At 29.9% G+C, this 64,939-nt stretch overlaps 6 protein-coding genes and 1 long non-coding RNA gene across 11 annotated transcripts in view; all 7 read left to right on the top strand.

Annotated features, from left to right (window-relative positions):
* Window positions 1-13,595: 13,595 nt before the first annotated feature.
* On the top strand, window positions 13,596-18,472 carry LOC100783696 (ABC transporter G family member 21). The gene is made up of 5 exons (XM_003556207.5): window positions 13,596-14,118; window positions 14,543-15,350; window positions 16,797-16,967; window positions 17,074-17,252; window positions 17,656-18,472. Exons 1-5 carry the CDS (start codon window positions 13,882-13,884, stop codon window positions 18,307-18,309), a joined length of 2,049 nt encoding a protein of 682 aa, XP_003556255.1. The 5' UTR covers window positions 13,596-13,881; the 3' UTR covers window positions 18,310-18,472.
* A 1,821-nt stretch (window positions 18,473-20,293) lies between these two features.
* LOC106797717 (uncharacterized) lies at window positions 20,294-21,274 on the top strand. Its single transcript, XR_001386872.3, has 2 exons — window positions 20,294-20,865; window positions 21,044-21,274. It is a non-coding gene; the product is annotated as an uncharacterized lncRNA (long non-coding RNA).
* A 2,572-nt stretch (window positions 21,275-23,846) lies between these two features.
* On the top strand, window positions 23,847-24,543 carry LOC113000796 (uncharacterized). The gene is made up of 2 exons (XM_026127570.2): window positions 23,847-24,159; window positions 24,326-24,543. The coding sequence occupies exons 1-2, from the start codon at window positions 23,980-23,982 to the stop codon at window positions 24,356-24,358; spliced, it is 213 nt and encodes a 70-aa protein (XP_025983355.1). The 5' UTR covers window positions 23,847-23,979; the 3' UTR covers window positions 24,359-24,543.
* A 5,745-nt stretch (window positions 24,544-30,288) lies between these two features.
* On the top strand, window positions 30,289-31,776 carry LOC100782087 (membrane protein PM19L). The gene is made up of 3 exons (XM_003556204.5): window positions 30,289-30,541; window positions 30,830-31,007; window positions 31,238-31,776. Exons 1-3 carry the CDS (start codon window positions 30,415-30,417, stop codon window positions 31,476-31,478), a joined length of 546 nt encoding a protein of 181 aa, XP_003556252.1. The 5' UTR covers window positions 30,289-30,414; the 3' UTR covers window positions 31,479-31,776.
* A 4,425-nt stretch (window positions 31,777-36,201) lies between these two features.
* LOC100781887 (trihelix transcription factor ASR3) lies at window positions 36,202-38,831 on the top strand. The gene is made up of 2 exons (XM_006606211.4): window positions 36,202-37,054; window positions 38,151-38,831. The coding sequence occupies exons 1-2, from the start codon at window positions 36,379-36,381 to the stop codon at window positions 38,468-38,470; spliced, it is 996 nt and encodes a 331-aa protein (XP_006606274.1). The 5' UTR covers window positions 36,202-36,378; the 3' UTR covers window positions 38,471-38,831.
* Window positions 38,832-46,849: 8,018 nt separating this feature from the next.
* On the top strand, window positions 46,850-51,949 carry CYP62 (peptidyl-prolyl cis-trans isomerase CYP62). Of its 2 annotated transcripts, none has more exons than XM_006605268.4 (8): window positions 46,850-47,057; window positions 47,537-47,693; window positions 48,168-48,291; window positions 48,507-48,557; window positions 48,890-48,975; window positions 50,569-50,700; window positions 50,809-50,959; window positions 51,432-51,940. In XM_006605268.4, exons 2-8 carry the CDS (start codon window positions 47,542-47,544, stop codon window positions 51,516-51,518), a joined length of 783 nt encoding a protein of 260 aa, XP_006605331.1. In that variant the 5' UTR covers window positions 46,850-47,057; window positions 47,537-47,541; the 3' UTR covers window positions 51,519-51,940. The 2 variants fall into 2 exon arrangements, with proteins under 2 accessions (XP_006605331.1, NP_001242785.2); NM_001255856.2 differs by having other exon boundaries at window positions 46,854-47,057; window positions 48,252-48,291; window positions 51,432-51,949.
* Window positions 51,950-64,761: 12,812 nt separating this feature from the next.
* LOC100527800 (basic helix-loop-helix (bHLH) DNA-binding protein) overlaps window positions 64,762-64,939 on the top strand; it is a 3,308-nt gene continuing 3,130 nt past the window's right edge. For 3 of the 4 annotated variants that reach the window (XR_005890147.1, XR_005890146.1, XM_014772224.3), the window contains exon 1: window positions 64,774-64,939. This exon is cut by the window's right edge and continues 285 nt beyond it. Coding sequence is in view for 2 of the 4 variants with exons in the window: in XM_014772224.3 (XP_014627710.1) it covers window positions 64,917-64,939 (23 nt within the window). In the remaining 2 variants the exon portion in view is untranslated. The other variant, NM_001250670.2, reaches the window with a different exon arrangement.

The raw sequence follows: 64,939 nt of genomic DNA, 5'->3' as shown, positions 1-64,939 counted from the left end.
TATATATATATATATATATAAAAAGAGAGAGAGACAGAGAGAGAGAGAGAGAATGCATAATAAATTAATAGCACAACTAGTACACAAATTATTTCACAAAAGCCATACAACCACACAAAATAGGCAATAAAAAAATGGAAGCATAAATTAGGGTAGGAAAAAACTGAAAAAAGTTAATAAATAAAATTGTTTGTTTTATACTTACACAAAGATTCAGATTTGAATTGTTGACTATTTATTTAAAGGATTTGAGTCTATCACCATTCAAACCAACTACTTATGAATTAATAATGACCGGTTTTCACAGTAAATTTGTTTTGTCAACATATTTAATATTTCTGATAAACTTAAAAAAGTTTAAAGGGACGTTCTCCATACTCCGTGCGTAATTAAGTTTATTTATAGGAAAGGAATAGATTGCTAGGAAGCCTTAGAATTCTAACTTGAAAGAGGTGCTTTATTCTTGTGAACAGTTAATACTCGTTGTGTTTCTGTTCCATTACTCAGTGTTGGTAGAGTCTCAATTAAGCATCTTTATGTAAATTCCTTTCTCATTTAGTTACATTTAAACAAACAATATTGTACTGCAAACTTATGCAAAATATATATTCATATCATACATATAATTTTGGTGAATATATTCATATTATACAGATGAACATATATGAATGTTAAATTATCAACAAATTAAAATAAATCCGTATCCATTCATCTTATTTGAAAAGGGAATGAGCATTCAAATTCCCACCTCACTTAAGAGGAACGGACAATGCCTCTCCAAGTGGACGGGTTTCCACCCTCAAAGAAGATACCGAATAAGGGAATAAACTATTTTTAAAATGACCAATGAAGCATTTATATCAAGCATAATGTTTTGTTCTCATTTCCTCTTTCTTGATTGCTAGCTCGTTACTTAATTAAGAGGAGATGAACCTTACGTACCATACTTTGATTTACTTTCAAAATATTCGTCAAATGATAGAATCAACAACATTTTATAATTGATAACTATCTGCTTTGCTTTGACCATCTTTGACTCGCATCATCTCATCTTTTTGTGGATTCCACTGTTTGTATATTTTCATATTTATTAGTATTTTATATAATATTCACACTAGTTTTCCTAAACTAATCCCTTAGTGGAGCAAACCATGTAGCCTATACACTGAAATATAGTGCCATGCACGAATAACAACTTAAGTAGAAAAGAGTCCGACAATTCAATCAAAACTAGAGAGTTGTTATGATATTCAGAGAAATCTAAGAGTTTTGTTACATTTATTTATTGAGTCAACAGTTGAATAAGTATATAAAAAAAAAAAAGAGAAGGAGAGAAAGAGGCAAAGTTTTCTTAATTAATAGTATCAAAATCTTTAAATTTTTTTAATATACATGTGAGGTGAGGTCTTATATCGGATTAAAATAAAAAAATTAAATATTATATAAGTGAAGATAAAATTCATAAATTTAAATTTTAAGATTTTAAGTTGAAGTGTGGAGTCAAATTTATTTTTGTGAAATATTTACAAACAAATTTATTAGTTTAAAATTAGGTGCATTATATTCTAAACAAATATATATATATATATATATATATATATATATATATATATATATATATATATATATATCATATTAATTATTAGTGTTAATTTATAATAATTTAATTTATTTTAAAGAAATTTAAAGTTATACCAACAAAGGTAATTTTAATGTTTAATTTTTTCGCTAATATATGGTGTGTTTTTAGTGGTTGGAGCATTTAGTGCATTTGCTTTTCGTTGTGTGCGTACTGAAATTCTGATACTTTCTAAAGCCTCTTTGGTCACTTTTAGATATAGTTAACTAAAGAGAAATGAGACTTTGCTAGCAAATTATATTAAATGGCTAAAAGGCCATGATGGATTTTAATTGGTCTTATGGTGCAATGAAGGACACTAGCTAGAAGAATAGGATATATGGAAAACGAGATAGGTAAAGGAAATAGACCAGTCATTTTGACCTCTAGCATGCAATATATATTGCAGACCCTTGTGAGAGGGACGTATTGGGTGAATGAAGCTCACTAGCCAGAAGAATTAACACATATATAGGCCAATCTGCACTAAAACATTGCAATTGCCCATACAAAAGCCAAAACATGGTGAACATGACAGATTTAGTGGATGCTGCTTCACTTTAGTATAACAGCAACTAATAAGTCGCAAAGTCTTGGCATTTAGATTTGCACCATTTAATGAGGTTTCCAGTGGAACCAGGATTTTGATGGAAAAAGAAGAGGGTAGACAAGTTTTCTTCTGTCTTTTTATGTGTCCCTCAACTATTGGGGCCTTGGTGTACACTACTCTTTATCCGAGTCCTTTGTGTCCTTTTCACATCTTTTGTGCTAGCTAGCTAGGGCAAGGGAAAAAGCTAGCATTGCTTGTGAGTTATAATTAGGAAGGAAAAAAAAACCCAAAAAAGTTAATTTAAAAAGGTAGATGCAGATCTGATTCCCTTTACTTCAGATTATGGTCCATGCATGAGTGATGAAACCTTTGGATATTATAAGATAAACATTAATTCTAGGTTGCCTTGATGTGAATCACACTCATTTTACACCTAAGCTTGCCCTGGCACTAGTAGTGCATTTTGTCCGACTTATCAAATTAATGCAGAAATTGAACCAAGCTAGGTCCCAATTCTAACTCTCCTGTCACTCATATTATGAGCTTCCAAGGTTGACTAACTTCTATATATATGCGTCAGCCTCGTTGGGCACCAATATCAATTGCTCTAACAAATAGAAATTTGGAATATATATGTGGATTCAGAAGAACAAATTGTGATAATAAAAGACATTTGAGCTTTTATACCTAGAGTATAAGTTTTTCTGTTAATGAAAAAAAAAACACAATCTAAAAATAAACATTTCTAAAGGTTTTCTTTATATATATAAAAAAAGAAGAGACATAGATAGTGAGAACGGACATCTAATTATACCAGTACCACAAGTGGGAGCTTCATGTTGTGAAATAAAAATTATACCAGTACCACAAGTGAGAGCTTCAGATTTTAAATAATATTATTTGAAATAAAAATAAAAATATTAGAATAAAAATATTATCTATTTTATATATTTTCAAAATTTGAATTATGATTTCTATTTATATATATATATATATATATATATATATATATATATATATATATATAATGTTTTTATTTGTAGGTAATAAATAAAAGAAATTAGAGTTCTATATATATGGATCAAGAAACCAAAAGAGAAATTTAAAAGGAAATTTAATACCGGAGTCTTTAAAGTCTTGGATTTTTCTCTTTAATATCTAACCCACGTATAAAAGAGTAGAGAATAGAGGATTAGGGATTTTTTTTTTCTCTTCTCTCTAGTTTTGGAGCGTCCATGTAGAATTTTTGCTGTTTCTTTCTAAGAGCTCTACAGTCATAAGAAGGACGGTTAAATTGAAAGCTCGCGCCTTTTTAAACATTTATGAAGTACTCTTTTCCTTCTTCTTCATTCATTTTTTTTTTCTTTCATGTCTCGTTAAACCCTTCTTTGTTGGGGCTTGGTCAATTTGTATGTACTATCTTACATGGTTTTTGTTGACGTACAGGAGAGAAGATAAATCTTTGATCATACTGATACTACTAATATATATTTAGCGTTTATGTCCTCAAATGAGTGATGATTATAGGATGAAAACTTACCTTATAATACATGTGTTGGACATTAATTCCACAAGGTAAATTAATAATAATCAATCATTCCAAGGTTCATATATATATAGAGGACCTAACCAAAACTAATGCATGCAGGTTTGCAAAAGTCCCTTATAATGCATCTAGATGGCATTCCGTGGGGTATACATGCTCCCACATGTATTCCCGAATGGTTTACAATTTCATAAACGTCTGTCAAAGCTTATTGTGTTGCTCGGTCTGATAGATATATAAAATTAAATATAAAAAATTTACTTTAGCACGTGAAAAGTGATTTCTACTTAGATATCCCTGTAGTGCTTTCCTTGGTACGTTGAGATATCACAATAGATGAAGTATACTATCTTTGAATTCCATTTTTGTAGATGACAAGGTTGACGGAAAAATGGTGACCTGTTATATATATCCTGATCAAACGCATGCATGTAATTATGTTGTGCGTGCGTTAATGGACTATAACTTTTACATTTCATGGATGAGTCAAGCTCCATTAATTACTTATTGTTTGTGGCAGCTCCTTTGGATACGTATGGTGTATATGTGCAGTTTTTTTTTTTTTTTTTTTTCTATTTTCCATCCCTTTGCAAAACTTTCAATAATTTTATTTCCCACTGTGTTTGTTGATGTATTTTTTTTGTTAAAGCTAAGTCAAAGCCGGTTATGATGTTTTTGGGCTCATGATGAAACAATAGACATAGATCATTTGTAGACATAGATCATTTGTATCCAAGTATGATAAATATATATTTCATAAAAAAATAGACAGCGGTTTCATTAAAAATAATAAATTTATTACATATAAAACATTTTCTTTACCTATAAATATACAAATATAAAATATTATATACAAATAAATATTTTTTTAGAAATTAAAATTTTGTTATCTTTAATGCTTAAAAAAGTTAAAATTTAAGAATTAAATGAGTTTTAGAAAAGTCAACAAAATAAAATTATCATTATCACCGAAAGGAATTAATTTTTCTTTTCTCCCCATATTATAGTTGTTTGAATTTTTTTAGCACTCATGGTCCTGAGAGTACAAGAAATACTCACTTAGCCAAAATTGCAGTACAAAGTGAATGTTAATGTTGTAAACGAGTGATAAAAAGTTTTTTTTTTTAAAAAGATAGTATATGAATTTGAAGGCGCATATAGACTTTTTTACGTACTGGATTGGTGCAATTCCATTTTCAAATTATTGGTTATAGGTGCACTTTATAAAAAAATTATTGGATTGATGTAAGTCATAGATGGTATATTATAATAACATCTTAACAGCTCATTACTTAATAAGTTGTTTATTTTTAGATATTATTTTTTTTAACTGATCTAATATTATATTCGGTTACTTAAAATTAAGTTCTAATTACTTGTATAAATAATGGTTGTTTATATCCTTTAAGGATCATTTAGGGAGTAATTTTAAAATTATTTAAAATTATATTATAAGAATAAAATATATATGAGTTGTTTAATTATAATATGAAATATATTGTAAGAATCAATTAAGATAAAGTAAATAAATTAAAACGTGTTACTTAAATTACATCCATTGCTCTAACGAAATACTAGCATTTTTTTACAACAGTGGTGACATAGTTTGAAGTTTAAACTTATACCTGATTAATAAAAAGAAAAAACTAAGACTTCATATAAAATACAACATACGTAGATTTATAGAATTTTCACATATTTTAATGCATTTATTTGTTGAAATTTTGTGAAAACTAATATAATGGTATGTATTTTCATGTGATTTATTTTAAAAAAAAATTAGACATTCTTTGACTTCTTTAGTGACCGAAAATAATCACAACAATAGTAACATAGTTATGTTTGTTAATAAATCTACAACATACGTAGATTTATAGATTTTTTTACATACTTTAATGCATTTATTTGTTGAAATTTTGTAAAAACTAATATATATATATATATATATATATATATATATATATATATATAACACTGTATTTTCATATGATTTATATTTTAAAATTTTTGGGACATTCTCCCATTCTTATGCTTTTAAAAATTTCATCGATCTATTTAAAATTATTAATAATGTCAATCTAATTAATAAAAAACTAAAATACAGTTTTCCTTAAAAAAGTATATGTAACTATCTCATTGGACTCCTTAATTGTCTTTAATAAAGTCTCATCATTCAATTAAATTATTTTCATCCACAAAATCTAAATCCGTTTGAATCCTTTCTAATTACCATACGCTAATTAGAGAATTTTCTTTATTTTATCCATAGCATAGACGACACATAGCATTTTGTTGGTGATTCGGTGAATCACATTAATGGTTGAAACAAAAAGATAAACAAAAAATTTCAAAATAATTATCTTATCTTTTACTAAAATTTAGCATGAGATAATTCATTTCTAATAGCAAGATAATAATCTAAGTAGAAAACAAACTTGCTTTGCAAATTTATTCAGCAATCATATTCTTCTCTCTGTAGTTGTTAATTATGAAAACGAACGGTTGAACAAGTTATTAAACCAATCTAAAAGATGTTTAAGATTTTAGCATTAAACTAGAGTTTTATACATACATATATCTTCTTACAATATTCTAAATATGAAGTGTGAGTTGTAGAGTTCAGAGTTGTCAATGTATGAGATTTAGTAAATACTCTAAACTATCATCAAGAGTTGTACCGTGTCATCACTTTAAAACGGAATATCTTTCCCTTTCCCTTCTCCCTTAGCTTTTTTATTTCATAAGAAAATAAGATGCATAGAATGAGGGTGGAAGATTTTTATTTTTTATTTAATAAAAAACGCTGTCATACTGTCAACCAAGGTTCCAATTTTCAATTAAAGTTAGGGTCATTTTATTATTTTTCTTGTTGGAAATTGTTGAAAGCGTCCGACACTAGATCAATGCTCAAACACTTGGCACATAGCCACTTGTGCTTAATTATTATAAAAAGGAATAACACAACAAAGTGTGCCCTACAATAAAAGAAGAAGAAAAAAAGGCAAAATGGATATACGTACGTTTCAATATTATTTAAATATAAAAAAAATAAAGGAGAAAAGTACTGTAGTTAGAGAATCCTATATAAGTGGGGGATTTGATTTAGAGAATCCTAAGTGGGGGATTTGATACTTTGAATACATTTTGACTCTAAATCCTTGGTAATATTTTGTTTTAAGGAGACATAGAAAAATGCATCGTAACATAATGAAAAGATAATACTTAAGCATACAGTCATAGACTATAAAAAAGAAAAAAGGTGGTACTAGAAAAACGAATGAATTCCTTTATATTGTAATTGTACAGTTGTATGTATAAGCATACTCCGTAACGACACTTTACACTAGCTAAGATCAAGTTCATTTATGAAATACAACAACTAAAACTTTCACAAAAAATATAATGGGGAAATTGAATGAGATAAATTAAATTAAATCTCAATATTAATTCTCATTTTTAATTTGCATTTAAAAAACGTAAATGGGAATTAAATTTATAATTAATGTTTTAGGGCATGAACAATTTACCTATGACTTCAACTTTTTTTTAAAATATATTTCATTTCTCATTCATTATTTCATTAAACCTTTTAATAAATCACCAAAATATTTGACTTATGAAACAACGGTCGTTTATTTCAATTCAAATAACTGATTGTTAGGTGATTTGAGTAATATAATATTATCACAAAATTAATGATATGTGCATCCTTATATATAAATTCAATGATGAATTATTTAATAAATAAATTTTTTGTCAAAAATCAATAAATAAAATTATAATAATTGATCTGTCATTATTTTGGTTTTTAAATTATAATAATTTGGTTTTGAAATGATAATATTCCTATTGATATTTATAATTGATTGATAACAATCAAATTTTTAATAATTGTCTTTTTTTTCAAATTATTTAGAACATTTTCACTAAAATGATGTAACAATTAAATCAATTTATAAGTAATCAATATGAATTAAATCATTGTCACAATTAAAACAATTAAATTCTGATGTAATGTCTTCTTCACCCTTCTTCCGTCTTCCAACTCTATGGTATGCTGTTGTTTATTATGATATTTGATCCTCTTTTATACACTGAAATCTTCCTCTCAACAAATTCACATGTGTTTTTTCAATAATTTTTTCTATGGGAATTACCTTTATTTAACCTGTAGCTTTCAGTAATATCGTACACATGGGATAGAAAGAATGACAACATCATTGAAGAGAAAAAGAGATAGAATATTTGTTTAAAACGCATCTATCTCTATATGGGATCGATGAATGGTAAAGACGTATGTATTTTAAATTTACTAATTGACTTTATATATTTATAAACTTTCTTTTATTTTGCCTATATATTTGTTATCAAATAGAAAAATGGTAAATCTAATTTCTTTCTTTCTTTTAATAATTTTACTAAGAATTGAGGAGAAGAAAAAACAATGAAATTGTGAAAAACTTTTCATATTTATCCAATACTTTTCATCGCCATTTTATTTTAATTTTTTTAGTTAATAATTTTTTTTATGATTACATAAGGCATTATAGAAAATCTTAGAATTTGGTTCACATTTATTCAATGTCTTTATTTTAATTTTTGGTATTGTAATTTGTAATTAATATATTTAATTTTGCATTCCTAAAACCTTTTATTTAAATAATAAATTAAAAAATAAAAATAAGTGAAGATAATTTGCTTCAAAGTGTACGGACAGGATAAAATGTTAATTTAATATTTACATAAACTTCTATTTATTATAAAATTTAACATAATAACAATGATAAAATTATAATAAAAAATTTAAGAATATTAATCATGATTTCACCTTTTTTATTTTCTCAGTTGATCATTATTTAAGAATATACATAAATTACTCAAATCTTCAACCAATTATTTATATTTCAAACCTATAGTTAATAATTTAAAAATTATCTTTTCTTTTTTTTTAATCATGGTATCGATACTAAATTGTCTCCCATCGAAAATGACAACAAATTTCTATTAGAGATCATGAGTGCACACAAGAATATTTCTTTTCTAACAAGATTTATTTCATATTCAAGGATCAACTAGAATTATAATATACTATGATATCTAACACAAAAATTTTATTGTTTTAATTCATAATTCTTATTTTTTAAATAAAAATACATGTTAAAAGTTTAAAATATTTTATAACATTATCCAAAAATTAGTATATGTCGTGCAAGGCACACATCAATTACTTGAATTTATGTTTAAATATAAAAAAATATAGTTAAAAATGTCATTTGATAAAAATATTTTGTTAAACCTATTTTTTTAATTAGGAAATCTCGCTTTAGATTGATTGAAACATTTCAAAATAATTATTTAAATTACTTTCTTATTTAACACATAATTTTTATTTTTCTCATTTATCATATTTTAAAAATCATAGTCTGTTAGATATATAATCAACTATATATCTGCAATGGATAATTACTAATTAAAAATATTATAATTTATATTTTATGATAAAATAAATAAAAAAAATAGTTTTATTATAAATAGTTTCTAATATAAAACTAATAAAAATATTTTATAACAATATTCTTGAACAATGTTTACCGGTAAAGAGCACGGGTCACCCACTCTTGCATATATAGTAGATAGATTTTAGCTTCATGAGAGAAAGAATGAAGCATTAAATATGATAATAATTAAATTAATGATAAAATTTAAAATAAGATAATTATCTAAATTCTATTAGTCTTAAAGATGAAATTATTTAATCTCATTTTTACCTTGGCTAAATTACACAAACTCATAACTTCAACTTGAAACATCAGAATGAGAAGTGTCATTTAATTTCCACCATGAAGTTGCCTTAGGTTTAGGTTAGAAACTTAGATTGAAAAGTAAGAGAACAGTTGTAATTCAACTATTCACCCAAAAAAAATGTAATTCAACTAGAACTAAAACGACAAAATGCAATTTTCACCATAAAATGCATTAAAATGATGGATATTTAATTTGCACGAAAAAAATCCCTTTTTTTTTATAATGGTGAATAAAATCCTCAACGAAAAAGGAGCTATACATTCTGATAAACCGTCATCTCAAATTCTCAATTAGGAAAAACATACATTTGTTAATTGTTTATTTAAAATTGACTTCTCTTACTTGTAGGCAGCGTTTTAATCATTTACAACATTAAAACTTTGACACGTAATGTCAAGATATAATCTGGTGAATATTTGGTCGAAAGAGTTTTAGAATATTATATCTCTTTTCAAATCTTCTTAAGCTAGCTTCTAGTGATCAGCCACCATTTGTCAGGTGGAACATATATAGCGAAGAATAATGGGAATATCTTCATGTGTTTTGAATATATTATTCGTCCTTCCTAGCTTTTCCTTCCTCAATTCAACAACAATCTGAAGTCCTAATAACTCCTAACCTTAATTAATTAATCTCATATTTTGCAGAATAGTTTAACATTTTTTTTATGTTGAGGAAGATATTACCACAAATATAGTTGTCAAACTAATTCTATAAATATATTGAAGCTAATCATTAGATAAAAACCTCTTCAAAATAGACATTATGCATGAATAGAACTTTTCTAACTTCATAGATAATACATTATATTTTAAGTCAAATTTATTTTCTTAATTAACTTAACAATATTTCAAGTTCTTAGCTATATATCCATATTGATTAAAAACAAAAAAGCTATATCTATAAGTTGAATAAAAATATTCTGAGCTATCCATAACTTTTTTTTAACGTGGGGTGGCATATATGAGAACAGTAACAAAAAAAGAAAAAATCACACCTATCTCAACTGGTTAATTGAAAGAAAAAGGTTTGAAAAGAACCCTCCTTTCAGTGACAATGACCCCATACTGTAACCAATGGCTTTTATGGCAAAGACGACACCAATCTCAGCCACTACTTCTATGGATGAACTGGTATTTGACACCTAGAAAGTCTTTGGGAGGAACCATGCTTTTTTCATATACTTTTTATTTCTCAAACACACCCTCGAAAAACAGACACCCTATAAAGAGAGTCTAAGGCAAACAAGCTAGCTACAAAGTGTTTATTTTTTTGGTGGTTATCCCACCTACATATATAAAAGAATTTTCATGTGTTTTTAGTACAGGTTTGGTGTCCTACCTGATGTCTTCAATCTACAGCAAAACAAGAGTCTAGGATTATGTAATTGAAGATATTTTATTTGGTTGACAGTCAAAAGGCGAAAGAAAAGTAGAGAGCTAGCTGAAAGTAGAAGAGATAAGATTATTTCAAGATTTATCTGTTAATGTTTGCCTAGAAGGGTGAAGAAAAGATCTATCGAAAATTAAAATAATTTTGAATAAATTGCCTTGAATTTTGTTAAAATCCATAACTATCTTCAATTTTTAAGAAATTAATTTCATATTCATTATAATTATATATATATATATAGACTTAAATATATTTTTAATCTCTATATATACACGAATTTTAAGTTTGATCCTTCATAAATTTTTCCTTTGAGATGGGTCTCTAAAATTTGAAAAGTTTTATACAAGGTCTCTGCTGTTAAAAGAGATCCGTTAATTACTGATGTAATCGTTAACTTGATACATCTACAAACTACCTGTGATGTCACGTTGGATTAAGTGTGATATGTCAGTTGATCACGTGTCGTTTAACATGACACCATATTTTAATTCAATTTAAATGAAAAAGGTGGGATTATGAAGCAGCCCCAATCTTTCTTTACTGGAGCTTGGGTTTGGCAGTGGAAAAGTTTGGTCTTTCCAAATCTCTCTCTCGAAGGTCGAAGGTGCTAATGGTTTTTGTGGTGTTCTCAGGTTTGTACGTCATCTCCTCCACCGTGTTTGAGTTCTCAGCCAGTGTGCAACTACCTCTATCACCAACCTTATCATCAACACACACCACCAGCAACCCCAGCGCCCCTTCGTGCAACTCCACAACTACCATCGGCCGCAGTGCCCACCACCCCCTCTTCTACCGCAATTGCAACCCCACCATGTTGGGGAGGGTTGATGGGTTTCAGAATCAAGGGTTTAGAGGGAATGAGGTGGGTGCCAAAGGTGGAATTAGGGTACACCAATCTAGAAATTTGAGTGAAATTGAGGAACAAGGTGGGAATGATGGTGCTGCAGTGCAAGGGATTGCATAGCAACCACATGGTAGGGTTGTTGGGATTGTGGGAAATGAGGTTTGGTGAGATAAGGTCAAGGTGGTGTTGGTGGCGGTGGAGGAAGAGGGAATGTTAATAGGGTTGATGGAAATGATATTGGAAACAATGTGAGTGTTGTTAGTAGTGTTAATACTAGAGGAATTGGAGGTGCTACTGGTTTAGGTGGTACTATATTGTTTGTGGGTGATTTTCATTGGTGGACTACTAATGCAGAGCTTAGTAAGTATGAGTCTATGTAGGAGGTGAAGTTTTTCAATGAAAAGGCAAGTAGGAAGTCAAAAGGCTATTGTCAAGTTGAGTTTTTTTTATCATTCTACTGCAACTTCTTGCAAGGAAGGAATGAATGTGCATGTTTTTAATTTTAATTTAATTTTTCATTTAAATTTAAATTTAATTTAATTAAAATATGATGTTATGTTAGATGACACGTTATCAACTTACATAACTCACTTAATCCAACGTTACATCACATGTAATTTGTCAATGTGTCAAGTTAACGATCACATGAGTAGTTAATGATTCCTTTTAATTATAACAATAGGAACTTCGTACAAAACTTTTCAAATTTTAGGAACCAATCTCAAAAAAAAAATTTATAAGAAATCGAATACAAAATTCAAGTATATATCAAGGATAAAAACATATTTAAGTCATATACATTATTACACTTACAACATGTTTTTTTTTTTTTGTTGAGAACCAACAGAATATATTATTGAAAAAACAAAGGCCTTTGCTTTTAGCACAAGTTGTGCCAAAATAACATGTTTTTCTCATTTTAAAAGATCAAACATATTTCTCTCTCTTTTTTAATGAAATATATATTATGTTTTGCTTTATGTCAAGCTGCATTTCACAACATTACATGGAATTGATGTATCCTATGTAATTTTAGTTCAATTCACCACCTTTATTCTCAAGCAACCGCGCACTAGCAAAAAAAAGTATTCACTTTTTACTTTTTTATTCAGATATTTTCGGGTAGCTCTATCTAAAATAAAGTACATACTCAATGAGTGACTAATTACATAATGAGAAAGGTCATCACTTTATCATCTAATAGTAAAATAGTTCAATTCAGATTACTGCTGAGTCGATTTTTATTTTTCATTCTAATAATTATATCAATTGTTAATACTCCAAATACATATAAGAGTAAAGCAAAACAAAACAGAATCCCCAGCAGAACATGTCTTGACTGATGATAGTTTAATTATATATAATTCCTAGAACCTATACTCTAAAGTAAAGAAATGCTGATTTAGTTTATTACCATAGTAAAAAAATACATGCAAATATGCGATAATAGAGTGGAAGAAGAAAAAGCATTATGCATCTTCATACTTTGAGGACAAGTGGATATTATGAAATCGGATATTGGGCCCCCAAGCTGTTTTGATTATTAGTATTATTACAAACCTTTTTTCCGAAAACTTTAAAAATCTGCATTACTTTTTTCACAGAAAAGATAAGGAATCAACGAAATACCGTCCACACACGTGGCTGTGTTGAATGCAATACCGTTATATCCATCCATCCATCCATCAACGATCAACAATACAATACATTTCCCGTTGTAAAGGTAAAACCAAAAACCATGCTATTTTAGTATTATTCTGATAATCTTATTTGAGCATAGGCAACAAATTACAAAATTAACAATATAACATCATTGAACAGCAAACAACAGCAACACCAACACAGTAGCAGTTAGATGGTGGTCTCTCTTCCTAAGACTATATATTGTGTTATCATTCAATCACATTCACATCCTTGTGTGCTTCTCGTGCCTTCCTCACTTTATACACCTGCTCTCTCATGTGACTCTCTCTCTCTACCTTGCTCTTAATTCCTTCTGGTTTAGTTCTACTCCTACCTCCTTCATCTTCATACACACACCATAGTTAGTAGTACTCTTAATTAATAACTCTTCTTTGTCATTAGTACTTTCTGGTTAATATCTGAGTGGATAACTACTCTCTGAGATGATGCCCCCTGAGCAAGAAACAACTATTGCAACAAACATTCCAGCCATCACAACCCGACAAGAGACCAGCTCGGTCCACCATGAATCAGAGGGTTCAAACACTAACAAAATCAAACCAAGTTTAGAATTGGATGATAATGGCATTCCTCCGCAGCAACAGACTCAGCCAACAACACCACCACCACCATCAAGATTTTCCGTTCTTCACCAATCCTTACGCCCCATTACCCTCAAAGTACTTATAAATCGTCTCTCATCTCCTTATAATTAATATATAACCACCGGTTTAGATTCGCAAAATAATTTTATTTTTACCATCTAGCTATTTTCATCCATATATAATTATAAAATTGTTACATTTATTTTATTTCATATTTCATTTTATGTGACATTTTTTCTAGTTTATCATGCGACGGCACCAATAGCCTGTTTGGAAATTTGGATATAAGGTTAGTAGTGTTCTTGAGAGCTACTCTACCGAAAAAAGTTACATATTTTCCGTAAAACAAAACTCTCAAAAGTACTTTTTCACTTGTATCCAATCAGGCCCCAAATTAACTAAGTTAGTGTGATGAGAGCATCATATGATATAAAGATTGTTGTAAAAACAAGTTATTCTCTACTTATTATTTGTATTGGTGTATCTTTTTGTGGTATAGTTTGAAGACGTATCCTACACTATAACCTTCGAAAGCCAAAAGAAGAAGGGTTGCGTCTTACGTAAAGAATCAAAGCTAAGAAGAAAAGTCCTCACCGGAGTGACCGGAGTAGCGAACCCCGGCGAGCTAACGGCAATGCTGGGTCCCTCCGGCAGCGGCAAGACGACCCTCTTAACCGCCCTGGCCGGAAGACTCGCCGGAAAAGTCTCCGGCACCATAACCTACAACGGCCACACCGACCCCACCTTCGTGAAACGCAAGGTAGGGTTCGTTCCCCAAGAGGACGTTCTCTACCCTCACCTCACAGTGTTGGAAACCCTAACCTACGCAGCGCTGTTGAGGCTTCCGAAGAGTTTGAGCAGAGAAGAGAAGAAGGAGCACGCGGAGATGGTGATCACGGAGCTAGGGCTAACACGGTGTCGTAATAGTCCCGTTGGAGGGTGCATGGCTCTGTTCCGTGGCATTTCGGGTGGGGAACGGAAACGGGTCAGTATCGGGCAGGAGATGTTGGTCAACCCGAGTTTGTTGTTTGTTGATGAGCCCACCTCGGGCTTGGACTCCACCACGGCCCAACTTATTGTGTCGGTGCTCCGCGGGCTCGCCTTGGCGGGTCGAACCGTCGTCACCACCATCCACCAGCCCTCCAGCCGGTTGTATAGGATGTTTGATAAGGTGGTCGTGTTGTCAGATGGGTACCCAATTTATAGCGGGCAGGCGGGTCGGGTCATGGACTATCTCGGATCCGTCGGATATGTCCCAGCTTTCAACTTCATGAACCCAGCAGATTTCCTTCTTGACCTTGCTAATGGTACGTACTAACTAGTGTCACCAAATTAAGGGCTCATTTCTTTTAAAGTTTGATAAAATTGATTTTGATAGAATTAATGGTTGAAGGTTATTCATGATTTTAGTGTATAAATTATTTAAATCTTTACTATTAGATCAATCTTAGGCATGGGTTAGAGCTAAAAAAGAATTAGAATATATGTTTAAAGAAATTTTAATATATAGTACTAATGAGAAGTGTATCTTTAAATTAATGTTAGCCACAAGTTTTAATGATATATGGTGAGGGGAATTTATTTTGTAAGTTTGTCAATGGGGCACTAAACATGTCTTCATGACTTTTGAAACCTTAATGGTTGCTATTTTTATTTCTGTGATGAGAAAGGAAAGTTTGGGAGTTTGTGCATGTCAACTTCAAGAAACAAGATTGACTATTTTGATTTTAACACTTGTCGTTAATTGGGTAGGTGATGGTTCGTTTTCAAATTTTAAATAATGGAGGTGCGTAAATAATAAAGCTTGGGGATTTTATCTCTGAACCCATGAACCTTGTTCTCAAGGCGGCAACATCTGCTAATAATAATGGGTCATTAGAAGCAGTAAATTGATAAGACACAACACAACATAACGAAAGATATTCATCCCCCCTTGGACCAATTTCGCAACATGTGAGTCTTCTTTTGTGTTGGCATAGATCTACAGAGTACAGAGAGAACAAACTTTATGTAAAAAATATCTAAAAGCAAACGAACACTTTATGTAATAAATGTTAAAGGTGTTTGGAATGGTCCGATTCTCATGGTCGACAGATAAAGTTTTGAAAAAGATATAGACATACAGATGTGATTTGGAATAAATTAGAACTGCTTTTTGTTTATTATTACCTTTGATTTACCTTGAAATCTTTTTGCATATATTTCCATGTATCACAAGTTCTTACGAGACATCCTAAATGTTTATAAAAGATTTTTTATTTTTTCTCCAATTATAAGTGCTTGTTTTTCCTCTCTTTTCAGTATTTGTTTTCTTTGAATTCAGCGTCATTACATTTGCTCTCACCCTTACTACTGGGGTACTTTTTCTTATTGTGAAGGTAAAAAGTTCTTTATGGCAGCGCAATTTTCCTTCAATTTAATCAACAGTTACAGCATAACAACAATGGAGTCTTTAGCCAGTGTGTTATTGGCCATGCTACGACAGTTAGAAGTCCATTCTACTTTAATTCTAAAATTTGATGAGAAATTAAATTGAATTCCCTATAATTGCACAAGATATTTGAATTGAAGCACAGAAATAGTGGTTGCCGGGTGGTGGAAGCATCTTCAATCATGGTTGATAATTTATCCTTGGATCACGTGTTGTTAAATTTGGTCACTTGAGTCTAAAAAACACTAGTGGATTTGCATTCAATTTGTTGAGAAACCATACTAGAGAGCCTTCTAATACATTAGATTCTGTGGTTTGGCAGGGGTAGTTGCTGATGTCAAACATGATGATCAGATAGACCACCATGAGGATCAAGCTTCAGTCAAACAATCCCTAATGTCATCTTTTAAGAAGAACTTATATCCTGCTCTTAAAGAAGACATTCACCAAAACAATACTGATCCGTCAGCTCTTATATCAGGAACACCTAGACGTAAGTGAAGTTTTCTTGCTCTATTGAATATTGATGTTGAACAGTGTTAATTAGTTATGCACAACACCATGGCTAAATGACACTATTATTTATGCCTGATATATAGGCTGTGATAACCATTGGACCTCTAGCTGGTGGGAGCAATTCAGGGTGCTTCTTAAGAGGGGTTTACAAGAGAGGAGGCATGAATCTTTTTCTGGCTTAAGGATTTTCCAAGTCTTGTCTGTATCCATTCTCTCAGGACTTCTGTGGTGGCACTCTGATCCTTCACATGTACAAGATCAGGTATTTATATTATGAACCTATATTATGATTTTCGGATGAAAATTCATAGGTACATGACTACTTGTAAAAGATACTTGCCATTTTTCTTGTGCTATATACTCAATTCCTAGTTAATTTGCATTAAAACATTCATATAGTTTAATTGACAACACATGCTAAATTTGTGGGACAAGATCTCGCAAAATACATTTTTAGAGAGGGACGAAAAATTTTAAGTATGACTAAGTTTCAACTCAAGGATTAGTCTCATAACCGACTCAAAAAACCGAAACTTATGGGGATATCTCGAGATTCCACCGGGGAGCCAAAGGCCCCAATTATGATGGGAAAAAAACACTCAATAAAAAGTGGTATTTTAATTCTTGAGTAGTAGTACTTATTAACAACATGACATTTGTAACAGGTTGGACTCCTTTTCTTCTTCTCCATCTTCTGGGGATTCTTCCCTCTCTTCAATGCCATCTTTGCCTTCCCTCTGGAGAGGCCAATGCTAATAAAAGAAAGATCATCAGGGATGTACAAACTCTCCTCATACTATGCTGCTAGGATGGTGGGAGATTTACCAATGGAGCTAGTGCTTCCTACCATCTTTATAACTATCTCCTATTGGATGGGTGGTCTCAATCCTTCATTGGTCACATTTGTGCTAACACTCTTGATCATGCTTTTCAATGTTCTAGTCTCTCAAGGCATAGGCCTAGCACTTGGGGCCATTCTCATGGATGTGAAGCAGGCCACATCACTAGCTTCAGTGACCATGCTGGTATTTCTCTTGGCTGGTGGATACTACATTCAGCAAATGCCGGCTTTTATAGCTTGGTTGAAGTACATTTCTTTCAGCCACTACTGCTATAAACTACTAGTAGGAGTCCAGTATTCAGTAAATGAGGTATACGAGTGTGGACAAGGGTTGCATTGTAGGGTAAGAGATTTTCCTGCCATAAAGTGTTTGGAGCTTGAGGATACTATGTGGGGAGATGTGGCTGCATTGACTGTAATGTTGATTGGATACAGAGTTGTGGCATATCTAGCCTTGAGGATGGGGCAGCCTCACTGACCAAGACTTGACAAATTAGAGACCATGTTATTAATTTTCAAGTTTGGTTGTTTTAATTAATCACCCCTCAGTTAATGTGGTGATTCGATTCAAATTGTACGGTGAATATCTTAAGTCCTTGTGATTAATTGACATAAATGAAGCAATCAAAATTTGTTGAGTATAGTCCAATTTTTTTGTGACCAGATAGACTCCAGCTAGTGTTTTATCAAGAGGGGAATAGTTTATTGCTGCCATCAAAAGGTGATTTTGGATCTTTATGGGCACATAATTATTGTTTCAATTTGGAACATATCATAAAGTGAATGCGTATTCTCTCAGCATATGTATTTGGCCTTGTTTATATTATGGGCACATACTATTGTTCATTCATTTTATAATTTTATTGTTTCGGTACTTGCATGGATTCATTCAATTATTATCTTGTTGAAGTGAAATTGCAAAACCAATCTAATTAATTGAAAATTCTGCACACCCTGTCCTGTATTAGGGGCTGACTCCTTAAAACGATTCAGTGGGTGTGTGGGACTGGTTTTGATGAAACGAGATGGTAATACACCTTGAACTAAAGGCAGGCAGGGCAATTAATTTTGTATAGGGAAAGTAAAAAGTTAGTTATTGGTATATTTCCAATTTTGATCCACTTAGTTGTTCAATACATGATTTGAAAAGGTTAATCACTTAGTGACTTAATTAAATGCTTGAGGGTTTAATTGTTCTTAAACCTCCAATATGTTCATCAAGAAATTATTTTTGTAATATTTTTAAAATAAATATGTCCAGTTATTCTGACACTTCATCGAGGAATCCTTTATCCTATAAAGTTTAATCTAGTATTGTACATAAATATTCAGATGGATCGAAATAATTTAGTACTGTGACGTTATCAGAAAGTGTGAAATATTATTTCAAAAGCAGAAGAAAAACTTTGATGGGTTTGATGGTTAAAAATACTCATAGATCTTGTCTAACATAAACACATATCAAAAGTATTTTTCTCAATTTTGTTGTTACTTCTTTGATCATGTCAGGCACATTTTTTTTTTTATGTTACCTTTGATTAACAGGGAAAAGAACCCAAAATTGTTATGTCAGGCACATTTTTTTATGTCAGGCACATTTTTTTTTATGTTACCTATAAATCGAAAACGTCTAAGCAACTCTACGAAACCTTTATAATTTGAAGGGTTTTGGAACCCTCATCTAAGTGGACAAATTATTTACATACATCTCAATTAATGAGGCCACATCGGTATTACTTGATAAAATTTTAGGTTTTGCATTTTAGTCCCTGTTATAATTAAGTTTTTTCATTTAAATCCTTTGCTTGTAGTAAAAAATTATTTTAAGTAAATAAAGTTGTTCCTTTTATTTAACCCTAAATTGTAACCCAGCCGTCAAGGAACTTTGTTGTTAACATTAAGGGTTGGTTCTACTTCTCTTTTCTGTATGCGATCTTTTTCCATTGAAGTTGTTTTCCGTTGTGGTCATTTACGTGATCGCAGATTCATAAAATAGAGGTATGCCTAGTTGGTTTTGTTAGGGTTATTAGGTAACTATTGATGTGTGTTTGATTGTTCCAAAATCATACGTTGTTGTTGGAGGGATCCCCTGTGGAATTTACGCAGAAGGAAAAGAGAATTTTCAATTGAGACATCATGCCGGCGGTTTGTGGATTTGATAGCTATAAATTCATTAAATTGTGAAAAAGAAATGTTATGTTCGTCAAACAATGATGGGTTAACAACGGCTAAAAATGGGAGCTCGACAATGTTCGCCTAGGCAGATATGGAATATTGGGGCTGCTGAGTTTAGGGTTTTCATATGTCTATTTGGGCTCAAATGCAAAATAATTGTAATTACTTAATATTATTATATTAAATAACAACGGACAAAATTGCACAAAATAAACTTCACAAGAAATAGATGATATGACTTCAGTAAATGACATGTCCGTTTGGTATATGTCCACGTACATGAGGGTACCAAAACCCTACAAAATGAAAGGGCACAGGAAAATTTGTCAAGGTCTTTAGCTGTTAGTACCAAACAAAGAAGAACATATTCAATTACTAGTCTTCTAGATGGCATCAGATAAACGGCATATGAATCATGCCAGCCTCAACATGTGAAACCAAATTGTAGAATATGAATCCAACAATTAATAATATCTACAAAATATGCCTAAGGTAAAAAGCATTAGATGCGGCAGCATTATCCCTCCATTATCACATAGTTGAGATTATTCCATTCCCTCAAGATGGTTACTGGAAATTTGGTGCATGTAATTAGTATCCCTATGCTCAAATTCAGCTATAAATGGATGAATCTTGTAGTGTTAAAACCTGAGGCTAGGAGAAGAGAAGTGTTCCCTTAGAAGAATAGTGTAAAATGGCATCACTCAAAGCTGAGAAACCTGTTGAAAAATCTTGTTGCTCTCAACCATCTGCAGGACAGGTGAAGAAAGAGTCTTCTGCCAAACCTAGTTCAGGCACTTCCAAAGCCCCGGTCTCGAAACCAACCCCAAAGAAAATTCCAAGCCAGACTAGGAAGAAGGTATATATATCTTAATATGTGCATGCATATTAGCAAATTCTTTTTTAAGCTCATTTCATAGTTAGCAAATGCTAATTGTATTCATGTTACACCCACACAACACCACCATAGCATACATGCATGAGTTTTACTTAATTGACTCTGGCACTGATCATATAATCTTTGATTGGTTTTTCAGGCAAGCAGCAATAAATAAGCTGAAGATGCAAGAGTAAAAAGTACGAAAGACTAAAAAATAATAGTTGTTGCACTTGGAATTATGGGAAGAGTCCTAAGGATACTGTTATATGGTGCTCTTCAACCATGTTTATAAGTAGTGCTATTAATGTCTGTACCACTTGCTTATGTTATTTTCTCGTCATGTAACTCCAAGATGCCTTGGCCTAATAAATAAAAGATACTTATTCTATGATGAAGTTGTTCAAACAGAAATTTTCATTAATTTTGATACTCTTATTCCCTAACGGATTAAATATATACTACCACTTTCTCGCACACCTAAATATCAGGACTCAAAAAAACATCTTTTTCTAACGTCATTTTTTTTTTCTTTGCGCTCATTTTATGTTTTTATAAAGTATTAAATTACAAAATTATTAAATTATTGAAAAGAATGAAAAATGAAAATAGTCGATAAATTATTGTAAAGACAACTGTGATAAAAAAAATGAAGCCCGCAACCCGCCCAACAAGATTAAAAAAAAGTGTGAGGACTGAGAAGTGTAATAGAAACTAATGAAGTAAACTACTATAGTATTATTTTAGTTCCTCAAATTGTAGAATTGTAGAATGCTATCATAATAATCAATTTCTGAAATGAAAAAAAAAAGACAAATAAATATTTGAAATTGAATTTTGATAGCATGTTAATTGATTCTTGTCGTCAACAAAGTAAGTCTAACCATAAGTAAGGCCCAAAACATATTTTAAAATATTTTTTTACTTTAAATAAAGAATTATATGTTAGAATTTTTTGTTTTAAAAAATTAATAACAAATATTTTTTTCTTGGTGAACATAAAATTTAAGTTTTAGTTGTCTTAAATCCTTACACTTGTCCTGATCATTTTTAAAGAATTTAGTTAAATGGTGATAGGCATGCAGCCATGTGTCATGTCACGGTAAACATAAAATAACACATTTTTATAAGATTTTATTTTTGAACAAAAATCCATTTTAAAATTTATTTCATCTATTCTATGACTGAAATAGGAGGAGATATATGTTACACCACGATTTTGAATCAAAATAAATATTTTAAGAAATAAAAGATCCTTAGGGAATAAAATGATAATGAGATACTTGACAAAAAGAAAGTAAAAGAATCATTCAATACACCAATTAATTGATATGAGATTATTTTAATTTAATCAATAATTTCAAATTTTGTGTGTAACTATATTAAAGATTTAAAAGAAGAATTTTTTCAACTATAATAATTTTATTTCGAACATAATTGTGTCAAAGATACTTTTGATGTAGACAACAAAAAAAGAAGGTCAATAAAAACAATTCAAAAATTATTTTCATTTTAATCGCTTACATATACATAAAAATTATTATTATTGTTATAGTTTTTAAATTTTATAATTATTTCCTTCATTTCAAAATGATTGATGCTTTAGTATTAAAAAAAAATTAGACTGACCGATATTTTCAATTTTCATTGGCATATTAAGACTTATATTCCAAATTTTCCCCCAAATAAATTATATCAATTTAATATTTTTTATATTGTGCCTATCAAATTTTCAACCACCACCATTACTCACCAAATAATTATAAGTAATATATTTATGAAAAGTAAGAATATTTTAATAAAATTGTTTCAATAAGTAACTTATTTATTATGGTAATATATGTGGGAAAAAAAAAACTTAAGTATCAGTCATTTTAGAATGGAGATATATAGTATCATTATAATTCATAAACTTTACAACTTACTATCATTATAATTATAATCTTTAAAAATCTAAAATTAATTATACTCATATCTATTAATAATACACTTATTATTAATTTGTTTTAATACAAACTCTATACCAATACTACTCACTCAATTGTTTAGTACTATATTGTTTTGTTTTCTGTTAAAATATTTTTATTCATATATAATTATCATCCTATTTTTTTCTATTTTTATATAAGATTGTGAACAGAATTGAAAAATCAAACAAACCTTTTCTTACTGTTTCTTTCACAAGCCAAAATTAATTATTCATAAAACAAAAACAAAAAAAATATAATTGCCAATAGAAAAACTGGAAAGAAAAATATAAAAAAAGAATCAAAATTCCTTTTTCTTTACTTTAAAATAGAAAAACATAAATATATTTTTTACTGCTGATGTGGAAATTGTTATAAATAATGCATTATGTGACCACTCACTCAAGTTACATTTCATTATTCAAATATTTTAATTAAAAACTTAATTTCTAGCAATATATCTGTCATTGCATGCCTTTACTTTTTTTCACTAAGTCCACGGTAAAATCATTTTACTTATTAAATATTTAACGTCAAATTAAAGACTTACATGTATATATAATATTAAAAAAACGCTGATAGTATCAGCTAAAGGTTGAGGAATTTGAATAGTTTGTATAACGTCATAAGTGCGCAAATCTTGTTACTGTGTCATTGTACAGAAATAAAAATAAAAAAATTACAATTTTCTAAACATTGCAAAATCATTAATTGTTAGTGCCTAATTTAGTTTATCCTCTCTCTCTTTTTTTACAGAAGTTTAATTTATCCTTAAATTAATATACCTACTTCTGGAATATATATGGTTTCATCAAAGATAATGTTAGAAAAATTAATACTGAGCAGATCTAGAAGTATCCGATTCTAAAGTGTTCCATGCATGGATTGGATGAGTCATTTTATTCTCGTTCCAATCTATCTCCACCATTAATTCACCATCATCAACGTAAGCTCGGATTCGAGTTCTACTCCAATATTAATGTTATTGCCCCTAGCTAGAGAGTTTAGAGTTTAGACTCCTTTAAAAGGATATATTGTGTTTCAGAACTTGCATGCATCATAGACCAAAGCAGCACAACACAACAATTTACATATCTAGTGTTTTTGACCTTTAGATATTTTGAGTAACATGGTATCCCTCAAGGCTGACAAACCCGTTTGCACCCAACTTTTTGGGCAGGGTGAAAAGGACGAAGCTGTTCCCAAAGCCAGTGATGGTGCATCATCCAAATCCAAATCCAAGGGTCCAGCTTCCAAATCAGCTACGAAGAAAGTTCCTGTACAGAAGCCCCAAGAATCCAAGAAAAAGGTATCTCTCCTTTTTCATAACAGTGACACATTAATTAAATGTTGTATATGGTCATGGTGTTACATATTGAGCTTTTATAATGATTCTCTTGTTATGTGCTTAAATATACAAGTATAACTAAATGATTTTTTATTTTTTTATTTTATCATTGCATGGCTGTACATAGGGAAAAGGAGGCAAATCATCTGCAAAGCACTAGCCAGAAAGCCTTATATACCGAAGGGAAGTGTGGTTTGTAACAATAAAAAGCCACACCAATATTGGATACAATAATACTTGCACCTTGTTTTCCTTTTGTAGCCAAGGTATATTGGCTTCCTATGTGATCAATCAACTTGCTCTAGACTTGATATAACCAAAATAATATTTTGCATTTTAAAACAATTTTGTCTCAAAAGTTTATTGAGATGTACTTAAAATTTGGGGGGTATAGTTGCTTTTCTTGTCGTTACATGTGGTATTTGGTTAAATTAATTAAGGAGAATAAAAAAGTAAACAGAGATACATTTATAATTTTTTTCTTATTTGTTTTTAAGATTTAGAAGGAAAAAGAGGGAAAATAATGGAATCTAAATATTCTCTTCCATTTTTTTTACTCCTAAATTTAATATGTAATGATTTAAATATTTTTGTACTAATATTCAATGTATGAAGAATAAAACTTAAAGAGTGGAGATTTTGTGCACATGTTTTCATGACTGCAAGGCATCTCATTCCCTTAAGGACTCATTGCATAAAAGGCACGTGTGGACTGTGGTCCACGTAACCTGCTTCCTACCGTATTGAATCAAGAAATAAACTAACTACCACTCTATCTCTCTATATATATTTAATGCAAGAATTTTCACAAAATTATTATGCTTTTTATAGACTTAGAATATCTTTAGAAGTTAGATTTTGAAATAGAAATAAACAGAGCATAAATATCTTATTTTTAATAAACATTTTCTATTTTAAATTTTTAAAATAAAATTATAGATTAGTTCAAATATAAGAATATAATTAGAATGCATATAGAATATATAAATATATTTTATACTATAATTTAAGCACATATTATTATTATATATAATAAATTTTTTAATCTTTATAATAGTTACTAAACAAATATTAATGTGTTGGTTAACTAATCTTTTAAGAGATTAGTCTTTAATTTTCGGTTGAGAGATTTTAGGCTTATAACAAAATGTATTAGTTAACTAATACTTAACCCGCCACCTTGTATTAGTGAAAAAATTATAGCCATTGTTTGAAGTTACCTAGAGACAAAGGCATCATTAGATTGATTGTGAATCTGACTCTGACTTTCAACTTGCTATCGATCTAATCAGAGGAGAAATAAATACTTTCCATCTCTATACTTCCCTCCTCATGCCCATAAATGAGTTGAGACATCTTGCATGGGCGGTAAATTTTGTTCATGGCTATGCTGTATAAATTATGTTAATAAGTTTTTAATTTTTTTATTAATTAAAAAATTTATTTGACTATTTCGGTGAATAATTTTTTTTAGTCATTTTATAATAGTTTTTAATGATTTATGAAATGTTACTTAAAGTAATATTTTCTAAAACATTAAATTCTAATTTTTTTTGTATTTTTTTATTTTTAATATATTTATTCAATTTTTTAATTTTTTAAAAAAAATCATAATTTTATTATTTTTTTATTATTTTATATTTTTCAACTATTTGTCAAACAATTATAATTTAATAAATTAATTTTTCGTACCAATTTTCAACTTTTACCTATCAATTAAATTTCTAACTTTTATAATTAATTTTTCAATTAATTTTACTAAACATATCATGTGTACCGCTAGGACCGACAACTCTTTTCAACAGAGTCTGATAGGACCGGAAACTCTTCTGAGTCTGATAATTTTAGATCATTGCCCTTCTTGTTTATACCAAATTTATCTTGATGATGTAATGGGTGTCACCACGAAAAGGTTCTAGTTTGCTTATGTTTGCTTTTGGTTTTTTCCTAATTATCAAAGAAAAAAACTGCCTTGAACTGACATATGTTTAGGATGTTGTTTAGCATGTTTAAAAACATGTTGAGAATGGAAGAATCACTCTTAGGATATGAAAATCATATCAGAAACATAAAAAATAATCATATTCGCAATGTGAAAAAAAAAAACACGAAAAGTCACTACTGAGCTATATAGCCTTAAGCTTTTCTTTCTTTGTTCAGAATCATCCTCAAGTGTATTGCAGAGACATGCCATGCCTTTTCCAACAAAACTTTGATGTCATGAGTCGATGATAAAATCAAGAAACGTATTCCAACATTGAATATAAGAAGGAAAAATAATTTATGCTAACAAAAAAGTTAATCAATATCATTTATTTAAAAATAGTATTTTTTTTAAACTGTCTTTTATTAGAATTTGAAATTAAAAAAATATCTTTAAAAAGGTAATCTCAATTCAACAAAAAAAAGAAGATAATCTCAATTAAACAAAAAATATTTTAAAAATAATCACATTAAATAATATAAAATTAATTAAGATTTGGTTTATGGGATTCAGCATTGCACATCATGCATTCTTCTAAATCTTTGATACCAATGGGCAAATTCACGAAAAGATTCGACGCAAACTCATGATACCACCAGCAATAGAGTGTTGCTAGGTGCACCCAGCAATGTGCACCCAGTAAAATTCTTAAATGGCAAAATTGCCCCTACTTGTTTTTCTTCTTACGGATCAAGGTGATCCGTACGTTGATCCGTAAGTGTCTTATTGATCAACGTACGGATCACCTTGATCCGTAAGAAGAAAAACAATTTATTAATTAGTTTGTTATATATAAAAATCTATTTTTTTAGTTGAGATTCTTGTACTCGTCACTCCTTTCACAGCCAATTCTTCTGATAAATTAGTCCCAGTGTCTCTTCTGATAAATTCTTTTTTCCTACACTTATACTCGTCACTCCTTTCACAGCCAATTAACACAAACGTACTTCTCCCTCTACTACTTGTGTTTGTGTCCGACCTTAAAATCACCACCACAAATCCGTTTTCATGAGCCACGGATCGAGCCCACCGCAAAACATTCTCTCGGCACTCAAACACCTACAAAAATCACATAATTTAAGTTTTCTACCAATATTCATTTTATTAAATATGTGACAAGCATTAACATTATAACCTGAGAAGTCTTGAACGCTTCCGAACAATCAACATGTGGTTCATTCGCACCACATGATTCTGCATTTTCATAATCCATATCCGCTCGTTCAGACATTATTTCATACATCCACTCATCTTTATCCATCTAACCAAATCAAACAAAAAATGACCATACAAAAAAATTAGTAATTTAAAATAAAAAAGGAAAATTAATGGAAAAACAGATGCAAAAATGCAAAAACAGCAAATACCAAAAATAATACACTTATGGATCAAGTTGATCCGGAACTTACGGATCAACTTGATCCGGAAGAATGTTACGAATCAACTTGATCCGGAAGTTACGGATCAAGTTAATCCGTAACAAGCTTATGGATCAAGTTGATCCGTAAGCTTTTTATGGATCAAGTTGATCCGTAAAAAGCTTACGGATCAACTTGATCCGGAAGCCATCCGTACGTCCGCGACGCACAAACGCCATCTGCGTACCTTGTTTGCCGCCACCGACCACCGCAAAGCTTCACGCCGGAAATTTCACCTTCACCGCTGCACTCAACCTTGCTACCCCCACGAACCAGAGACAATGCCGCAGGAAAAAGTGGAAAACGAGAAGAAAGCTCTTTGAAAATGGAGTAAGAAGCTGTTCCGGAAAAAATTTTGGCATTTTAAGGAAGAAAGCTGATAGGGGCAATTTTAGCATTTTATATTTTTGCTGGGTGCACCTAGCAACACTCCCAGCAATATTCACCAACCTATCCGCATCCCTTTGAGCCCATCAACCCAATTTTGTTTTGTGTAATTTTACATAGCATTATAAACCTGTACAATGTGCGCTGTAGCATGAAAAAATTTCAACTCATTAACAATAGCCTTGTAATTTGGTGGCATAATATGGTCATTTATTTTTAAAACACTTCTTCTGTTTTTTTTTTTTCTCTCAAATACACAGAACTGTTTCACTTTTTTTAAGCCAAGAAGATCCATCGAACCCTGAAACTGAGACAGGGGTGGATAGAATACACGTGCTTTCCCATTGAGTTGCTCCCATTTTAGCCAAATTAAACATAAGCACTATATAATTGCCTTCACGAAGAATATGACGAAGTGATACTTGCAATACTCCATTCAATTTCTCACAGATGCTTTCTAAGATAGAAAGCATATGCGTGAAATGCTAAATAGGAGTGTTTAATCAAGTGAATAATAAGCTGTGAATACGTGCGCACGTGGAGCATTTTACTCATTTAACCCATGTAAAATGGGGGCAATTTCAACATATAAACCCAATGAAGCCAACAATCTAATCCCCCAAGTAGACCTCCAAAACCTGCATCTTCACCATCAATATACGAATATATGATTGCATAATTCAGATTTCTTTTTTTATCATTATATAGATTTTTTTTGGTAGGCAAATAATTATTATTATATAGATATAAATAAATAGATTTATAGATTATTTTTATTTATGAGAAACAAGTTTTAATAATTGAATATTACGTTTGACGGGATGAAAATGTAAAAGTTGTATATTTTTAAGGTGGTGATATGCTATGTATTTTGTAGCATCGATGATATAAAACTTAATCGATCTTATTTATTCCTTAATTCTGTGATCTTTTTAAGTGTCGAATTTTCCGAAAAAGTATACTTCTACTTATTTCTCATATAAAAAATTTAAGATAATGCTATTTATATTTTTTTTATCAATTATATCCTTATTTCTTAATTAATTTATACATTTATCATGAAAGTGGAAATAAAAATAAAGTAATTAATATACAATCAGAATAGAAATAAAAGATGATAAAATAAAAAATCTTATTACATTTTTTACATAAAAATCTTAATAGCATAAGTATTTTATTAAAATATTTTTTTTTATTATATTTATTAATTTTTTTATATAAAAAATCTTCAAAATATATAAGAAGGAGCGAATATAGTAATACTACCTTTTAACCACACACACACACAAAATATACTAGAAAAAGAAATGGTAGTATAAAACATCCATGCAGAAGCTTTCGACTCACGAAACACTCCAAATTCTCATATAATATTTGTCCAATTGGATAAGAATGATTTCTTCTGGACTGAAACCTTCTGCACAGGTGTTCAACCAATAGATATCCACCCTGCTAAAACGAGACCTCACTAATTTAATAAATACAACAATTATTGTAGCCAATCTTGCAAGAGCTCTTTGTTGTTTGTTTTTGGGTCAAATTCTTGCAAGTAATAATCTAAATGCTGATATATATTCCTGTTTTTAGAATTTGATTAATGTATTTTTAAATACAAAAGTTATCTCCCGTCACCTTTTTTATATTTCTAAATTGTTAAATTAATGAAAATATACAAAAGGTATTCTTTTAAATGAGTATAAAGTGGGAATACGGTGGGTTTCAATCTTCAACTAATTTTTTTTAACTAACAATAGATATTTATTGATAAAAAAATTATATAAAATAATATGTTAATCTATTTAAATAAATCTAATGGTGTAGCTCAATTCTCAACACATATATGTTAATGTAAAATAAGATATGAGTTTGATACTCACTTAATACATTCTAAAAAAAATAATAACTTTAAATGTATTTGAGTCTAAAAAAAATTAAATTTGTCTTCCAAGTTTCAAACAATTAACCAAATTTCATGTTTCTATCATGCATTTAAAATATACTAAATTTTAATTATTAATTTTTAACAACGTAGTTAAAGTTATAAAAAAAATTACCCTGAATTTAAGTTTCTGGATAATGCACCGTTTATTTAAACTTCTGAATTCTGATTACAATTTGAAAAGAGAGAAAGAGAGAGAAGCAGAAGCCAGAAAGAGATATGTGGAAAATATAATGACAAACCACGACAAGTGTCCTACCACCTGTACACGGAAGCACACATGCATGACCTTGCTGATTGACACGTGTCTTCAAAGCACCTTTAGTGTCTCTATATTTATATGGCTTCACAGTGCCACCCTCAACAAGCAACGGAGCACGACGTGAGAGAGATTGTGAAGTAAGTAGAAATCGGTGCAAGAAATTCTCCGCTTTATCTACAAAATTTAAGTGAGTTTGTGAAGACAAAAAATCACTAGCTACTAAAAAATGGCCACAGTTGGAAGGAACGCAGCAGCTCCATTGCTGTTTCTTAACTTGATCATGTATTTTATTGTTCTTGGCTTTGCTAGTTGGTGCCTCAACAAGTTCATCAATGGCCAAACTTACCACCCTAGTAAGCTTATACACTTCCTATATCCATTTCTATACCATTTTCCATCTACTATTTTGTCAATTTGTTATCATTTGATTGATTGATTGATCTTCATGTTACAAAATGTTACTTTTTCTAAGCTAAGATAACAATGGTCTTACAATTATTTGAATTTATGAAGTGGTAGCAGTTGGTTAATTAGTGATAAAAAAGAGCACCTTGTTACATTCCCATTTGAAAAAACTAATAAGTGATAAGTGTTAAATTAACTAATTAAAATGACCCCCTTGTTGTTATATGTCCTTTCAGGCTTTGGTGGAAATGGTGCAACTATGTTTTTCTTAATCTTCTCCATACTAGCAGCCGTTTTGGGCATAGTGTCCAAACTTTTGGGTGCGAATCACATTAGGACATGGAGGAGTGACAGTTTAGCATCTGCAGGAGCCACATCAATCGTTGCTTGGGCAGTCACTGCTCTAGCATTTGGGTAAACCACACCTAAACTAAACTAACCTCACTACGTGCTCTTAATTTTATATTTTATTTTTATCTCTAAATCTAAGTTTCTTAGAATACTACCAAAAGAGATCCAACCCACGATCTTTTGCGTATTCTCTTTTGTCTTTATCATATAACTCACCTTATATCTTGGTGGTCTTAATTAATTATGTTATGAGGGGTAACAAAAAGTTATGTGTGTGTGGATGAATGAAACAGGTTGGCTTGCAAGCAAATAAACATAGGAGGGCACAGAGGGTGGAGGCTGAGGGTAGTGGAGGCTTTCATAATAATACTCACATTGACACAGTTGTTGTACCTGATACTGATCCACGCAGGACTATATAGCAGTAGGTATGGTCCCGGGTACCGTGACACTGACTATGGTAATGCTCATGGTGTGGGAGGGACTACAGGAGATCCAATGCACAAGTCTGCTGCTGCTGGAACTCGTGTCTAAGTACCACTGCACTGCACTGCACTACCTTATTGTTAATTTCTTCATTTCAATCATGTTCTATTTTACCTTTTGGAGCTATGTTTATCTTTTTATTTTGTCTTTGGTTCGACTTGGATGGTGTAATGTCTTCTTACACATGATGGTCACTTTGTAGCATGACATATTGTGTGTATACGTATATGAATGGCTGTAATTGATTTTGTATCAGCCCTCTATCATCTGTGTCTATGTTTGGTTCCACTTCTCAGACATGAATTTCTCATGTTTACTGAGAAGTTAATAAATTTCTTAGACGTAACCTTTTACTTCTCAACGGATTTAATTAACATGCATTTCTTCTGTCCCTTTCTCGTTCCGCCCCCATCTTGAGATGATCTGCTGGTAACTCATATATTGTGAATTCAAGGTAAATACACAACGAATCTAAATTCAATTGATGTGCTTTAATAAAAAAATAAATAGACTTTTGGTTCTTTTATTTTATTTCATTTGTAATTTTGGTCTATTTTAAAATTGAGTTACAATTTTAATTTTTTTATTTCATATAATTTTTAAAATAGAAATAACTTTCCCAGCACCTACCCCAACCTAGAGTAGTTAGATGGGGCAATAAAATTAAACTTTGTTCATATATTGGTTTTTCGGATGCAAAATGAGCGACTTTAAAAAGGTTTATTGTTCCGGATACTTTTAATCTCCCAAGCCCTAAATGGGCTCCTAATAGTTTATCGGATAAATTGATAAATCGGTGATAAAATCTATCAAGCAATTAAAATTTCATATTCAACAAAATAAGAGATTAAAATTAGTATTTAAACCTAAAAAACATATAAATCAATTGAATCGGTGTTTTCATTTACCGAAACCGCGTTAACAAATATTTTGGCCTTGCAATAACACCAAGGTGCATCTAGAGCTGTTAAAACGGGCCAGTCCGACCTATGTGGACGGGCCTGTAACGGGTTGAGCTAAAAGTGGACTAGCCCAACTCAACCCATTTTTATGTGGGTTAACAAAATGTTGGTCCGATCCGGCCCACCACGGGTTGGTGGGTTATGCGGACTGGCCCACTTTTCTGTCTTTTTTTTATAAAAAAAAAATATTTCAAACAACTTAAAATGTGAAGTACCAATTTACTCCCACCAATTACACATTGTTGTCCACATACATTACATTATGCCTTTTCTTTACAATCTACCACACCAATTTTAGTAAAATATTTTCAAGCTATAGCAGTGCAAACCTTAACTTTTTTATTCTTTTTCTCATCATTGTCACTTCTGATCTCCTTTGCATTTGGTTTAGGTTCAACCCTGGCTTCTTCCTCGTCTTCCATAAACTCAATATCATCAACAGAGTCAACTCGATTTACAGTGTCAGAAGCCATTTCCATCAATCTAATGCACCTGTAGTTAACAAAGAAAAGGAAAAAAATTAAACTCGGATTCAACTCGGTTCACAGTTAGAAGCCATTCAACTCAGATTCAATACATCAAGCATAATTAACATTTAACAAAGGAAAGGAAAGAAAGTAAAAGCATGAAAATATGAGAGAAATTACCATTTTGGAGGTCGATCACAACTCGGTGCCGTGGTGACGGGCAATTGAACGTTCGAAGGTCACCGTCACCGTTGGTGGCTCGTGTGGAGGTGCCGCCAGATCAATTTTTGCAATTCACACTATTAGGGATTTAGGTTTCGTAACTTTTGTTGGCTGGTTGCCGTTTAGATTTTCTACTTCTATATCTTTTTCCGTTTGTTTGGACTTGCTCTATTACGGAATGTGAATTGCCAATTGGGTTACTAGCTACAAAATAAAAATTTAATTTCTTAACAATTATAAATTTATAATAATAATAAAATAAAATAAAATACTATTTAAATTTGGTAGGTTGACGGGCTGGCCCACCAACCCACGGGTTAAACCCACCCAACCCAGGGGCTAAGTGGGTCGAGCTAAAGAGTTGTCAATACCGATTTTTTTAAAAAAAATTGAGCCCAGCCCACCTCTAGCCTGTAGTGGGCCAGGCTGACCCACGGGCTGGAAACCATTTTGACGGCTCTAGGTGCATGTAGCAGTTATGCATCACAATGTGTCATTGCGATATAAACTCGGTTATTTAAAGCACGATGTGTCATTTATTATATAAAAAAATAAGGATTAAATAAAATGTTAAAGTGATTAAAAATGAAGCGTTGAATGAAAAGTTATGATATTTAGAGGAATTAAAAGAAAAATGCATGATAATTAAGTAAAAAATAGACTTTATAATATTTTTTTAAGATATTGTATGTATTTTTTAAATAAAAAAGTATTCAAAATAAATTATTTATAATATTTTTTTAAGATATTGTATGTATTTTTTTTAAGATTCTATATTAATTATAATATGGAACTGTTTATTATATATTTTTTGGACAATTCTTTTTATATATTGTACATTTTTTTTCTATAACATTACAAATCGTGACGTTTTTATATATAAGTGTTATTAAAATAACATATTAATTTTGCATGATAAATATATTTTAGACTTATAATAATTTATTATTGATCTCCATAATTATTGATAAGGGAATAGCAGCTGCTTTTGGTTTTTGATATTTTAAGTTTTTGATATTTTGCAATAATATTGTTTAATTATATATTAATTTAGAATTTTCGACTACTGTAAGATATTTTATCAGTAACACGTAAATTATTTTTTAAATATTGATAACTTAGAATATATTAGTATTTATTTATGTTTTGTCTAAAAATTTATAACAAATAATGTATTCATTGCAATTAGTAATTAGTGAAGAAAGCAGCAAGGTTATATTGGTGTGTGTAATGTGTTTAATAGTATCGCTTCACTTGTTATGTTGCGGATAGATAGCCAAAGTTTCTTGCTCAGATGTTCCAATACAATAATAAAAAAAATTTAAATAGTAGAAAAATATTATAGAAAATAAATATAACAAAAAACACACATATAATAATAATAATTTATTATTATATAAATAATAATTTCATATATATATATATATATATATATATATATATATATTAAAATAATACAAAAATAAGATATATTTTTATTCACAAATAGCAAGTCTTGTTTAAATTAATTTCAATCATAAATTTATATTAAAATGTTTATTTTTACCTCAAACATACCTCATTCCATCTCAAAATTTATGACATAAATGTGAGAGGTATTGCTCTAAAACAGTTGTCATAGAAACAGTTTAGGAGGCAATGAATTTCTTAAACTTACACTACTCGCAAGAAGTGATTATTTCTGTGATTTTTTAAAAAGGTTTATTATAATTATTTTATTTTATACTATAAATCTAAGATGTTATTTAAAATGTAATGTTTTTTTTTTTACTTTTTTCTAATGAGTTATATATTTATTTATCATTTTTAAAAAATTTAAGCTATCAACCAGGTTCAATTTAAAAAATTGAACCTTTTCAATTAATTATTTATAAATTTCATATTAATTTTTTCTCTAATTATTTAACCTTTAAATGATTTTTAAAGTTGTATAATCTTTTTTCTCTTTAAATTTAAACCCTTTATGTTTTCTTACTTGCTTGTCTGAATTAATTCTGAATATTTATCTTTTAGTTTTAAATATTTTTATAAATTAAATTAAATTAAATCACATGTATCATCCACAAAATACTTATTAATTTTTATATTATTATTTAGTCGTTATTTTCTTTTGGATAAATTTTTTAACACGAGTCTTTCACTCACACTAGTTGTGACTTGGGTCTAATTATTAGATTTTTGTTGTGGTTAAGAAATATGTAAATTTCTCAATAAATTCATATTAAGATTGGTGGTCTTTCTTAGTCTTACAAAGTAATTTTTCTTTTCCTAATCTAAACTTTTTTAAGTGAAAAAAAAGGTGGTGTCAAATCATATGATTGGGCGATTATTCAATTTTTAACCTAAATTTATGCAAATATTTAGATTTAATGACACTTTTAGTCTCTTTATTATCATCAAAATTTGAATTTTATATTTTCTTTTTGCAAATTTGATTTTCATTATTTGTATAATTATGCTTTTATCTATTAAGACTTAAATAATTTTTTAGTCTCTATAAAGTATGATTTTTTTAATTAAAGACCTTTAAAGATTTTTTTCTTTAGTTCTTTAAAGATTTAAAGTTTTTTATTTTAATTCTTGTTGTAAAGTAATACCGTTAATTAATAATGTAATAATGATGTTGATAATTCATTAATTTTTCATATTATCAATGAGTTTGATAGGATAACTATAAGTAATTTTTTTGAAAATCTATTTTTAAATTTTCCATTAAGTAGTTTAACCTCATTAATTTTTTAAAATAAACTAAACCCGAAACTCGTACATTGTACGTAAAAAAGATAAGTAAAAAAGAATTAATATTTTAAAATGCAAACAAAAAAAAGTGTAAATGCAACAGAGTATGACGCATGGAATTTTGATTTGGTGGCTGAACTGATTTTTTATATTTATTGGTAGAGTTTAAAAACGTAATTTATTTAAAAAAAATATTATCTCTTATTCCCATGATATATTTTATGCAAATATAAAACTATGTTGTAATTGCATGACCATAATTTGTTTTCTTAAGTCTTAATCAAACTCCTTCATTCTTGAGTCCATTTTGATTTCCTCTGCATCTAAACTCTCTTAATTGCACACACAAGACTCAAGTTACTCCGCACGTGGCACCATTCCACAACCGATGCTCTAAATCATTCACCTGCTCCTCATTTCCCTCACAAACCCCCCCTTCCTTCTCATTTCAATAATAACCATATTTTTCATATCACACAGAGTCAAAAACACAACAAGTTCATTCATTTTTCACTACTTCACTTGACTAGTCCAATTATCTGATGCCATATCAAAACCATGTCTGACCCTTCTACCCTCTTACCCTCCTCCCACCACCACCACAACCACCATGTGCCACTCATCCAAGGCGGCGCCACCGCACCCTCCTCCTCCTCCACCACCCTAGCCCGAGAATACCGCAAGGGCAACTGGACCATCCAAGAGACCCTCATTCTCATCACTGCAAAAAAGCTCGACGACGAGCGCAGGCTCAAAACCCCTGCTGCATGTAGCACCTCCACCACCACCACCAGAACCAGCGGCGAGCTCCGGTGGAAATGGGTGGAGAACTATTGCTGGAGCCATGGCTGCTTGCGAAGCCAGAACCAATGCAACGACAAATGGGACAACCTCCTCCGCGATTACAAAAAGGTTCGCGACTACGAGTCCAAATCAAACGACAACGACAACAACAACAACAAACACTTCCCTTCTTATTGGACCCTCAACAAACAACAACGTAAGGAACAGAACCTCCCCTCCAACATGGTCTTCGAAGTCTACCAAACCATCGCCGATGTCCTCCAACGAAAACAAACACAATCCCAAAGACAACATCAACAACCTCTGGCTATTCCATTAGTTACTTCCTCACCCTCACCACTTCAAACACTTCCACCACCTCCTCTACCACCACCGCCGCCTCCGCCACCTCCTCCTCCGCCAGTTAGCTCCACCACTCCGGTAGGCTCAGGTATGCATTAACATTTAACATTAGCCTTAGCAATGTGCTACACAGCTCACACTCTCAACACTTTTTTCTCTGTTTTTTCTTTTTTTTTGTTCTTTTTGACAATTTTTGGATGTTGTGTTGTGTGTGGGTTATCGGTCAAACTTGCAGGGTCTGTAAACCTGCCACACTTAATGGGACCCATTTTCCATTTTTTTTTATTAGTCATACGGTACAATGACTTCCATGCTGTTTTAAATACATCTTCCTTTCTGACCGTTTGATCTATCTCATGACTGCATCGAACGGCGCGTGTGGAGAGTGCGCCAGTGCAGTTACATTGGTGGCATCTTACACCACGTTGCTCCACTGCACAAAGATTCTGCTCCCCATTAAAAAACTCGGGGAAAATGTTCTACCTTTCAATTTCTTTTCTTCTTTTTTTTCCTTTTTAGTTCCTAATAATTAAAAATAACGCTGAGAGAAAAATAAATAAATAAAGGGCACTACAGTACAATCATGCAGACCGGTGTGTGAAAGGGTACCACCTCATGATTGTCATGGATTTTGTGGGCTGTCCAAGAAAATAGATTCTAAGTTCCCTAATCCCTCTGGGTGTGATCATTAACATAATCCTTAATCCTTGATAAAAGCTCAGATCTTACTCCTAATTAAATAAAGTAACTGTTTGTTTAGGAGAAAAAACTCTTTCCTCATTGCTTATTTTTAATTATTAAAATTAATTATTTATTATAATGATTAGATTTCAAGAAAATAAATAATAAAAATAAAAAATAACTCTAAAAGATTTAATCTTGCAAGGAGTATATCCTTCTTTTTGTTTATTAGTCTCCCTCTTCCACGTAGCCAATGCATTCACCAATACCCTCTCTCTCATAACCGAACTCATGCAAATTAAATACTCATTAATTCCACATACACTTTCTATAGGTGGCCGATTTTTAATTTCATGCACATGGTTAATTATTAATTAAGCTAATGTACCAAGTCTTTGTCACATATTATAATTTGTATCATTTCATGAAATTTAATTATGTGTGGCTCTAATAATGAACCTTGTAATGATGTTACGGATTTTGTGCGACATGTTTGATTGTAGAGAGATCGGAATCATCAGGAACTGAGCACAGTGAGGATGATGATGATGGGTCGGAATCAAAACGTAGGAAAGTTAAGAACCTTGGTTCAAGAATAATGCAAAGTGCATCGGTGTTGGCACGAGCTCTTAGGAGTTGTGAGGAGAAGAAGGAGAAACGGCACCGTGAAATGATTGAGCTGGAGCAAAGGAGGATTCAGATGGAGGAAGCTCGGAATGAGGTTCACCGGCAAGGCATCGCGACCCTTGTCGCCGCCGTCACCAACCTTTCCGGTGCCATTGAGTCACTCATTAATAATTCTGAACGCCATGGCCAAAGATAATTAATTAATATGGCACCATATAATAATAATAATATATGCTTCCTCGCCTAGCTAGCAGTTTATTATTATTATGTGATTGATCAGAAAATCATATAATATCTATCGGCCATTCTTTCCCTCTTCAAATTCAATTGTTGTCTAATATTTTTGAGTCGGTTTTACCACCAATTGATTTCTCATGATTATATGTCAGCAGCTGATATGTGATCGATCCATATGGTATATGTTTCATTATTCTTTGGTGGAGATCAAACCAAGCCCTAACATTGATTGTTTATTGGGACACAGTTGTTCAGGTGATTGTTATTATGTATATAATTTAATTCTTGTCTTACATTTTGTTTGTTTGTTTCTCTAATTATAGAAATCCGTATGTGCTGTTTGACTGGTTTCAAATGCTGAACATGCCACAAATTTTAGACATGAAGTTTTTGTTTGTGTTGTTTTTACCCTTTTGTTGTCCTTCCTTATACCTGCCAGCGCCACATATCTAACTTGTAAAACTTAAAACTCCTGATTTTTCACACCTAATTTCTATATTCGTCTTATACTTCTTTCATTTGTTTAATTTCATTATACTTTAGAGTTTTTAGTTTGGATCATGTGTGATTTTGGTTTTTCAATTTTTAATGTTAATTAATTTTTTTCTCTTTTTAAAACTAATAAATTTGGCCTTTCATGGATTTTCTATACTTAAAACTCGTACATTAATGTTTTTACTCAAATATTTAGGATATAATGATAAAATTAGGATAAAAAATAACCTCAAAAGTTTAGGGGTATAAAAATTTAGTAATAACCTAATAAATTTGAAAAAAAATATAAAATATAAAGTTAGGGTTTGAGGAAGATTTTTTTATAGTGAAATTTAAAGTTTTGATTGATTTAAATAGAAGATGATTCCATTGATTCACTCTGTAAAAAAAATTGAATAGAAAATGAGAATTTGAAAGTTTTTAAGAAAAAAATGATGAAATTAAATTTGCTAAATTTTAAAAATAAAGAAAGTTGACTTTAAAAGAAACTTAAAACTGCATTTAAACTAGAAAAACAAAAACTACATTTAAGTTTTTTTCCCATTCTGGCATCATATCATATTAATGTATATGCTCTCTTAGGATTTTATTTATTTTTCTTAATTTTGTAAAGTCCAGATGTGTTGCTAAAGAGAGTGGAATGGGGTATTTTGGGAATGGAAGGTGGTTTTTGGGGTACCACGGAGTGAGGGAGAGGGGTTGCTGACAAGTGTGACAGAGTGCAGAGAGTCCTCATCCCTTCTCACTCACTAGGGACAGTCAAAGGGTCTGAGTCAATTTTCTTTTGACCACATAGGACACCAACCCCACCATTTTGCCTAATGTACCCTTCTCTCTTCCACACTCTCACTCCTCCTCTCTCCCATTCATATACGCCAAAACCATGATAGACTGGATTTCCCAAAATGCCCCTCCTCGTCCCATCTCTCTCTCTCTCTCTTCCTGCCTAGTACAGTCTAGACCAGACTGCCTTTCCAGGCATATTTAACTCACCAATAAGAGATTTTATGAGTGCATAAAAAATGTTAAATAAGTCTTTAAGTATTAAAAAATATATTATATATATATTATAAAAAATATTTTATTAAACAAATAAAATCATTTTAATAAATTTAATAATGTATCATATTTTTTATTTAAGTTATTTTTATGTTATTTATTATTTAATTTATATTTTAAAAAAAATTACATACACATAAATATTTATATTTAAAATAAGAATAGTAAAGGAACAGATTAAAAGACAGGTTTGAATTTGTTTATCTGCGTCCACATAAAAGGTAACAATGATTTAAAGGAGATGAAATTATATTTTTGAAATCAAATTGTATTCTCGTTGAATTTTATTGAGTTTCAATAAAACTTGCATTGATGTATATTTTAAAATTATTAATTATATTTATGATTTAATTTATTTTTTATATTTGATGTCACACAAAAATTTTTTAGCTTCATCATTATTATCTATCATTGACAAAATATCATTTCATATCAAAATTTACATATATTTTGTTCTTTATGAAAATACTAATTTTAGTTTTATTTTCTTTATAGTTTTAATTTTTTTATGTTTTTTTAATATGTTGATATTACCACAAAGTTAAAAATTCAATTAATATAAATCTATGATTGTAAAATGTTAGAAAAATTAATTAAAAGAGTGAAACTTTTTAATAACATGTCACATTAAAATTTGAATAAAAAAGAAACACAAAATAAATAACAATTTAAATTTATTTATAAAAATAATATAAAAAAAGTAATCACAAAATTATAATATTTTAAAATTTTGAATTCCTTTTAGTCATGGGCTTATTACCGTCGCACCTCTAGAGGCCCGGCTTGTTCACCAATCGTACTATACTTTATAACCGACGCAATCCCTTACCCAAATACTCCCACATTTTGTTTGGCACTCTGTCCTAATCACCTAACGCACCTCCTTTAATAACCAAGTTTAGGTCTTTTTTGTCCTCTTATGTTACCTAACCGCATGGTTTGTCTCAAAACAACCGTCCCTGTTAGGCTCTGTAACCTTTTTTTGAATCTCACTTTGTTTTTAAATAATTTTAACAAAATAAGAAACTAATGTTTTGTTTCAGAAAACAAAACAATCTCTAAGATCCAAGATTGTTCATAGAGGTGCCATACACGGTTGAAAACAATGAAGACAATGGATTGGCTATTATGTTACGTAGTTTGGTTAGTGCATTTATTAGCTATATATCTCCTCTTTAAAAAGGCTATATATCTTCTTCTTTTATATTTCACTTTTTGCCATTGAAACTTGAGGAAAGTAGGTACAATGAGAGTGGGGGTAGAGTTGTCAAAATGGTCCACCATACTTTAATTAGTAGAGTTGAGCATGTCAGGCCAGACGGGTTTTTGAGCCTAAAAATCTCAACCCATTGAAAATTGACCAACAAATACAATATATATATATATATATATATATATATATATATATATATATATATATATATATATATATATATATATATATATATATGACTGTTTGGATTTCGGGTTACATCGAATTCAAATTAAATCAGGTGTGAACTGAATTGGACGAGTTGTTTTTGATGGAGAGGGTACTAACATCAAACTTGAGCAACGTTTTAAGTCTTTACCTATACTAGAATCAACCTTTGAATAAAAGAAAGTTTTAAGCAATTCATATAAGCAATAGTTAAGAAAAGAGGGAGTTGAGGGTAAGGTGAGAACATGAATGATGACTTGATCAAAACAAGATTTGAAAAGATGAGAACGAGAGTTGAAAGGGAGAGGGCGATGATTAGGGTTACAACTGAGGAGCAAATAAGGAAACAAAAAACTATTTATAACTAGTTTTTTTTTAATATTTTACACACATGGACTCAATCGGTTTCAGGTTTCACAAATTTATTATTCAAAATCTAAAACTATTGAGTGGACCCATTTGAATCCATTTGCAAAAACTCAATTACTCTATAAAACGAAATCACCCATCCATTTTGTTTAAATTCGATTTGGATTGTCGGATTTCAGGTGGGTCAATGAAATCTTATCACCCCTACTAATTTTGTTTGGCTGATATGAATCATGTTTAAAAAAATATCTACAAACTAAAAATCATATAAAGAAAAATTTTCTCATAAAAATCATATTCAATTCATGAAAGATACCTATAATATATATATGCTGAGAGAATTGAATTGTTTTTCGTGTGTAGCATGTGACGATTTGGGAAAATCTTTTTGCTAAAAGCCTAGAATTTTATACAACATGTGATTTTCTTTTTGCACCAGTCATTTTTCTTCTACACCCAATAATAAGAGGAAAAAATAAAAAATACCCTTACGTATAGTTTATACGCATTGTCAATCCGTAAGGCCATTACAAATATATATATATATATATATATATATATATATATATATATATATATATATATATATATATATATATATATAAATACATTATTAAATCAAAATTTATTATATAAACTTATATGTATCAAATATACATTAAAAAATTTAGTATTACATATATGAAATTAATTATTTTATAATATAATTGACCTATTAGCTCGGTTGATTATGCGTTGTGCTAATAATGTAAAAGTCATAGGTTTGAGACTTGCATGGACCATTAATTTTAAATTGTTTCGTAAAATATATTTTTAACATTCTATATCGAACTACATAGATTGACAATCCATATGGACCATATGGATTTGGTATATGTAAGGGCAATTTTGGAATTATAAAAAATATGTTGAGTGTAAAAGAAAAATGGCTGGTGCAAGAAGAAAAAGTCATACAACACACAAGGGTGTGGCCCATTTTCTTTGTAGATTGCAACCATGGGCTAGTGGACCGCTATAATAGGCTCAACTTTCTGGAACATCGAAAAAAATCTTTAATTAAGCTGACTATAATCTCTGTTGTAATGTAACAAAGTTAAGCGCATCAAGTTATGAGCATTAGAATGTGATCCCTATAATCTGACGGTGGAAAGATTACTTACGTATTTCTTCACATGGGAAGAAATTAAAAGAGACAATTTTGCAGCTTGGTGTATTCAGATTATATACTTACTCACACGGTTCCCATTATATCAAAGTGGGTCAATAAATGCACTTATTAAGCTCATATTACATTGTTTTGGTACTCTAACGGATTTACTTAAAATACAATTCACTGAATATAAATAGCTAATGTAATTATAATTATCACTAAAACATGAGTTCACGTAAGATAAATGTAATTTAAACAGGAAAATACGCATCATTGATAGTTGTGAAAACAAATAGAGAAACAGAAATATTAATAAGTAGTAGTGGTGACAGCTACGCGACAAATTCCCCCATTTGAAAGTGTGGTATTATTGTTTCTTCAAACCCAAATTATTAATATTATAGTTCCTTCAAATCTAAGCTAGATGTCTATGTTGTTACAGAAGATGAGGATAAGGGTTGGTGTGGTCCTGCAAATATTCGAAATAGTTATGGGTTAATAATGAGTGAAATAAGCATATTGTTGTAGTATTTATTATTTAAGTAATGGGGTTTGTTAAATGATGAATATTACTTTTTTCTCATATTCTTAAAGTCGTAATAGTTGACACTTTCCATGAGATTTAGACTAATAATATGTTGTTAATTCAAGTTATATTAAATTCAACTTTTTAAGTAATGTAGAAAAAAATTAATGGATATTTCATTTAATATTATGGTGATATATATAAAAAAATATTAGTAAAATTACTTATAAGCTTAAATAAATGGCAATGTATATATCAAGTATTAGTAAGTGAACGAAACCAATAAAAATAAAATATCATATGTATTAGTGGAGTGAAATTATCATAATTCAAAACATCAGACTTTTGAAAGGAATGACAATATTATCAGTTTACATTGAATACTTAAAAAAAATTAATTTAAAGATAGAAATAAAAGATGATAGACGGAAAAAGATAGACTTAAGAAAAGTATATAGATAAAAATAAAATAGGTTAATTGAATGATTGAGATAATTTTTTGAATTAGTTGCAAGAGTAGTGTATGAAATGTACATTCAAAAGAGAGAAAAACAATTAAATTATAATAGTATTAAGAATGTATAATCGAGAGAGAGTGAAGCTTCACTCTTTGTGTACTCTATTCATAATAAATAATTTTTATAACATATAGATTATATTTTAAATCTATGATAAATATTTTATATTATGGTATAAAGTTGTTTTTAAAAGATAATTTTTTTAAAAATAAATTTAAAATAGGAATAAAAACGAAAAAGATAGATTAAAAAGATAAAGAGTTAATATTTTTTTTTTAAAAAAAAATGCTATCATTGGAAAAATCTCCTAACACTGTTATCTTAAAAAAATAACTCTTAAAAATACTTTATTTAGAGGTGACAAATTAAGTTGTTGATTCGGTGCAAGTTTACTGGAACCAAGGTGTGAAAGCATATTAAGCCAAACTAGCATGAATTTCTTGGGTTTGACATTAAGTTATAAAAAATAATTAATGTCATTATATATAATAATAAAATTTCTAATGAATATTCAATATATATGTAAATTTATTATTTTATGATAATTAATTTTGATTTAATAATTAATTTATTTACATACATAAAAATTGTAAATAAAAATTATATATTTAATAAAAATTTATATGTGTAAAAAAAATATATTATTAACATAAATATACTAATGTATTTTTTGGTCTTATTATAATTAATTTTGATCTAATAATGTATTTTTTTACATATATAAATTTTTATTAAACCTATGATTTTTATTTAAAATTTATATATGTAAAAAAATTAATTATTGGATCAAAATTAATTGTCACAAAATTTATTATGTAAATTTACATATGCATTAAATATGCATTAGAAATTTTAGTGTTATATATAACAACATTAGTTATTTTATAACTTAATTGATCTATTAGTTTAGTTGGTTAGAGCATTGTATGGAGTCACTTATGGATTGACAATCCGTAATAGGTTTACAAATTTGTAATCTGTATGAACTTTATGGAAGGGTAATTTTGGAATTATTCATCTTGTGTTGGGTATACCAGCAAATTGAGTGGTGCACAAAGAAAAACCCGAATTTCTCGTGGGTTGAAGATTTTTGGTCCAACTTGGCCCATGGCCCATAACCTAAATTGACCTACTTTGTCTCAAGTCTAAATTTATACAAAATAAAAATTCAAACTATTAGACTAACTTGGTTCGATTATTTTCAGACCAAGTTTTTAAGAGCTTAAATTTTTACATTACATCTTTATTCATGATCTGTTCAACATCATTTTGACAACTTTGTTCTCATTTGATATATTACTATTTTAATTTATATGTAAAGATGATATGGAAGTAAATTCAAGATATGCTTATTTAAAACTTAAAAATAACTGTTTTTTTTCCTGCATTATGCGTGTAATGAATATTTACTTTTATAATTAAAATTCATAATAATAATTATTTTTAATATATAGATTATATTATAATACAATTCATAGCAAATACAAACAATTGAATATATAAATTATTTTGTAAATTTACAATGATTAATTTAAATTGAGATCTACTATTGCTATTGACTATTGAGAATTTCAAAGATTAAAATTGAATTTAGAGATATAGATAAAAGAAAAAAAGATTAACAAAGATAATTAGTAAAGAAAATAAATTATACATATAAAGATAAAATAAGAAAAATTTTAAGATGATTGAGAGGATAAGATTTTGGCTAATTATGGATGTAATGTGTGAAATGCACATTTAAAGAAAGAAAAAAGCATATTACAAATATCTAATTAAGAAAGTATAGGGAGTAAAAGTCTTACCGTACAAAATGAGTATTTTTAATTTATAATATTAGATTCCAACATTTTTATTTTATTTTTAAATTTATTATTTTGAAGTTATATTAAATTTTTCAATATACTTCAGAAGTTAAAATTAATAACTAAAAAAACTAAAACTATATCATGAAATTATTTCTCAATTTTAAATATACATATTTTATTTTTTTTCACATAAATATGCTTATATATTTTATAAGATATGATTGTACTTTTTTTTATAAAAGAAATGAATATACTTAAAGTACGGTCAGATACTAATTCACAATGTCTTTCCTAACAAATATTTGGATAGCATTTTTTTTTCGTGGAGACTAATTTTTTTTATTAGACAAACTCTTATCTGTAACTGTAATTATATTTTAAATTTGATTTTCATTTTAAAAAACTATTAATATTTTAGTCTGTACATTAGTTGTATATGTTACATATTTCTCATATAATTACAATTTATATGAAATAATTATTTTTAAAAACATAATTTGTATTGAGTATTTATAATCAACATTTTAAATTGTAATATAAAATTATTTTCATCTATTAACGATTTTTTTTATAAAAAATTATTAAAATTTGATTAGAAAAAAGATAAAAAATAAATTAGAAAAAATATACTATTAAAAAGATCAAATAATGCATTTAATTGAGAGAACAAGAAGAATGAGAGTTCACTTTTCAACAAATTATGTATTTAATTTATATTCCATTTTTTAAGAATAGATCAGTGAAGATTTTCCTTACTCCATTTCTTAAGTAAGTATTAGATAAACTCTAAGAAATTGGCCGAGTTAGAAAAAGAAACCAGAATTTTACATGTGAGAAGTTACAAATTTGGTTGTAAATGTAACTTTGAACCCAAAATCTAAAGGTTCATAATTGAGCATAATGTAAAGAAATTTCGTCCTTTCATATTACTAATTAATCAATATCACTAATTAAATTAGATTTAATGGATAAAATACGTAATAAATGACCCGGCAACATTGGAAAACTCCGGTCGGAATCTTGTATCGTACCACGTATTTTTCGCCTATCATCATTGAATTTGAATCGAAGAAACCACCCACGCACACGTTCGTTGATTCATGTTCTGTTCCTTTTCTAAACCCAACACAACATCGTGTCCTTTTCTTCTCTTCGATCCACTACGTGCCTGATCCTCTGCTTCAGGCACATACTCCCGCAGGTTCTACCTCTTCTCACCCTTTTTCCTTTCTTTCTTTTTCTTTCCAAAATATCCCAACTTTTAAAAAATAATGCCGTGTTTGCCTTCTAAGAATTACTGGGTATTGTTTAATTTCTTCCCTTTTTCCACGGTCCTGAATAAAGTTTTTGCTTTTCCCCAAATCTCAGTGGATGCATCCGTCTTCTGATTGTTGGATCTTTACTTGAATTCGATTATGGGGGTTTCTATTGATGCTGATTGTGTTTTTATGAAAAAAATCTTGCAATGGATATAACATAGGTCTCAATTTTTAGACATGTTGAAAATTTCAAACTTTATGACTTGGGTTTTTGTTTTTGTTTGATGTTTTGAAGTTAATGATAAGATTTGGATGATATAGCTATTTCTGATTGTTTCTTTATGGTTTTCATCATATTTCATAACTTTTGATTTTGTTTTATTACCTGGAAATTGATGATACCCTTGAAACTGGATATTAGGTTAAATGGCGAGGATCAAACCTCAGGCTCTGCTACAGCAAAGCAAAAGGAAGAAGGGTCCTTCTCGGATAAGTGCCGTGACTGTTATATTTTACTTTTTGATTCTTGCCTTGGTTGGGTTTTTCCTGTTTGCTTCGTACAGACATTGGTCCAGCAGGTTAGTGAAAGATTTTCTGTTTTTGGCTCTGAAGGAAGATTCTTAGTTTGAGGAATGGTATGCGATATATTTTTGTTTGCTAGACAGAAAACGGATTAAGATGTGTTAAAAAATTGAGCTCCAGCTTCATCTAGACTTGTTGAGCATGATGAGTGACTGATGATATTTTAGATGTAATTGATACTAGATAGAGGAATGTCAGAAAATAGGACTCTGTTGCTATAGGGTTCAACTGCTATCTTGAATATTGATCTCTTCTCTTATTTGTGGTGATCGAACCTTTTCGCTTTGTTCGGATGTTGCTCTAGTTTATGTTCTGTTTATGGCTGGAGAAAATTTTTGTTTATCAAACATGGACAAAAGTTTTTCCATTGGACATTTTAGAGTGATTTTCGTTTTAGCGAGACAAGTTTAAATGGAACAAGTAATATGATTTCTGGCAAGGTCATTGTAGTAAGTATTGATGTTTAACAGGATGTGTCCCACTTCTCATATAGACTGGGAACTTCAGAAGAACATTGTCTGTTACCTAATAATTCATTTCTTATATGCATTCAGATCAAGATTACAATCCGAAGATCACTTGTCAGTCTCTGAGGTACATTCTTAAATGCATTATTAACGGTTCTCATATTTCTTCAATCCTTTTATAGTTGCTTGTTATCTGATGCCCCTGCATAGTATTTTCTTCCTTTATCTGAAGGGTGCAAATTATGCGTTTGAGCTTGCCCATTTAGATAGGCCTGCTGCAAGCTCAATAGTTTTTCATTTGTCAATAGAATTATTCTCTTAGTCAAACTACTTTTTTGGTAGGGTGAAAATACTTTTGTGGACTCCAAGAAATCTGAGCTGCCTGGATATGCTGTAAGTTTTTTCCAGACTTCCAGTAATTCCATGTTGTTTAACCTTTTCTGGTCAAGGTTTTGTTTGGTTGGAGAAAATGTTGTCTATTTTCATTTCTTGTTTTCACAAATAATTACAAAAATGCCAAATTGTTTTCTATTTGTTTACTCTGTTCAAAGATTCATAATGGAAACAAGTAAAAATAAGGTGAGATTTTTGCAATTATTTGTGAAAACAAAAGATGTTTTCTCAAACCAAATAAACCCTAAATTTCAATGAAATTACTTTAGAATACTCATTAAATGAAATTATTTTATCTTGTAAACTGCTTTCCTCTTTCTTCATCATGACAGGTTTTAAATACCTCTAAAGGTTCTATAATAATAGAACTGTACAAGGAAAGTGCTCCTGAAGTTGTTGATGAATTCATTGACTTATGGTGAGTACTTGTTTTTCCTATGAAATTATAATTTGAAGGCTGTTAGATGGTTTAGGGTTTGATTCTTGGAGACTCTATTTTTGTTTGGACTTGTGGCTGGAATGGAATACATTGTTAAGCTTGAACATTGATGTTATGTTATAAACATAAGTACGATAATTTAATCTTTGTCGGATAGCATTTCCTTATGTTTACACTACTTTTCCCCTTGTGTCTATAATCCTTAACAACATACTATTGAATGAATTGGTATAAACTATAAAGCTACATGCTCGTATAATTCAGTAATATATTCTGATTGGATCAAGTGCATATCTGGATACATTTAGCTAAAATATATTTTGGTCCTTATTTGACCCACTTTATAATTTAACTTTTACTTATTTTCCATCTCAACTCATTATGAGATCATTATTTAAGATTCAAAGTCTTCTCCATAATTCACATCATAGATAGTTTTCTGTCTTTGGTAATTGAATCATGTTGTGCTATGTTTCAACTCTAGTTTCTCTGCAAATAAATTGTTTATCAATGAAAGTCCAATGAGATATATGTAGAGTATGACCCAAACATCAGCTAGATGCTTTAGTTTCCCTCATATTTCAAACACCATAGTAGAAGCTTAATTGTACAAAGTATAGGTGTACTATGCACAAATGCTTCCCCAACTAGAATAACGATAGGAATTAGATATAGATAAAAAGAAAGAAGAGATAACTAATATCAGTATTAATGAAATTCCCTCAATCAGAGGATGGACACTCAATATAGTATTTCTCAGAATTTATAGAGAAAAGAAATCAAAGTGATAATGGAGTGGAGCAATGCTTCTTACAAGGTAAAGCATAAAATTAACTTTAAAAAGACAGAGCACTGCTTACTGAGAGAGAATCGGCTTCTCTGATCAGCCAAGACCATCATGATGAAACTTTCAAGAAAATTCCCTTCCCCCATTTGGGTTGCGTACCCCCTTCATTATTTCATTCTCCCTCTCGTTCCATGATTCCCATATCCTCTTCCCCACTCCTGCCTGGCCATGTGTATTGGGATTATTTGTATTTTGTATGAACTTTTGCTACGTCTGTAGTCTGTACTTTGATCTATATTATTAGTATAAATAAGAGTACTTGTTAGGTCAGTCTTGTGTAGCATTATTTCACATCACAACTCGCATTTAGTCAGAATCCTATTAGTGGAATATATTCTCTCTTTTCTCCTTTCTGTCAAATTGCTAAAATTTCAACAATAGTAGCTGTTTAACATTTTTATAAAACTTGCTATAACATTTTTGTAAATTTGTACTTTTTATATGGAACTTACTTTACGTAGATGTTTAACATATATTGTGACAGTTCTGAAAACTACAAGTTAAGTACTACAACTTGACTGTTGCCATATCACTCAATATTGCAATACTGTCATAGAGTGCAAATTGGACATATGGGGCCAGCACTTGTATGATATGATTGACAACTTTTGTAGGCATTAATTTTTGTTGCTAGTATGTATATTATGACTTGAGTGGTTTGCTACATGAAATTTGTTTGAATCTACCTGCTTATGGTTCTAACCTAAGCTGCAATTTTCTTGCAGTCAAAAAGGACACTTCAAGGGGATGCTTTTTCACAAAGTAATTAAGCACTATGTGATTCAGGCAGGGGATAACCAAGGATCTGGAGCTACTGAAGATTGGAACTTGAGAGGAAAGCAACATACAATTACTAGGTTTTCTTATTCTTCTAGTTTTTGCAGTTTAATTTTCTGACATATTCATACATAATGACAGTAATGATCATAATTTTCTAATTGATGGACATTGTGATTATTAACTAGTATGAAACATGAAGCATTCATGCTTGGAACTTCCAAGGGCAAACACAACAACAAAGGATTTGATCTTTTCATTACAACTGCACCGATACCAGATTTAAATGAGAAAATTATTGTGTTTGGGCAAGTCATCAAGGGAGAGGATGTTGTGCAGGTGACTGAATTTACTTTATCCTCATTTTGTCTGCAATATTGTGAGCAGAAATCTGTTTTCCCTTTACTTTTATTGCTTATTTTTCCCTTTCAACACAACAACAAAGGCTTTCTGCTTCTTTTTTCATGAGTTAACTGTTAACAATTGTAATCTTTTAAAATTAATTTCAAACAACAAAGGTTCTAAGTGTTTTTAAAACCAATATTTGTAGATTTATCACCTTGCAGATGTTTATAATAATTTTTTAGAACTAAGTAATAACCACAATAGTGGTTTTAGAAGGTAGATAACATACAACTCTTGACGTCTGTATAAATGGAGTTAATACTCTGAGATTTTCTGTTGTGTTTGGAATGAAAATACATGAAGCTCTTTGAATATCAGTTATATTACTTATGTTTCTTGTTTCTGTGTAATGTCAAGGAGTTTCATGATTAAGGTTGATATTGAAATGTTTGTAATCCTGTGCCAGGAAATTGAAGAAGTGGATACAGATGAACATTACAAGCCTAAAGTATCTATCGGGATACTTGATGTGACTCTTAAACAGAAGGTCTGATGTCTGAAGGTTCTCTGCTAGATCAAGATCATAATTAGCTGTGATACTTAGCTGTTAACCTGTTTTGGGGGACACTGGTCAAATCTTTTGTACAGGGATGAACCTTGAGAATTTTGCCTGGGCTGCATCTATCAAGTGTTTGAGCCTTGATGTTGTTTTTGCTATTGCGTTTTTATTTAACACAGGGATTATGCAATCTCCTTTCCTTACATCCTTTTAATTTATCTGTTTGTTTTTCTTTCTTTTTCTTTGAAAAAATTGGGGGGCAGATTAGGTTTGTAGGAAGGCTTTTGCATTTTGCTTGAAAGGTTTGATAATATCACATTTTTTTGTGACATTACTTTTCATTTGTAACCTCCATGAGATCACAACATTACTTCCTTATGCAGTTCATGACTTAATGTATCAATTGTGTTTCCATTGATGGCCAATTTGGTGGTGAGTCAGAATGGTAAGCTTTGTAAGTCACATTTTCATTTGGTTATAAAAGCCATAACCTTTAACTTCATTAACACAGTAGCAGTTGGAGAGTGACTACTATCAAGTCTTAGGAAATGAAACTTGGTGTTTTTGTGTAATTAGTATGATAAGCCATCATCATTCTTGGGAAATATGAAGTGTACAGTTGGAATATGCTGGCAAAACAAAGTCTGAACCTTGTTTAGTGATCTCCTTTGCCAATAGATTGACTATCCTGTATGAGGTTCTTGTCACACTCTGGTTGGGGATAAAGCTACTTTTTGCAGTGGCCTAACTCAAGAGAGACTGAAATATTATTTTAAGCAACAATGGGAGAACACCGAATATTAGTGATTGGTGAAAATTTTGTAGGCAACATGCTTCTCACGGTACATGTACCATATTTGTTCATGTAGCTGCTTCATTTGCAAAACGGTGGGTCCAGTTGTATTGGACTCTAGGATTTGTTCATGAGGTTTGGTCCTAAAATGATAAAAGGTTGTAAAATGAGAAACTAATTAATTATTTACTGTGAAATCATTGTATATTATAAACTTAAACTATTTAAATTGACAGTGGATAAATCTTCATTTTCTCACTTAACAAACTTTTTTCTTCACTTTAGAGGAATTAAATTCATTGTTTATGCGTTTTCATTCTTCATGGGCAATCATGATTTTTGCGGGCATAACTGAGGCTATTCGACTATGCCAGTAAAATGGTACAAACTGAAATCCACATAGGAAATTCAACTTTATTGGAAGAATTCAAGTATTTTAAAATAAAAAAATGTATATGTTCTATAATGTGTCTTGAAGGTAATAGTTTTCCCTTTTTGATTCCTTTTTTGTTTTCAATAAAGGATTTATTTTATTGAAATAGTATAAGATAAGAAGACAAGAGAGGATGCTGTTTTTTCTAGGCATGAGCACATGTGTTCGTCAGGTGGGACCCAAAGTCAAAGGAGTGGGCCAATAAGGAAGTGGCTGATGACCTTGGGTATCCAAAGCTGGAGTAAACAAATGAGAGGGCTTCAGTCACCAAAAAAATTATTAATTAATTAATGTTTCTTGAAATTCATTAGTCTACTAGGTAAAATTCGTGTATTAAACCAATAAACGGGTGACAACTTGCCTTGAATTTGTGTACTACTATTTATATTAAATTTTGAGTGAGCCATAGTTTAAATGAGTAGTAATTTATTGGAGTACATGAAAGATACAATTGTTGTTAATTTAATATTTTTCAGATGATTTCATTTATCAATTTAATTCTTTAAGATTAAATTTTAATATCATCCATTGGTTAACTCAACGGATGGTTTTTTGGTGCCAATTTCCATTAGTACTTTTCAGAATAGTGTTTCAATAAAATACTTTTACATTAACTAACGTAATTGCCAAAGTGAGATTTAAGTGTCATAATATGTGTATGAGCTTCAACAAAAAAATGTGTACGAACAAATTAAAATATCAAACACGTCGTCAAAACGGTAGCGTTATGATTATTATTAGTGTGCACTAAAGAATATTTCTAGTTGACAGTCAAAACCACTTTTTTTAAGTTATGAAGATTATCCAGGTGAAATTTATTTATTTTAATTAGTTTTTTTTTTCTTTCACAAACACTATTAAGAATCACATTCTAATTAGCATGTTTTAAATATCTAATTTATTGTCTATTATATTCTGTATCTAGCTTTGTTAATATGATTATGAGTCTCGATCTAGTTGATAAAGAAAAGGATAATATATAAATAAGATGAAACGTTTATCTACAATACCGTTGGGCGTTGGGTTGAACTTGCTTGGACGACGACAATGGACATTTGTTGAGGAAAGGTGATTTCTTTTACACCAAGTAATGGACAATGGAGTCAATGTCTATACTCTTTGACATTTTTGGGGCGTAGAACAAAAATTAAAAAAATGATTCTTAAACAATAAAAACGTATTTCATAAATAATTCATTAATAAAAAATTTCACAAATTTATAAATTCAACCATAAAAAAATAATACATAAAATTCTTGTATATTAAAAAATTCACTAAAATAAAATTAATAATTTTTTAAAGTTGCGAGATCTCTGAGAGTCATGAGCCGTCGATTACTTTATACATGTGTCCAAGATGACACTGTATCTATGCTCAATGATAAAACCATATCACTAGAAAATAGAAACACACCAATTTCGGACGAATATGTTTGACTTTAGCTTAAGAAATTCGTGGTAAACTGCACAAAGAGATATCTTAAAAAACAAAACGTATAAGTTATTGTCAAATCCTGGCCTGTGCTGATATTTATTTATTGGAGAAACATATATGGTCTTGACATGTCAAAATCTCCATAAAGTTAATCTGACTCACTATATTCTTGTTGCCGGTCATTATTAATATTTTTATATACTTTAATTTCTGATCTAATTTTGTATAACTTCTCACATGTTCTTGAATTTGATATGCATATACATTTGTTAGTTTAACTCAATAGAGTCAGTCTAATGGTAATAGTTAATTAAAATAGATGTATGAGAACTTAATTAGGTCCGATTCTCATTGTCATAATTGTAGTTCGCATTATATATAAGATTTCAACACAACTTTTCTTAACAAAGAATACAAAATCTGCAGTCTGCAGTATGAACGACTAAATAACATGTTTAAATGGATTCCAGTAAGGTGATATTTAGGATGGTATATATTGCTTGTAGTGATCAAAAGGCATTCACTTCTAATAATTTATTCATATAACCTAACTTTTATAGAAATAGCAAAGTTGAGTCACACAAGCTGGTATAGGTGGTTAAGGTTACTCAGACTTTGATCGGTTTGTTTTCACGTTGAAAAATCAATTCTCATACTTTTGAATAAAAAAACACATATTTTAATGTATATAAAGACTCCTATGATTAAGATTACATTTAATATTTTAGAAATAATTTTGTAAAAAATATCGATTTCACCTTTTGAAACAAACATACCTTTTGTAACTGAAAGTTCCGTGAAGGTGATGGACAATCATCTTAATTTTGGAAGGTTTCTAAACACACAAAAACTAATTGTATAGTTCCATTAAGAACAGTTTGATTGCATCCTGAAATAATCTTTGAGAGGTTAGATCTTTGCCTAACTTTTAGGATTGTAAGCATGCTAATAATACCCTGCATGTCTGGTAGTATTAGGAATTAATATACTCCCCTTACTACCAGCAGCTTTCTCATAAAAGGAAAAGAAAAGAAAAATCTAGGAGCAATTGTGTGAAGCATGCATAAATCTACTTCAAGGGATATCGAAGTCTTCAAAATACATATATTACAAAAGTACGTAAGTGATAATTGGCCAAAAGAAAACATATTCTTAAAAAATTTAAATCGAACGTAATGTGATTTAATCATAGATTGTCATGTGTAATAAGATGGCTGACTTTTGTATAATTATTTTAAAATTTATATCTAGAATGATTAATTTTCTAATTGATTAATTAACAAAGTAAAAATCATTACAGTACAAAAATTAAATTCTAATTAAAACAATTATCATTTGAAAATTAAAACTAATGTGACATGATATAGCTGAATGAAATACATATCATGCAGATGAAAACAAATATGCTTGATATGAATAGAAGGAATTAAAGATAATATTATGTAATTAATGATCTTGAGGGAATATACGAAGCAATAAGATCTTAAGCACTAATCGAATAGTTGCCAAGATCAATGGCATGGAATTTTTTACCCGAAGGATGTGCTTTTATTTAATTACTAAATAAACTTTTGAAACATATATACCCTCAACTATTTTTTTCCCTTAATTTTTCATGTCACTAATTCCTTTTTCTGCAATCTGTGTAGTCACTTAATTAGTTAATTTATTTTATATTTGTGACAAGTAATAAAAGATTCAGTTCATATAACATTTTCATACAACTTTTTCTTTTATTAAAAAATAAGAGATATAATAAGAAGAGAAGAGAGAGAAATTTAAAATAAAAATGAGTAATGTGAAATAAAAAACCCATATAAATTGTCATATAATTTTATTATATTAATATAATATCTTTAAATAATATGATATGAATTGGATCAATTAAACTTTATGGATTGTACGGTACCATGTGAAAAATATATATAGCTTTTTCTTGGTTATATATTATGTAGAATTTACAATGGTCATATTAATCAACATCACGTTTCGATTTCGATCTATTAAATAAAGTTCGTATAGTAATGGATTGCCTCAAAAAACAGTTCATATTAATGGATACTAACCAAACAACATATAAGTTAGCCAATAAGTTTTTAGTGTAATTAATTTGCTCGAAAAAATATATAAGATTATCGGTGACAAAAACCTACATAAAACATTGTGGACACGTATACATGACTAAAGTTTATCACAAAAATATAAGCAAAGTTAAAATTAAGACCGTATATTATATCCTTTTAGTATGTGCTAAATTCTGCTTTAAACATCATCTTTTAGGTTACGTCTTGTAAACCACTAACATTATTCTAATCTTTTGATAAAGATTCTTAAAGACGTATCAGTGTCGACTTAATTATAAGATGCAGTATTTTAAGTAAGATTTTTAAAATTTCACATAAATTGTTTGCATTTCATATAAGAAGTAACTTTTATTAATTTAGACATGCAAAAAATAAAAATGTTTATCGTTTAATCCGCTTCCCAATGCTAATTACTAATTAAAACTATGGAAACAAATTCTACATTTCTAATGTTTAAACGCAACTTCTGATCACACTATAAAGAATAGGCTAATTAATTAATTAGGAATGAAAAATCGTTTATACGTGTTTTTCTTGTAACCCACTCAGCATAAAAAGCTTGACATCTTTAACTTCTCCCATGAATAATATAAGTATATATGTGCATATAGCTTTAAACTAAACACAAATGCAATTTTTTTTTCCTTCAGAAAGCATCAACATCCAGAACGTTAGAGTACATTAGGTGCAGAGTGAGATTTTAATTTCTCTTTAAATAGAAGAGTTGCTAAGATTTACTATTATTATTATTTTTTATATATAGGCCATCCTCCACCAACACTCAACTCCTAGTGGAATTTGGACTTGGAACAAACGTGTGAGGAATCCAACATGAAAGTAGAAAACACATCACAATAGAAAAAGCAAATGAAAAGTCCTATAACAATGCAAAATAACTCCTCCACAAAGAGAAAATAGGTCAACAAGCTTTTATTATAGTAGTGATTATATAATGTAGACAAGCAAGCACCACTAGACCACGAATTATTCTAGTTTAACAATTCTTTTTGGTTTGGAGTTTTCAATCTTCAAAAAGTCTTGCAAATTTTTTTATAATTACTTACAAGGGTCGCGTGCAATTGCCACTCCCAAACTTGTCCCATCCAAAATGCGTTTTTAATTTAAAAGTAGAAGACTACTCGTGCTCTCTAATCACATGTGTAAAGGGGGTCTTGTAATTGAAATTAATTTCTTAAAAGGAGGATTATAATGTATAAAGCATGTCAAGGTAGGACAAAGAGTTGCCACTATTACTGGGTTTATTGGATGCCCTTATCTAATTTGGTTTTAGCCACTCATATCAAAGGGTTTTGTTTATATTCACCTAATTTGTTCTTTATATAGGAAGCTCATTGTTTGCGAAATTTGTCGTTCCTAAGATTAATCTAAATGATTAAGAATATGAGTACTTGGCCTAATACAAGTGGATGGGCTGTTGAGAAATATTCCCCGGTGTTCGTGGAATCATATACCCATGAACCAAGGCAGTAGAAAAATGAGGAAAACCAATTTCAAAAAAGTGACGCTCATAGTTTTCTTTTACTGTACCTTCAACATTGTAATTATGCCTTCTTCTTCTTCTTCTTTTTTTTTTTATTATAAAAGTTAGCTCTCTCAAAAGTTTAAATAGATAAATTATATATGTATAGAATGTTAGAGCATAAAAGATGCATGTTTTGTACCTTTTAACATATATTTCATGCCCGTTAGATTATAGTATTTTAAAAACAATAATTTAAAATAACTGATATCAAAAGAATTGAGTGTAAAAAAAGGTTGCTTAGTTAGCATGAAGAAACTTATATAAAGACATATTTTAATCACTCAAACCTTTCAATCGTTAAAAAGATATGGTACAAACAAACCCACAGTAACTTCAAGAATGTTAACTTTTGAAACCATGCTAAATAACAAACTGTGAATTAAAAAAAAAATGCGCTTAAGTATTCGTCTCTTCAAGGGTTACATTATACTTGTAATCCTTTTGTGTTTTTCGATAGTAATTAAAGTACTTACGTATTTTATCATAATGTATTTATCACTGATTTGATGATAAAATTCTTCCACGTTATTATCTCCTTACAAATTTAGATTAGAAGTATGTGAAAAATACCTAAGATGATGGTGATTACAATATTGGCATCCGATTTAATTTCAAATATGAAGGTTAATTATCATATTTATGAGCGCAGCAGGTTAGATAAATTCTTGGGAGAATTTATGGGGGGATATTTTTTAGTGGGGTCAGTATATCAAATTATTGTGCAATCATTTTAAAGAAAAAGGGTATGCTCAGTATGCATATGTTGCACCTTCACGGAAGGGGATGCAAATTGAAGGACAGTAGACGTTAATTTGAAAGATAAACTTAAGTTGATAAAAAGTAAATTGAAGGAAAGAAATAGAAATCATTTTGGAGATCTTGATAAATAAAAAAATCAACAAGGAATGAGATGAACTTGAACCAACTGGATTGTTAAAGGTAAGGAGAGAGTTTGGATGAGCAAGATGGAGAGGAGAAGCCAAAGTGGAGAAAGACTTAAAAATTGATAGGGATGAAGTGTAGCTTATTGTAGCAGAAATCCATATTCGCATGGCTGAAGGGGAGAGGGTTCTAATTCAAAGTTTTTTGCATAGGTGTCATGTCTGCTAAAAGAAAACGAGAAGAAATGAGATTCCATGATTAATTTTTTTTTATGGAACCAGTATAAAAGGTGTGAAGCATTATTTAACTTAATTAACACCATAAGAGAGATTTTTATTAATAAACTTTGAACATATTACACAAGTTAATTTAACATTATATATTCAACTCAAAATCTTAAGATATTAAATTAAAATTTGTATGTTTTTCTCACTCATGCTGATTAAATTATTTATTTTTATCCAATGTAAAACTTAACACAAATTTTTCATTTAATTAGCTTTGCTGAAAATAAAAAAGTTAATGAATTGATCAAAGAAACAATTCAACATTGTTAGACCCCTAAAACTCTCAATGAATTAAAAATATTTATTTTACCCCTAATAGATTTGGATGGTTTTTTAAAAAATATTTTTTATCGAGCGAATTATACTTGTCTATTTTATTGTTATTATTTATAAGGAAAATGATTCACTTAAGTATTTCTTGAAAAGAGGATAGTATACTTATAATACATATGCATGTATTTTTTTTGGTTTGGTATTCTTTTTTTTTTCTGTCTCTATTAATTTTTTTTAAAAGAAACCTATTTTTATTTTAATCTACATAATAAATAAATATTTTATTTTAATCTGACTTTAGAATTTTTATTAAGTGATAACATGAATGTATCTTAAATAATTAATAATTAATAGAGTCTAAAAGAAAGACTTTCTAATACAAGAACAACACATATATTAAAAGTTTACAATTTTGTAGGAACTGAAAAGTGAGTTGAGTGTCTGTCAAGGACTAAAAATAATAGGTTGAGTGTTAACCCTCCCCAATTAATTAGGCTCGAGTGAATTTCAGTGGATAACGTGGATTCTTGATTGAGTTTATTAATAATATTTGGCCTCTTTAATTTCCATGTTCTCTATTACTATAACACACACAGTTCGGGCACATCTTGTGCACTAAACTGCTTTTAATAAAATCTAACTTCTTTGCCTTTAAAAAAATGTAATTAGTTTTTTCTCGCAAACTATAAAACATAATTAAATATGTTACATAGAGATTAACAGGGCAATAGAGATATAGTTCTCGCCAATTCAGTAATAATCGGTTGCATCAAATACGTTAATGTTAACTTTCAGCTCAATATACAGACCAATTTATGTCAAACATATTTTCCATAACGATATCAGTAACCCCTTCGTCGTCCCTTTCATGCAATTAGTAGGTTTCTTCCCGGTGGCCCAAGCAAATCAAATTTCTTAAGTCACACGTTAAAAAATCATAATATATACTAATTAAACAATTAAACTATCTCTCTCATGGTTATCAATAGTTCTAATTGAACAGTACGAACAAAAGGACATAATGTTAAAATAAAGCCACCTAACCTATCAACTTTGTGTATATATCGTCTCCTATCTCCAACCTTTACATCTTTCAAACTAAAGACACTATACTATTAAAAATTATACGGATTATTTGGTTATGATGGCTCACTTTTGATCTTAGTTAATTAATTTCGTTGTAAAGTTAATGGATTAATGTGGCTCAGGAACATCTGTTTGTACGTAGTAGTTTGTCTAGTGCAGGAACTAAAAGGTTACTTTGTGTTTGAGCCAATGGTCTTCAATTCATACAAGGAAGACAGTTGAATTTATTTTCTTTAAGGAGAAAATAAAATTGTGTAACACCAGCCCACCATAGTTCTCTTATTCTTGCGTACTTACTTGGATGTGGGGTGGCAGGTTAACAGAAATAAAATTTTCATGGATTAAGATACTCGATCATACAAATATTGTTTCAACTTATGTCTTGCATACACGCACTCCTGACCTATCTAACTTTAATTTATTATAAATTGTATAAGGATAGGCGATGGTGGAGCAAGAAATTTTATTTTGGTTTCAAGGTCCAATTAATTAAAGTTTTAAATTCACAAGGCCTTTTTAATTTAAACCATTTTCAGGATTAAAAAATTCTGTCGACTTAATTAAATGCACCAACAATTTCACAGAGTTAGGTCATATATTTGTAACATACTAGGAGGTATTACCTTAGTTACGCTTAGATTTCTATAACATGGAAGCTTTGAATATACATAAACATATATATATATATATATATATTGAGTTTATCAAGCGAAAATAAAATATAAAATACTAAAGATCCTTCTAAACAAAACTCTTATCGAAATACTAAACATACAAGCCACTTGACACTTAGGGGTCATACAAAGCGTAAAAATAAAGGTACATAAACTAAAATGTACTCTCATACATTTGAAGGTACATGCTAAACTATCTCCTCCTGCTAGTATCTTCAAGCAATCAAGCTTCATCTTAGAATGTTCACCTGCTTAACCTTAAAAAACATGAAACTTTAAACAATGAGACACAAGTCTTAGTGACTGCTCAAAACACTTTAGGATCGGGGATATGATTCTCTTATCCTAGTAATTCTTTTCTTAGCTCTCATGGTCTTACTCACTAAACCTCTAGGAACTCTTCTTGCCTATGGTTTACTTCTATACTAACCCTTATGTTAATTTTCTCTGTTACATACTCATTCTCACAACTATTATGTGAATTTGTTTCTATCAACTTTAGTGAGTCATCAGACACTAGGAGGTATTATCTTAATAGCTAATCGATTCTTATGCCATCTTTCTCTCACTTTCTTCTAGTACTTAGATTAGACTACTTTAGTTAGTCTAAGATCAGTATTACACTAATTAAGTCACTCAAAACTTCCCTATTACATTGGGTAAGGAACTTACCTTTCCTTTTGCCTACCTTGTTCATTCCAGGTTAACATCAACCTTTACTGAGGTATAACCCTGACATATCCATAGGGAGCATATAAACATTTATAGTCTATGTCCTCACCTAATGTATAGGACCTACTTCATTTTCCTTACCTAGTAACTAGACACACACACATCATCTACTCAAACAGGGAAAAACATGCATTTCTAACATTAACATTCACATAAATTATTATTTTTTTGTTTTATGTCTAGTTCTAGTTACCTTTATTATTATCTTTCGCTTGACTTGATGATCTCTAAGTCTTCAAGAAGTGTCTCCTTTGTTTGTGACATCATATTAACTATATGCCCCTCCGAGTAGTTTGAATCACCTTTGTTATCGAAGAGGTTCCCTCATACATTCTTTCCTTGCCCAAGAATGTTAATCCCATCCCCTAGTCTAAAGGAGATCGACTATCCCTTCCTTTGACATATAGGGGGTCTCCTAGCCTTTCTTTTCTTTCAACTCTTCTTGAGTTGCATAAACCCATCTCATAAAACACTCCTTAGCTTAGTAACTATATATGAGGATCCTCTTAGTGGGGTGTACATTATAACTGAAAAATTTTAAAAATTAGTTTTAAATTCTTTTCAGATTTCTCACGAAACTTATTTTTTCAAGCCATTTTAATTATGTTTGTTTCTTTTTGGCTCAAATAAAAGATCGAGATCGCTTTTTCTCAATCTAGTAAGAGGGGTTGAGATGGATTCCTTATCAATTAGGTTTAAAAGTTTTTATATAAATGAATCTAATGAGACATAATTTATATATTAAATAAGTAAAAAAAATTCAAAATTATGTCCTAAATTTAAAAATGATCATTGTTTCAGCAAGATCATTTTAACTAACTTTAAAAACATAAATGATTAAATTATTTTTTTAAAGATAAAAGATCAAATTAAATATAATAAAAAATATAAACAACTAAAAGTGTATTTTAACCAAATTAAGTATTGGATTTTTTATGCACCAACACAGGAATGCCCTTGTTATCATTAACAATGCGACACAAGATTTTAACTTTGTAACTAGAGCATATGATGTTAATTGGCTTTGTTACCGTTGTTACTAGATTTTGAAGCTTACTTGGATTTGCATTTTATGGTCAATAAGGCTGAACACAAAGTATATTGTATTAAAGTTTTAAAACTAAATGCTGATGAAGTGGAAATGACAAAGGTTCAAAGTTGGTTATAAATAAAGGTTAGCTAATTTAAAAACATAACAGTCGGTTTTTATGAGTCGTGGGTTAACCCAAATTGTGTTTATATTTGTTTTTTCTATGCTTAAGTTTACCTTTGTGTAATTAGGTTGGTATATGATCAAATCAATCTAAAAATGCATTATAGTTCTGTACTTGGCTTCATTAGATATATATTATGTCTAATATTGACATTCCATATGAGTTTTTTAAATTTAATGGAAATATATTATCTACATATTTCTTATTAAAATATTTGAGTGGATTTTACTTAGATTGTGAATGAATTTTTACTTGAAGTTGAAATCATGTATTAAGATAGATTTTGAATTTGCGTATTGATGCATACAACTTTTTCATCCATGCAATTTTTTCCCTCTATTGTGGATAGAGTATTTTATTTGATGATTTTTTTTCTATGTTTACGATTTTTTTTTTCTATGAAACAAAAAAGAAGTACAAAATCTACTGGGTTGTATGGGTTTTACTTGGATAAAAAATAATTGCATGGGTTTTACTTATAAACTATTATTGAACATCTCAATATTTTCAGTTCTCTTCACGATCCAACAATGGTAAAAGAGAAAAACTCCATTTGGCACCATTTGTCCAAAACAAATTTCTTCAAAAGAACATTTTGAGTGGTGAGCATGCCGATCCATTTGACAAAAACAAACTGATCCTTCCCCGCTCAACATCTCCATTTGCTACAGGCGGGTCCCACAAGCTGAATTTAGTCAAACGCATATGGAAAATTAATTCAGCTAGTTCAAAAATAGTGTACGGGAGTCTATGATTCTTGGTAATAAAAAATGCTAAACTCTTCCCTTTCCAACTTCTAAGACTTGAATAACCTAACTTCTACCCTAGGTAATTTATAACTTTCATGCACACACTAAGAATGTATTAACTTATAATTTTGAAAAACAAACCAAGAACCACTTTAATTTATTAATAAATAATAAATAAAATAAAATAAAACTTTTAGTATAATTTAAAATTAATTTATTTATCCTAAACTTTTTTTCAGAAACTCTATCGTGTAACTTTTACATAACACTTGCAACCGCACTAAAGATTGGCATAATTGCTTTAAAAAAAGTTTTAAATTCAGAAAGATTTGGTAAATGAAAAGTTTCCACAAACTAAACCAAACTAGGTCAAAATGATCACAAAAAAGCTTATCTCTATCCAAATTCTACCCCATATTAATAAACTACACCATGCTTAAGATAAGCATTACATGCAGTTCGTTTAGAACTGCAAGATCGCATCCTTTAAAGTATTTTATTATATGATAGAAAATTTGATAACGAACACGTATAGTTGCATGAATATGGAAAACTGCATGCGAAATTACACTTTCTGATGTTCTGTAATTTTTTTTTTGTCAGACAACATTAATTTATATCCAATTTTTACAATATTTTGATAAAGTTATTTATCCCCATGAAATGAGTGGTAATACTCTGTACTCTTCACGAAAGACCGGAAAGAAAGTGCTCAATGTACGTACAGAGCAATACAGGATTGTTATTTTTTTGTGAATCAATATTTTCTACTTCTTTATATTAAAAACATAAATATAGATAGAACGTGATGTGATTTAATTATATTTTTAATTATCTAGAATGAAAGTAATATAAAAAATTAATGTGTAATAACCTAAGTGGTAATAAAACTAGCAACCCCAAATACCATGCTCGCCAACATTAGCAACATTAAGCCAATTAAACTCGTGCTGGCCCATCACCTCATATAATAATTGCCCACGAACTTAGTGGAAAAACTCAGGCTGCATATTTTATTGTCTCCCCTATAATTGATATAACCTACAAATTTATACGTCACTGAAATTGGAGCAATCCTCTCCATAAATCCCCACCACAACAACAAGAAGCAAATAGAGAGTTATATATCCAACCCTAGCCAAGGTCCATTATTCAACCAATAAAAGGGAGAGTAAGAAGAAAAAAATTGAGAGATATTAGAGAGAGAGATGACTGAAGAAAGTGCTGGAAA

Source organism: Glycine max, chromosome 20 (genome assembly GCF_000004515.6).
Source record: "Glycine max cultivar Williams 82 chromosome 20, Glycine_max_v4.0, whole genome shotgun sequence".
Classification (NCBI taxonomy): Eukaryota; Viridiplantae; Streptophyta; class Magnoliopsida; order Fabales; family Fabaceae; genus Glycine; species Glycine max.
Note: the sequence above shows the minus strand (reverse complement) of the source record. Positions and strands in the feature narration are given on the sequence as shown.

What these genes read in the sequence shown, in the direction of transcription:
- LOC100783696 (XM_003556207.5), top strand. Translation starts at nt 13,882, where the DNA reads ATGATGCCCCCTGAGCAAGAAACAACTATTGCAACAAACATTCCAGCC. An exon ending in CCTTCTTGACCTTGCTAATG is followed by an intron (nt 15,351 to 16,796) that starts GTACGTACTAAC and finishes GTGGTTTGGCAG; the next exon opens with GGGTAGTTGCTGATGTCAAA. An exon ending in TATATCAGGAACACCTAGAC is followed by an intron (nt 16,968 to 17,073) that starts GTAAGTGAAGTT and finishes CCTGATATATAG; the next exon opens with GCTGTGATAACCATTGGACC.
- LOC113000796 (XM_026127570.2), top strand. Translation starts at nt 23,980, where the DNA reads ATGGTATCCCTCAAGGCTGACAAACCCGTTTGCACCCAACTTTTTGGG. An exon ending in CCCAAGAATCCAAGAAAAAG is followed by an intron (nt 24,160 to 24,325) that starts GTATCTCTCCTT and finishes GGCTGTACATAG; the next exon opens with GGAAAAGGAGGCAAATCATC.
- CYP62 (XM_006605268.4), top strand. Translation starts at nt 47,542, where the DNA reads ATGGCGAGGATCAAACCTCAGGCTCTGCTACAGCAAAGCAAAAGGAAG. An exon ending in TACAGACATTGGTCCAGCAG is followed by an intron (nt 47,694 to 48,167) that starts GTTAGTGAAAGA and finishes GATGTTTAACAG; the next exon opens with GATGTGTCCCACTTCTCATA. An exon ending in ATCACTTGTCAGTCTCTGAG is followed by an intron (nt 48,292 to 48,506) that starts GTACATTCTTAA and finishes CTTTTTTGGTAG; the next exon opens with GGTGAAAATACTTTTGTGGA.
- LOC100782087 (XM_003556204.5), top strand. Translation starts at nt 30,415, where the DNA reads ATGGCCACAGTTGGAAGGAACGCAGCAGCTCCATTGCTGTTTCTTAAC. An exon ending in TGGCCAAACTTACCACCCTA is followed by an intron (nt 30,542 to 30,829) that starts GTAAGCTTATAC and finishes ATGTCCTTTCAG; the next exon opens with GCTTTGGTGGAAATGGTGCA. An exon ending in GTCACTGCTCTAGCATTTGG is followed by an intron (nt 31,008 to 31,237) that starts GTAAACCACACC and finishes TGAATGAAACAG; the next exon opens with GTTGGCTTGCAAGCAAATAA.
- LOC100781887 (XM_006606211.4), top strand. Translation starts at nt 36,379, where the DNA reads ATGTCTGACCCTTCTACCCTCTTACCCTCCTCCCACCACCACCACAAC. An exon ending in CACCACTCCGGTAGGCTCAG is followed by an intron (nt 37,055 to 38,150) that starts GTATGCATTAAC and finishes GTTTGATTGTAG; the next exon opens with AGAGATCGGAATCATCAGGA.